The sequence below is a fragment of the Corythoichthys intestinalis genome, chromosome 16 (assembly GCF_030265065.1).
Source record: "Corythoichthys intestinalis isolate RoL2023-P3 chromosome 16, ASM3026506v1, whole genome shotgun sequence".
In the NCBI taxonomy this organism is placed as follows: Eukaryota; Metazoa; Chordata; class Actinopteri; order Syngnathiformes; family Syngnathidae; genus Corythoichthys; species Corythoichthys intestinalis.
In genome coordinates, this window is record NC_080410.1 from 26,982,748 (window position 1) to 27,044,195 (window position 61,448).

At 42.2% G+C, this 61,448-nt stretch overlaps 1 protein-coding gene across 4 annotated transcripts; it reads left to right on the forward strand.

Annotated features, from left to right (window-relative positions):
* Positions 1-8,542: 8,542 nt before the first annotated feature.
* med25 (mediator complex subunit 25) lies at positions 8,543-52,796 on the forward strand. Of its 4 annotated transcripts, none has more exons than XM_057817477.1 (20): positions 8,543-9,006; positions 12,221-12,361; positions 12,441-12,486; positions 12,704-12,828; positions 12,908-13,006; positions 18,417-18,537; positions 18,615-18,762; positions 18,836-18,960; positions 19,083-19,155; positions 31,745-32,013; positions 32,092-32,193; positions 35,189-35,274; positions 35,336-35,393; positions 35,467-35,574; positions 45,192-45,362; positions 48,005-48,115; positions 48,267-48,338; positions 50,300-50,470; positions 50,535-50,655; positions 51,184-52,796. In XM_057817477.1, exons 2-20 carry the CDS (start codon positions 12,225-12,227, stop codon positions 51,285-51,287), a joined length of 2,247 nt encoding a protein of 748 aa, XP_057673460.1. In that variant the 5' UTR covers positions 8,543-9,006; positions 12,221-12,224; the 3' UTR covers positions 51,288-52,796. The 4 variants fall into 4 exon arrangements, with proteins under 4 accessions (XP_057673460.1, XP_057673461.1, XP_057673459.1 ...); XM_057817478.1 differs by lacking the exon at positions 8,543-9,006 and adding an exon at positions 11,713-11,908 and having other exon boundaries at positions 50,538-50,655; XM_057817476.1 differs by lacking the exon at positions 8,543-9,006 and adding an exon at positions 11,713-11,908 and having other exon boundaries at positions 51,184-52,793.
* Positions 52,797-61,448: the final 8,652 nt, after the last annotated feature.

A 61,448-nucleotide genomic window follows, 5' to 3' on the forward strand; every position in this document is an offset into this window, starting at 1 on the left:
TCGTGGTGGAGGGGTTTGCGTGTCCCAATGATCCTAGGAGCTATGTTGTCTGGGGCTTTAAGCCCCTGGCAGGGTCACCCATGGCAAACAGGTCCTAGGTGAGGGGCCAGACTAAGCATGGCTCAAACTGACCCCTTATGATGAGAAAAAGAAATGAACTCCAGTTTCCCTTGCCCGGACGCGGGTTACCGGGGCCCCCCTCTGGAGCCAGGCCTGGAGGTGGGGATCGAAGGCAAGCGTCTGGTGGCCGGGCCTGTCCCCATGGGGCCCGGCCGGGCACAGCCCGAAAAGGCAACGTGGGTTCCCCTTCCCATGGGCTCACCACCTGTGGGAGGGGCCAAAGGGGTCGGGTGCGTAGAGAGTTGGGCAGCAGCCAAAGGCGGGGGCCTTGGCGGTCCAACCCCCAGCTGCAGAAGCTAATTCTTGGGACATGGAATGTCACCTCTCTGGCAGGGAAGGAGCCTGAGCTGGTGGGTGAGGCAGAGAAGTTCCGACTAGATATAGTCGGACTCTCCTCCACACACAGCTTGGGTTCTGGTACCAATCCTCTCGAGAGGGGTTGGACTCTCTTCCATTCTGGAGTTGCCCACGGTGAGAGGCGCCGAGCAGGTGTGGGCATACTTATTGCCCCCCGGCTTGGTGCCTGTACGTTGGGGTTTACCCCCGTAGACGAGAGGGTAGCCTCCCTCCGCCTTCGGGTGGGGAGACGGGTTCTGACTGTTGTTTGCGCTTATGCACCGAACAGCAGCTCAGAATACCCACCCTTTTTGGAGTCCTTGGAGGGTGTGCTGGAGAGCGCCCCCTCTGGGGACTCCCTCGTTCTACTGGGGGACTTCAACGCTCACGTGGGCAATGACAGTGAGACCTGGAGGGGCGTGATTGGGAGGAACGGCCCCCCCGATCAGAACCCGAGTGGTGTTCTGTTATTGGACTTCTGTGCTCGTCACGGTTTGTCCATAACGAACACCATGTTCAAACATAGGGGTGTCCACATGTGCACTTGGCACCAGGACACCCTAGGCCGCAGTTCAATGATCGACTTTGTAATCGTGTTATCGGACTTGCGGCCACATGTTTTGGACACTCTGGTGAAGAGAGGGGCGGAGCTGTCAACTGATCACCACCTGGTGGTGTGTTGGCTCCGATGGTGGGGGAAGTTGCTGGCCAGACCTGGCAGGCCCAAACGTATTGTGAGGGTCAGCTGGGAACGTCTGGCAGAATCCCCTGTCAGAAAGAGTTTCAACACCCACCTCCGGCAGAACTTCTCCCTTGTCCCGGGGGAGGTGGGGGACATTGAGTCCGAGTGGGCCATGTTCCGCACCTCCATTGTTGAGGCGGCCGATCGGAGCTGTGGCCGTAAGGTGGTTGGTGCCTGTCGTGGCGGCAATCCCCGAACCCGCTGGTGGACACCAGCGGTAAGGGATGCCGTCAAGCTGAAGAAGGAGGCCTATCAGGCCTTTTTGGCCTGTGGGACTCCGGAGGCAGCTGACAGGTACCGGCTGGCCAAGCGGACTGCGGCTTCGGCAGTCGCCGAGGCAAAAACTCGGACATGGGAGGAGTTCGGCGAGGCCATGGAAAACGACTTCCGGACAGCTTCGAGGAAATTCTGGTCCACCATCCGGCGTCTGAGGAGAGGAAAGCAGTGCACCATTAACACTGTGTATAGTGAAGATGGTGTACTGCTGACCTCGACTCGGGACGTCGTGAGTAGGTGGGGAGAATACTTCGAAGCCCTCCTCAATTCCACCGACACGCCTTCCTTTGAGGGAGCAGAGTCTGGGGACTCTGAGGTGGGCTCTTCGATCTCTGGGGTTGAAGTCACTGAGGCGGTTGGTAAGCTCCTCGGTGGCAAGGCCCCAGGGGTAGATGAGATCCGCCCGGAGTTCCTAAAGGCTCTGGATGTTGTGGGGCTGTCATGGCTGACACGCCTCTACAACATTGCGTGGACATCGGGGACAGTGCCTCTGGATTGGCAGACCGGGGTGGTGGTCCCCCTTTTTAAAAAGGGGGACCGGAGGGTGTGTTCCAATTATAGAGGGATCACACTCCTCAGCCTCCCCGGTAAAGTCTATTCAGGGGTGCTGGAGAGGAGGATCCGTCGGGAAGTCGAATCTCGGATTCAGGAGGAGCAGTGTGGTTTTCGTCCCGGCCGTGGAACAGTGGACCAGCTCTACACCCTCGGCAGGGTCCTCGAGGGTGCATGGGAGTTCGCCCAACCAGTCCACATGTGTTTTGTGGATTTGGAGAAGGCGTTCGACCGTGTGCCTAGGGGAGTCCTGTGGAGGGTGCTCCGGGAGTACGGGGTACCGAGCCCCCTGGTAAGGGCTGTTCGGTCCCTGTACGACCGGTGTCAGAGTCTGGTCCGCATTACACTGAGGATTGGACTCCGCCAAGGCTGCCCTTTGTCACCGATTCTGTTCATAATTTTTATGGACAGAATTTCTAGGCGCAGCCGAAGCGTTGAGGGTGTCCGGTTTGGTGGCCTCAGCATTGCATCTCTGCTTTTTGCAGATGATGTGGTGCTTTTGGCTTCATCAAGCCGTGACCTCCAACTCTCACTGGGGCGGTTCGCGGCCGAGTGTGTAGCGGTTGGGATGAAGATCAGCACCTCCAAATTCGAGACCATGGTCCTCAGCCGGAAAAGGGTGGAGTGCCCTCTCCGGGTCGGGGATGAGATCCTGCCCCAAGTGGAGGAGTTCAAGTATCTTGGGGTCTTGTTCACGAGTGAGGGTAGGAGGGAGCGGGAGATTGACAGGCGGATCGGTGCAGCGTCTGCAGTGATGCGGACTCTGCACCGGTCCGTTGTGGTGAAGAAGGAGCTGAGCCAAAAGGCGAAGCTCTCGATTTACCGGTCGATCTACCTTCCTACCCTCACCTATGGTCACGAGCTGTGGGTCGTGACCGAAAGAACAAGATCCCGGATACAAGCGGCCGAAATGAGTTTCCTCCGCAGGGTGTCCGGGCTCTCCCTTAGAGATAGGGTGAGAAGCTCGGTCATCCGGGAGGGGCTTGGTGTCGAGCCGCTACTCCTCCGCGTTGAGAGGAGCCAGTTGAGGTGGCTCGGGCATCTGGTTCGGATGCCTCCTGGACGCCTCCCTGGAGAGGTGTTCCGGGCATGTCCCACCGGCAGGAGGCCCCGGGGTCGACCCGGGACACGCTGGAGAGACTATGTCGCTCGGCTGGCCTGGGAACGCCTTGGAATCCTGCCGGAGGAGCTGGCTGAAGTGGCTGGGGAGAGGGAAGTCTGGGCTTCCCTGCTAAAGCTGCTGCCCCCGCGACCCGACCCCGGACTAAGCGGAAGATAATGGATGGATGGATGGATGGAGTCATACACAAGTGCTTTTTATGGAAAATAATTCAATTATTTTTAGTCTGATGGTAATAATGTGCCGTGGCTGTGGGTTTAGGCTCACCTACAGTGGGGAGAACAAGTATTTGATACACTACCAATGGGTTTTCCCATTCACTGTGTATCAAATACTTGTTCTCCCCACTGTAAGGGACTGCATTTATTTTGATTTTATATAAAATATTTTGTGGTTGTTTTTTTTTATTTGTTTTAATTTAACATTATACTTATGTTTCAATTTGCTAATATGATTTGAAAAATAAAATCCTGTTCAATGGGAAAAAGAAACAGAGATATTTTGGCTTAAAGTTATCATACTGTCAGAATTTCATACCGGCACATGCCTAAGCATAACCTGCATGTACACTTTTTGCTGGGGACGGGACATTAATAAGACCAAACAGATTATTGAACGGGGGTCAGGGCCACATTTCTCATGAATATGAACCTAATTAATTGATAGGCGAAATGATCAAAGCAAAATAAATCTGTATTGACTACCAACTTTTATGTGAATTTGTTCACGTGATACAGGGCTCGCGTTACCCGAATATTTTCCGTCGTTGACCGTTTTTTTAAAACGGTGACGGAAAAAACTGAAGTCCATCCGTCATTTTGACAGGTTGCAATTCACACCCCAGACCACAGGGTGGCGAGTGAGCATATTAATTAGCTATTGTCTCTCTTGATGCATGACGTCGTTGGCCTTACTCGGAAAAATGTCAAGGCAATTGAGTGTTTGCCTGGCACGGCCAGACTGTTCTCCCTGTATTTTTCAAACACTGAGAGAAAAGTCTGGGACACAGCCTCTCGAGTAGGTACAAAATCAATCGACAAATCAGATTTGTTTATTTGCGTGACGTGTTCTTCACAAGCAACGTCACTCTTGCGCGCTGAAAGTCGTCTCTAGAACAACACGGATGGCGAACGGTAGAGCCGAGAATATGTTGCAATCCGCAGTAAATTCAGTTTTAAATGAGCTAAAACACATCGACACGAGACATTGACAACAGTCTGTCTCGCGCTAGCCATGTTGAATAAACTCCGTTCTCCTCGTATGTTTACTTCCGCGCGCAAGTCCCTCGTCCTGCCCTCGTCGCTTTGCTAACGGCACGTCTGCCCGTCGCTGATTGGTGCACTCCGCTGTCTGTTTGCCTCTTGTTAAGCTTGTTCGGACAGAATATTAATTACAAATGAATGAAAACTAAATACTATTGAATATGTCATTATTATCATTTTAAAAATGTAAGTGACGGGTAAAAATAGATTATGACCGGATTTTTATGACACTGTCAGTCAAAATGACAGACAACGAAAAAGTCTAGCGCAACCTCTGACGTGATACAACGTTCAAACCTTTGTTTTCAAAAAATACTAAAGAAACATTTTGAAGTGCCTTTATTAACAAAAAAAAAATAGGGAGCTTTTCAAGAATGGGTCAACTTCTGGGGGACAGTGGCGCACCCCAAGACTGAAACTGAAGTATTGAAATATTAAACTGATTTGGGGGGAAAAAAATCACGACAAAAATCTGAGATTTCCAAGGACCAATGTACATCTGAGGCATCCTAGACTACTCCAAGACTCGAACCAAAGTACTCTCGTGAAATTGTGATGTGTGATTTCATTTCACAGATTTTTTTCAGGTCACTTCATGTTCGTGTCAGTGTCCCTCTGAAGTGGACCGATTTTTGTGACTCGCACTGTGAAGTCACCGCGCTGCATTGCTGTAATGCACATAATGCAAACAATAATCCAAAGGAGGGACGGCTAGCTTGACTTCGTTGTTCCTTGTAGAGGCTGGCCTGACCGCAGTAGTTTTGCAAGTTAGCAAGTTCATTCAAGTTCACACGAATTAATGCTATGCTAACTCTGATACAGGTCGGACTTTTAGTAGAAAAATTAGTGGTGTTTCCCCCACCTATACAACTTTTATGTCTTATTACATTACTTACAGTGGCTGCTGTTGCCCGAAAAAACAAAAGGGGTGGACGAGGCGGCATGTTGAATTTCTGTGCGTCTTTTGGTGCGTCAAGTCATCAGCTAATTAAACGTGCGTTTGAAGGGGAAAAAAATGGACCGGCACATTCAGTAAGTGAAAAGAGATAAATGTAAGTCTAAACATAATTAAAATAATTCACTTAACAATGGTAGGGTCTATTCTATCCTTATAACATATGGGAAGACAATCTAAATTACCTATATAACTGAACTCATTATATAATGCAAATAAGGTGGCTTAAAAGTTGGTGGGGACAATTTGAGCATCCTAAAAACTTGCCAGTTCCCTATTCAACCTTTGCCTCTGGACATGTTATTAAAACCTGCTCTGTGGTTACCAGCACACTTTTCTCTGGTGTTATCACAAAAAACGTTTGTCAATTTCATCTTGGGGAAAGTATAAAGGTACATTTGTAAATGTGTATTTTCCATTTTATATTTTTGTATTGGATTTTTGTATATTCACAATATTTGTACTATATTTATCACATGGCGCCTCCCATTGTCAAACTGCTAATAGGCCTTTCCAAAAGGGAGTATTTTTTCTGGCGACCTGACAGGATGACAGACGAAACACATCCTGCGCGGTATCTCTGATTACCTGTTGCGAAGGTACCATCTGGCAGTCGGCATCCCAGCCACCGCGGCTACCACCGAGATGATTCGTCTCCATCACGTCATGACCACATAACCGCACGACTACCTTTTATCATCCCCACTGCGTTGCGTCGTCTTTGGAGCAAATGCCAGAACGGAACGAAGGGAAGGTGATGCTAGCTGGCCATCCACTGTAATGGCAAAGAAAGAGTGAAAGAAGACCCAAAATATTAAAAAAGAAGACCATATATTGATATCTTACAGCCTTGTTGTAGTTTTATGACTATTGTAAGTGAGTGTTACAGTTGTGTTTCTTGTATTGCTGCACACATGGTGTGTTGCAACTGCCATCTGTAAGTTCTTTATGAAGATCGGATCCACATTGCTCTACTGTCAGGCCTTCCTTATCAAGGGCTCATAGACCATTTTTTTGTTTGTTTGTTTGTTTAAAAGTGCGTACGACAGGACAAAAAAAAGTCTTAAATAGAATTATTATGTGAATTAGAATCATATATTGAGATGATTCGACAATATAAAACAATTTGGCAAAGCGCAGATAACGAGAAATTAGTCTTTTAATCCGCTGTTTAGCCACGCCTACCATTTTAGGGCTCTAGCCTCCCCAACAGGAGGATGACGTTGGCAGGGTCATGGTTTCATCTGATTTAGAATTCAACCCATTGAGGGGGAATTATTCAGAACGAGGAAAATGCGACGAAGAGAGCCGCAAAATGTCACTGTTTCAGTCTCTCTACTCCAATATTTTTAAAGGATATTATTTTTATCGAAGTATTTTTCCCCAATTGCTAAGTAAATGGTATGGTCATGACAAATAACAGTCTTGTGCTAAATGGAATATGAAATAATAAAAATATATTTATTCATTACGACATGGCAAAATTACTCCATAATGGTCAAAACTGTCGACTTCACTGTCGCGAAGGACCGAAGGGAGTGTGCGACAAGTCATCGGCCGAGTGGCATTCTCGGTGGACCACCAGCCACAAAATGCAAGCCACCTCGGTATTCAAACGTGTGCCATGATCCCAGTATTTGACATAATACAAAATACAATGTTTCTTCACGTCCTCGTAAATCCAATGGTCCCACAGTAGTAGGGGTTTGTTTTGGCCAATATCCGCGGTGAACAGGAATCTTTTGAAACGCAAAAAAGCTCACACGCCTCTCCCTGGTGCAGCAACAACAATTTTCTGCATCTGTCTGGCTGGCATGATGCGAAAAATAAACAAATCACTCTGCAAAATCAGCTGAAACCGCAGTCAATCTGCATGCTATAAAGCAATGCTGTGTTGTGAGATGCTGACCTGGGTGACGTCACATTCGCATTCGTCCAAAACCCGAGACTGAAGCCGGAAGTCACTCATTTTCATGGCGCAGGATTAAAAAATTGAATAGGGCTGTCAAAATTATCGCGTTAACAGGCGGTGATCAATTTTTTAAAATTAGGTTAAAATATTTGACGCAATTAACGCACATGCCCCGCTCAAACAGATTAAAATGACAGCACAGTGTAATGTCCACTTGTTGCTTGTGTTTTTTGGAGTTTTGTCGCCCTTGCTGGCGCTTTGGTGCGACTGATTTGATGGGTTTTAGCACCCATGAGCATTGTGTAATTATTGACATCAACAATGGCGGGCTACTAGTTTATTTTTGATTGAAAATTTTACAAATTTTAATAAAACGAAAACATTAAGAGGGGTTTTAATATACAATGTCTATAACTTCTACTAACATTTATCTTTTAAGAGCTACAAGTCTTTCTATCCATTGATCTCTTTAACAGAATGTTAATAATGTTAATGCCATCTTGTTGATTTATTGTTATAATAAACAAATACAGTACTTATGTACCGTATGTTGAATTTATATATCCGTCTTTTGCCTTATCTTTCCATTCCAAAAATAATTTACAGAAAAATATGGCATATTTTATAGATGGTTTGAACTGCGATTAATTACGATTAATTAATTTTCAAGCTGTAATTGACTCGATTAAAAATTTTAATCGTTTGACAGCCCTAATATAAAACGATCGCTTCCACACACATCCAAGTGGTCCATTTCATTCAGGAGCATAAAACACCGTGTGAAGTATGGAATAAACATGCTTTTTGGTGTCATACGCACTTAAATGCATATTTAATTAAAAGACTTACAACAAGATGTCTCATACTGGTTTTTAGGACACATGTTCTGGATTTGTCCAAAGTTAACACAAAAACCAGTGGGGCAAATAAGTATTTAGTCAACAGCTAATTGTGCAAGTTCTCCCACTTGAAAATATTAGAGAGGCCTGTAATTGTCAACATGGGTAAACCTGAACCATGAGAGACAGAACGTGGAGAAAAAAAACCCAGAAAATCACATTGTTTGATTTTAAAAGAATTTACTTGCAAATCATGGTGGAAAATAAGTATTTGGTCAATACCAAAAGTTCATCTCAATACTCTGTTATGAACCCTTTGTTGGCAATAACGGAGGCCAAACATTTTCTGTAACTCTTCACAAGCTTTTGACACACTGTTGCTGGTATTTTGGCCCATTCTTCCATGCAGATCTCCTCTAGAGTAAGAGTGTGACAATATCTCGATACAGCGATATATCGCGATATGTTGCAACCCGATGGGTTATCGATATGCTCCCGCCAAGAATCGATACTTTTATTTAACATATTGGCCATACAATGGAGTATGGATGCTGTAAACTGCTCAATGTTTGTTGAGCAATTCCTTGGCGGTCCACTAGGGGCGCTCGGGAGTGGCGGTGAGGGTAAAGTGCGCACAAGTTGTCTAGAGAAGAAGCTCCAAGTGGGTTGAAAAAATAAAAAAGCTCCGTGAGAACGGTGGAGGAAAAAATGAGAAAAATATTGCTACAAATCACACATGGGGACACACTTTAGATTTTACACCAACAAGAAAGGAAGTAAGGTGAACAAGGACTTTGCTGTATGCAAGAATTGTCTAAGAAAAATAAGTTTCACTGGGAGCTGGTGACGTAGTGGACACTGGAGTTTGTGAGTTTCGCTTTCATCACTTGAGGTAAGAAAGTTTTGCAATGTAATTGACTTTTTAATTTACATGTATTATTTTGATGACATTTGGTGTTGAATGATATAAAATAAACCAGGACCCTAAACTGGATGAAAATGAATATCGAACAAGCCCACATGAATTTACCGATTTATTTGAGAACCAATTTCCATCTAGTTTACTACACAAACTGTTATTACTGTCATTTTGATACAATAAGCTATACAAATGGTTTGAATAGGTTCCAATATATAAAGTGATGTGCATGATAATTAATGCAGCCTACATATTAAAAATAGGTCATTATTGATGTAGCCTACATATTAAAAATAGGTAATTATTGAATTTTTAATTTCTATACATTCAATTCATATTTTTTTTAATTCAATACTTCCAACACAAAAAAAAATCAGGATTTCAACTCAAACACTATGAAGTAGCTAATATTTTTTGTTTTATTTTGTTGTTTTTAAGGTGAGGAAGACTGTGACTGATCAAGTCTGACATCTTAAATGCTGAAGCAGATAGCGGAAGTGCTCAAACCAAGCAACAAAATTCATATACGAAGAAAAGACCCACCAATTTTATCATTGCCCCACTCCAAGCTCAACTGCTGACACCTACGGCACTTTTTTTTAATTTATTTTTTTAAAGATTTAAAACTTTAAAGAAATTAAGGGTGCCATTCATCATGATCTCTCCAAGCGATATCAGTGGTCGTGGTTGGTTTCCTCTATATGTGCAGGGGCACAATTTGCAGTAGATTTATATTTTACAGCAATGTTGCACAGAAAAGGTGTCACTGTTTAATAAATGACTTAAACAGTATTTTTTCTACTTTCAAATATCTTTTTTTTTTCCCGTTTCAACAGTTGTATCGTAGAATGTCATGTATCCAATTACTGACCAATATATCGATAATCGCTGTATCGTGATATAATCGTTATCGTGAGCCTTGTATCGCGAATCGTATCGTATCGTGAGGTGCCCTGAGGTTCCCACTCCTACTCTAGAGCAGTGATGTTTTGGGGGTGTCGCTGGGCAACACGGACTTTCAACTCCCTCCACAGATTTTCTCTGGGGTTAAGATCTGGAGACTGGCGAGGCCACTCCAGGACCTTGAAATGCTTCTTACGAAGCCACTCCTTTGTTGCCCTGGCTGTGTGTTTGGGATCATTGTCATGCTGAAAGACCCAGCCACGTCTCATCTTCAATGCCCTTGCTGATGGAAGGAGATTTTCACTCAAAATCTCTCGATACATGGCCCCATTCATTCTTTCCTTTACAAAGATCAGTCGTCCTGGTCCCTTTGCAGAAAAAACAGCCCCAAAGCATAATGTTTCCACCCCCATGCTTCACAGTGGTTATGGTGTTCTTCGGATGCAATTCAGTATTTTTTCTCCTCCAAACACCAGAACCTGTGTTTCTACCAAAAAAGTTCAATTATGGTTTCATCTTCTGGATCATCCAAATGCTCTCTGGCGAACCGCAGACGGGCCTGCATGTGTACTTTCTTCAGCGGGGGGACACTTCTGGCAGTGCAGGATTTGAGTCCATGGCGGCGCATTGTGTTACTGATAGTAGCCTTTGTTACTGTGGTCCCAGCTCTCTGTAGGTCATTCACTAGGTCCCCCCGTGTGGTTCTGGGATTTTTGCTCACCGTTCTTATTATCATTTTAAAGCCACAGGGTGAGATCTTGCATGGAGTCCCAGGTCGAGGGAGATTATCAGTGGTCTTGTATGTCTTCCATTTTCTAATAATTACTCCCACAGTTGATTTCTTTACACCAAGCGTTTTACCTCTTGCAAATTCAGTCTTCCCAGCCTGGTGCAGGTCTACAATTTTGTCTTTGGTGTCCTTCGACAGCTCTTTGATCTTGGTTAAGTGGAGTTTGGAGTGGGACTGACTAAAGTTGTGGAGAGGTGTCTTTTATACCGATAATGAGTTAAAACAAGTGCCATTAATACAGGTAAAGAGTGGAGCCTCGTTAGAACTTGTCGGACCTCATTAGAAGTTAGACCTCTTTGACAGCCAGAAATCTTGCTTATTTGTAGGTGACCAAATACTTATTTTCCACTCTAATATGGAAATAAACTCTTTAAAAATCAAACAATGTGATTTTCTGTTTTTTTCTCTCCACATTCTGTCTCTCATGGTTGAGGTTTACCCATGTTGACAATTACAGGCCTCTCTAATATTTTGAAGTAGGAGAACTTGCACTATTGGTAGTTCACTAAATACTTATTTGCCCCACTGTACTTAAACACTAACAGTTAGCTTAGCATTGACTAGCAATACATCTTTGGTAGCAAGTAGGAGAAATGTAAACGTGCCTAATGTATAACCTACCTTTAATTGTTACTCAAACACTGTATACTTAACTCGGGAAAGATGTTGGGTACGGAAGCTTGGAGGCTTGAAAGAACTTGTTAAAATAGTTTAACTCCGTGTGTCATTTTATTGTAAGTTAGCTTGGTAGGCGTACATGTGGTCTCTTCGCCTCTATTGTTTCATGGGAGCATTCAAAACCTTGTTCAGGAACAGACATACTGTTTTTATCCATTGTAAATATTTGCCGACATCTACTGGACGAAGTGAGAGATTGCAGGAAGAACAAAAAGTGGTTACAAACTAAAATATCCACTAAGAGGCAACAGAGTCAAAATACCGGTCCAAAATGGCGGGCGAAGAAAACGAAAGCCCATACGTCACTTCATGTTTTCGTGCAGCGACTTCCCGTAAAAATACAACAAAACGGCTATGCTAGCCATGCTGTGACAAGTCCGATTCACGCGTTTAGATTATTCAGTTCGGCTTTGGATCCAACGAAAGCTTCGTCTCGATCCTGGTATTTGTGACCGATAATCGCCATGTTGTGACGGGACGGACGGGCATTTTGTTTGGACTCGTGTGAGTTTAAAAATCGGCGTTTGGATAATGGCTGCTGTCACAAGTCAAAGTATCTTCATTGTTGGTCTCTTTATGCAGCGATTTCGCTTTATTCTTAACACTCACTCACAATTTAAATGAAACCATTATTGACAATAGTGTCAATCTCTCAATGGTTAATCCTCAGCGCGGACGATGGTAGTTGTTTGTAAAGTTTGTTGACATGACTTCACTGTCAATTCCCATTGTTGTTCAGTCAGGCATTAAAGTTCAGCCCTTGTTTTGATTACTTCAACGGGAAATGAGCTAAATGGATACGTGTGATGTGTGTAGATCTATGGTGTCCCTCATGGAAGCGTCCACCAAGCCGGGCTGCAACCAGGTAGCTGATGTGGTGTTCGTCATTGAGGGCACTGCCAACCTGGGCCCCTACTTTGAATCCCTCAGGAAGAATTACATACTTCCAGCTATTGAGTAATGGCATCAAGAAAGACATTTACTAGATGGTCATGTTTAGACGCATTTTATTCATGCAATGAATGTGTTACTTCAGGTATTTCAATGGAGGACCACCAGCGGAAACAGACTTTGGAGGTGACGTAAGTGTTTTCACATCTATTTTTCTTGACTACTGATATATTTCAAATTGTCCTCTTAATCCCACCTTTGCTTAGAGTTACTTTAATTTTATTACTTACAAAATTAGCAGAACCACATGCTGCTTCATCAAAGATCTCTGCTGACATATTCCCACATGTTCACGATGCTGGGTGTTTATATCCTTTTTTCCCGCCCTCCTTTTACACCATCCACCAGTACGGGGGGACTCAGTACGGCCTGGTGGTGTTTAACACTGTGGACTGCGCCCCCGAGTCATACGTCCAGTGTCATGCTCCAACCAGCTCTGCTTTCGAATTTGTGTCCTGGATCGACAGCATTCAGTGAGTCCTACTCTCAAGCTTGCTCGTGTTTTATATTTAACGACGGGGATCTAAAGTGTTGGTCCACTTTCATGCACAGATTCATGGGAGGAGGTGCAGAGAGTTGCAGCCTGATCGCTGAGGGCCTCTCTGTGGCTTTGCAACTTTTTGATGACTTCAAGAAGATGCGGGAACAAATGTAAGTGGGATTGTGTACTACAGTCCAACAAAGGTGGACATACTAAATTGAAGACTCTTTTCAGACATGGCCTCTTGTCACAGTTTTAGTATTCGATCCCCAGTATTTATAAGGATCTGAGCTGACCGTGAGTAGCAAACATACGAATAGTAGGCTTCCATCATATACCCCTTTCCCACTGGCCAAAAAACCCGTGTCAACCCACTAACAATCGGCTTTTGGTGGCAGTGGGAAAGGTGCAGTGACCTGCCTCGACCCGTGTCAATCAACCCGCCAAGGGACCCGCGTTAAAATCACCTCGGCTCTGATCGTCATGCAGTGTGAAAGCAAAACCCCGGGTCAACAGTCAACACCCTAATCTAGGTGGTGACGTAGGCTCTTACGTGATGCGTCATAACAACGTGCCAGTCGCCTCCCATTTAACACGCCCCACAACCGTAGTTACGTCGATGCTCACAACAAAGCTAGTAGAAGAAGAAGAATTCACGTCGCCTACGTTGCCTCAGCACAAGCAGAGTGTTGATCCTTTGCTGCATTTCGACCATTTTGAGGGCAGTAAAAAGCATGCAAACAGAGAACACAAATGGAAAGGAGGCTTCCATTTTGCTCTGCATTGTTTACTTCCTTGAACTGAATGAATTCGGTCGCGTTTGTCGACGCGCATCTTAGCGTGGTGACGTCACGTAACCTTATGCACAGCTGAGGAGGGGTGGGGGGTTAGACGGGTGAAAAAAAAAAAAAAAGACACGGCTTTTTTTGTCAATGGGAAATGTTCCAAATGCCAATTGCTAGTGGGTTGCATGGGCTTGGAAAAAACGCACGTTGACCCACTAGTTTCAGTGGGAAAGGGGTAATGGTTAGAATAAGGAAAAAATACTCCCCTTCCCCCACCAGAGGTTCTTTAATAAGCAGAGATAAGAAGTTGTTATGAAGCGTTTACCACAAAAAAAGCATCTTGGCTAACCCCAAGCGTCTTTGCTAACCCCCCAACCCGCAAATAAATATTGTCCAAAATCCATGTGAAGCCTTGTTGCCCCAACCGTGAATATGCAAGGATCCAATGTAAATTAAACATTTTGAGTTATTTCTTAAAAAAAATAAAAACAAAAAACAATGAACCAAAAAAGTACAGTTGTACTTCAACATACGAAGTTACTTCATTCCAGGATCTTGTTTGTAAGTTGAAATGGTCGCATGTTGAGCAGGATTTTCTCCTAGGAATACATTATTACATTATTATTATTGTTCCATTAATTTGTTCCACAGCCTGAAAACCTACACGCAATCCTTAATAAATACTGCTGGTACTATTGCATGTAGCAATTACACAGAGCAAAACAAATAAATTATGAATAAAAATCATCATAATAATTTAAAAATAGTAATAATAATACCTGTAATAATGGAAAAAATCAGGTTCTGATGTGGTAGATGTATTTTTACGTGGTGTACCTGAATGCACCGTGTGGCTGACGTGTCAGAGTGAGGGAGGACTTTTTACTTTCACTTCACTTGTTAAGCTGAGGCGGACAGTAGGCGCATTGTGTTGCACAACATCTGAAATAAATGATTAAAAACCTGACGAAGCTGGCGACTTCTTTGCCGATGTTACTGTAATAATAATTGTCACCTTAACTTATAAAGACTGGCGAACGGAGGAGGACCGCCGAGATCATAGACCGTCTACGGCCATATTTTTGAGTCAGTTCACGGATGCGCACCCCACGCTCATATTTTTTATCGTTTCAATGGTAAGCTTCACCTTTTTATTTTTCACCACCTGCACTAATATTGTTGGAACCCATGTTGATTTTTCTCACAAGAAAAGCTGCCGTGAGTCCGTTATTGGTGTGCCATCTTAGGCACCCCACGATTCGATTCGATTCGATTACGATTCAGGGTGCTGCGATTTGATTACTGAACGATGATCAATGTATTGACAATGATCACAATTATCTCGATTATCGATGCATCATACATTATTAATTAATAAAGTGGCCAAAAAAATGTATGTCCATTATTTGTTTAAAATATCCTAATGATTCAACAGGTACGATGGAAACATACCCATACAACATAAAGCTGCCCTTAAACTGCCTTTTTTTTTTTTTTTTTTTTTAACAAGAAATTGCAAAAACATAAACCATTTTAAAGGCAGTACTTATTTCTCGACATGCCTGTACAACACACAGCTGACCTTGAGATGCTCTTTTTGTCAAGAAAGTGCAAAAACATTAGTTGTTTCAAAGGCAGCACTTATTTCTCTCAACAATACAATAAAATTTACACTGGTGGAACGAATTCCACATTATCTAGAAACAAAGTGTCTATCTATAAGACTTCTTTTAACCAATATACTTTGTTTCCACAGATTTCTATACTATTTCGCATGTCTGTAGTGTTTCCGCTGTACTTAATGCTGGTTTTAAACGTTCTTCATCTGGAATAACTTTTGTACACTACCAAACAACGCACAACTTGACATGGAAATACATGTTAGTGATGTCGCTAATTAGCATAGCGCTCGGCGCTAACTAGTAACATCTCAAAAACAAGAACAATAAAGGCTAAACAGTACAAGAGCAGTGTTTCCCCTAGGATTTTTTGAAGCTGTGGTGGTGGGCTGCATCGGAGTCGGACAGCCTCACCATGTCGTGCCACAGCGAATTTTTTTTTCTTCATTTTTTTCCCCCAAGAAGAACCATAACAAAGATATATTTGAAATATTTCATTAGCCAGGCTAATGTTGTACCTCTCAGCTACAGTACATGTATGTAAAATGCGTAGCTGATTACAGCTACGTTACCCGATGTACTAATGCGACTTTTTTTCTCGTGGCAATAGTACGACTTACATCTCGTAGTGACTCAGGGTTGGCAACCCAAACTGTTGAAAGAGCCATATTTGACCCCCCAAAAAACACAAAAAAAACTGATACAGTATGTCTGGAGCCACAAAAAATTAAAAGCCTTTTACAAGCCTTATAATTATCGATACTAGCTATATTAGCCTACTATAGAAATACGTAATTAGCCTTCATGATTAAATGTTTGTTTTCCCTGCAGTGGATCCTATAGAGAATGACTCACCACGTGACTACTCTGTTGTACTATGCCACCACAAGTTTAACTTCATTACAATATTAATGAATTGAAAGAATGTTTGTGTCATGTTTGTCCTCCTAGAAATCCTATTAAAACAAAAAAATATATTTCCCTCCCCCATCTTTTTCCATTTAAAAAAAAAAAAAAAAAGCTCCGAAGCATCGCTAAAGAGCCGCATGCGGCCCGAGAGCCGCGGGTTGCAGACCACCGTCGTAGTCCTCCTTTTTCCTTTTATTTGACCCTCATAAGTACTACATTACCACAACAATAACAGTCCTTCTGTCAACTGACCCATTTAGAGCACTGGGGGAATTCTAATAGCCGTGTAAAGAGTTTTACTTGATTCGGTGAGAAGGTGAATAGTTTTTTCCCCGTTGTTCGTAAACTAAATTTCCACACAAAGGCACGTCGAGGTACCATTAACTTAGCAAGGAGAGGTATGAGAGTCATTTTTCGAGTGTCCCAGAGCTCGCGAAATTTGGGTGGGGGGGGCGCATTTATCAAAGTTTCGTCAGCCGTAATTGTCTGAAGTTGGCGCGCCGGTGTTGTGCCGAAAAATAGCCACTCCACGTGAAATGTCCCCCCTGACGGGAGCGCCCACACGTCACTCGTACAAACAGCCTTTTCTTACCAATCGATGGACACAGAAACGACGTTCTTGTACCGTGAATATGTATCATTTTACTCTGCTTGAACTGATAAATCGTTTACTGTGACCAACGCTCTGAAAATAGAGCAAGGCTTTATTTTGGGCCCCGCCTCTCCGCAGTCTCTCAGCGCAAGTTAGTCAAAGTTTGCTTTCCGTCCAAGACGGCCGTCCACCGCTCACTTTCGCCGAAAAGTCCGATCCAAATTATTGTAATGCCCCGGATATGGGCAAGAAGGAGAGAAGTCTGTATTTGCTTACCCACTTTATTGTGGTAACAATAATAAAGAAAAACAATAACAAAATAACAGCGGGCTGCTACAACATGCGACCGCTATCTCTCGCTATCTCGCTCGTTCTCCCATTCTTCCTACTCGTTCCCCTTGCGTCTCTTAAGGGGGGGCCTGCATAGTTACGAACATTACTACAATACACAATGAATAGGTGTCCGCTGAACTCCTCCCACTCGGCTGCCGCTAGTTTGAAGCGGCCTTAAAAAAATTTTTTTTATTTAAATAAATAAATAAAATACATCTCATTTGCCAGGCGTGGCGGCTTTCATTTTAGTGTGGCGGTGCGCCACAATCTGTTGAATATAGGGGAATCCCTGCAAGAGGGTTCATGTACTCAACCTCTTATAGACGCACACAGGACTTAGCAACACACTAGGGACATTTTCCAGTTATTTCCTCCTGTCTCATACACACATTTATTTTCAAGTCTTTTGGAAAGGAGTAAATATCTCGCTCAGTAACTAGCTGAATCTATCGTAACGTTGTGCGTGCGTGCGTGCGTCCGTTAAAGGTGTCCGGGCGGCAGACATGTCTTGAATTTCGTTCCGCTACTAGCGGCTGTCATTAAGTTATTAGGGAAAATCATCGTTTTTGAACATTTATGAATCGTAATCGAATCATCACGTGCCGAATCGCGATGCATCTAGTAATCGATTTTTTGGCACACCCTTAGCTTCCGTCTTGAGGGAATACAAAGAAACTGCGGCGCTGTCATAAATCGTCGTATTTCGAGCATGTCGTCGGATTTAGAAACAAATGGCGAGTCAAATTTTACATCGGATGTCGAAAAGATTGTGTGTCGAAGCGATCGTATGTCAAGGTACCACTATAATAGTAATGATTTTTTTAAAAAAATCTATGTAAAAGGAATCAAAAACCATATAATTATAACTAATATAGTAAATTATGTAAAATCCTGAAAATATTGGCTATTATTGATGTTTTTCTCCATTATTACACATCAGAAAAATGAAATTGGTTTTCTCTTTTCATGCAACAAGATTATTTTCTTCTCTAGTAAATGCAAGTAACATTAAGAAGAAAAGCGTGAAATAATCCAGTCCTCTCCACAGTGACTGTTAAAGTTGTGTTGAACCAAAACAGCGGGGCATTGGTGTTAAAACAAAACAAAAAAAATAAGCACCAATACAGATGTCAGTAACATAGACAGTTCAATCCAAAATGAGTCTGGCTGCTTCCAAGCAAAATTGGAAGCTTATTATTATTGAATGCATGGCTTCTTCTTGATATTTTTTGTGGCTTCATTGCCATCAACAAGCCATCTGCCCGAATTGTGATAAATCAAAGACCAACACCATATTGTCGATTTCCTTACCTTGGTTCTGCTTTTGTCCTGCCATCCCCAGAGGTCAGACACACAAAGTGTGCGTTCTGCTGTGTAACTCTCCGCCATACTTGCTTCCCGCCGTGGAGAGTGTCAGCTACACGGGGTTCACCGCCGACAACTTGGTCAAAATCATCAGAGATGTGAGTTAGCCAAAGACTTGTGAAGTTTCTACGTTGCAAGGTTTTCTTGTGCGTGTATTTTATTTTGTTTTTTTCAGAGAGGGATCCACTTCTCGGTGGTGGCCCCGAGAAAGCTGCCGGCGTTGAGAGCTCTGTTTGAACGGGCCTCTCCAGTGGGGGGCGTTGTGGAGCCTCATCCGGACTACAGCCAAGACATGGTGCTGGTTAGGGGCATTTCACTACCTGGTAGGTTACATAGGCTAAGATTTTATTTTATTTTTGCACAGTTGATGACTAGTATATTTGCCACGTGTGGCAGTGTCATCATCCGTAGGTCCCGGACCCCTTAAGCCCGTCCTGCCGCCTCAGCCGATGACCGTCAATCAGCCTCTGGTGGCAAGCTCACGGGCCCCTCCTAACATGAACACGGCACATCCTTATCAGGTAGGCGGCCAGCGGCGGTCGTCTTAATTGCCGCCGTTTTGCATTTGGCTGCTGTTCAAGCAGCGCTGTCGGTGTTGCCGTGGGTGAATTGTTTGACACCTTTTTAATCCGCTCGCCGACAGAATCCGCCCACCATGATTGCTGCTCAGGTGGCTGCAAAGATTGTGGAGGCAGCCAAAGGCCAAAATAACCGATGTGAGTTGCCAGCTGACTATGCGCGCCTGTGCGTGCATGTATGCCAATTTTCCAACTGTTTGTTGTTGTTGTTGTTGTGCCCTTCTTGTCTCCTTGCAATCATGAGGATGTCCTTACCTAGAGTTACACACCAGAGCTGTTCATGCACAGGACTGGGAGGATGATTATAAACTCATTGGCTGCCATTGACAGGGCTATAGACCCCAATCACCAACGTCACACAATCACGTGATCGCTGTATTGTGCCGCCATATTGTCTGTCATTGTGTGTCCGTATTGTCATTGATTGTAGTTTCTAAAGGTGGATTCACTTGCAAATTATGGAAGCCCCGGTCCTTTCAGACGCTGTAAACTCATTGGATGAGTTGCATAAAAGCCGTTATTTGGAAAAGCTTCGATCCATATTTGATGCCCAAACCGATGTTTCCTCCCGTCCGGTCCCGTCCCGTGCGTCAGAGCTCGTCCTGAGACCACAAAATTTCCAATCATACTCCAGTTTATGTCACGATGAGGAGTCGGGTACCCAAAATCGGCACCGGCCCGAATATAAACCGACATTTGGTCAGCTGAGCATCACCGTTGTCACGATTGAAAAATGAAACTTGATCGACAACGGGCCGGTGTGTGCCGAAAAATAGCTGCCCCGCGTGAAATGTCCTCCCTGACGGGAGCGCTTAACGCTTTAGGCAAGGCAAGGCAAATTTATTTATATAGCACAATTCAACACAAGGCAATTCAAAGTGCTTTACATCACATGAAGATCATAAAAATCACATTTAAATCAACACAACGTAGAAACGAAGACAAAAGATCGCATTTAATCACAGAATAAAAATAAATAAATAAAATAAAAATAAAACAAAAACTACTACTAATAATAATAATTGAAATCAGCAATGGAGATAAAAACAAGAGGAATAGAAAGCAGGTAGATTGAAATATATAGACAGTTATAGATATGCAGTGCTAAACAAAAGCGTTTTTAGCCCTGCTTTAAAAGAGCTAACAGTTTGAGCATACTTCAGACGTTCGGGTAACTTGTTCCAGAGGTGAGGAGCATAATAACTAAATGTTGCCTCACCCTGCTTGGTTCTTGTTCTTGGAACATGCAGAAGACCGGTTCCAGACGACCTTAGGGGTCTAGATGTCTCATAGGACTCTAACAAGTCAAGCATGTATTTTGGTCCAAGGCCATTAAGTGTTTTGTAGACGAGCAGTAGTATTTTATAGTCTATCCTTTGACTTACTGGAAGCCAGTGTAGCAATTTCAAAACTGGTGTAATGTGGTCCAGCTTCCTTGTATTTGTGAGGACTCTGGCTGCAGCATTCTGTACCAGCTGCAACTTCCTGACTGATTTTTTATCAAGACCTGTAAATATACCGTTGCAATAGTCCAATCTGCTGAAAATGAATGCATGCATAAGTTTTTCCATGTCTTGTTGAGTCAGAAGCCCCTTAATTCTGGTTATATTTTTTAGGTGGTAATAAGCGGATTTAGTGACGGACTTTAAATGGCTATCAAATTTTAGGTCTGAGTCAATAATTACGCCAAGGTTTCTGACTTGATTTGTAGCTGTAAGTGACATTGTGCTAAGTTGGCTGCTTATCTTTGACCTTTCCTTTTTTGGCCCAAAAATGATCACCTCTGTCTTCTGCGCATTTAACTGGAGAAAATTCTGGCACATCCATTCATTGATTTGATGAATGCATTTGCTCAGGGTGACTAAGGGACTATAATCATGTGGGGACACAGAAATGTACAGTTGTGTGTCATCTGCATAGGCGTGATAGGAGACGTCATACTGTTCCATTATCTGAGCTAACGGAAGCATATAGATGTTAAATAAGAGTGGTCCAAGAATTGACCCTTGAGGGACTCCACACGTGAATTTGGTTAGTTCTGACTGATGGTTTCCGATTGACACAAAGAAATCCCTATCATGTAAATAGGATGTGAACCACTGAAGAATAGTGTCAGTAAGCCCTACCCACTGTTCCAATCTGCTGAGTAGTATGTTGTGATCAACCGTGTCAAATGCGGCGCTGAGATCCAATAGTAGCAGAACAGATTATTTGCCTGCATCGGTATTCCGACGAATATCATTTAGGACTTTGATAAGCACAGTCTCGGTGCTGTGTTGTGGTCGAAATCCAGACTGAAATGAGTTAAAAAGATTGTTTTGCATCATATAATTCTGGATCTGTTCGAACACAACCCTTTCGATAATTTTCCCCAGGAATGTCAGATTTGATATTGGCCTGTAATTACTAATGGTTGAGGCATCCAGATTAGGTTTTTTTTTAGGAGAGGTTTTATTACTGCAGTTTTTAAAGTCTGAGGAAACTCTCCTGTTTGGAGAGAAGTATTTATAATCTGAAGTATGTCTGGGGCTATGCAATGAAAAACAGTTTTGAAAAAGTTTGAAGGAAGGATGTCAAGGCAGCATGTTGTGGGCTTTAATTTCGACACAATTTCTGTTAAAGTGGCATAGTCCAAGAGGCTAAACTGTCTAAGATTGACGTGGGGGACATTTTGGGAGGCATTTAGTGTAACATTTGTTAATCTGGAGTTGCACACAGTCTGTCTAATCTTTAGTACTTTGTGTGTAAAGAATGCTGCGAAATTATTACAGGACACCTCAGATGCCAATTCCTGAGGTATTGATGCTTGTGGGTTTGTCAGTTTGTCAACAACAGAAAATAGTGTGCGGGTATTGTTAGTGTTTCTACTAATGATCTCTGAAAAATATGACTGTCTAGCATTTTTCAGTTCCTGGTTGTATTTGCGAAGACTGTCTTTGTAGATATCATAAAAAACTAGGAGTTTGTTTTTTCGCCATCTGCGTTCTGCTCGTCTACAAACTTGCTTTTGTTTTATAGCTAGTATGGCATTTCTCCAGGGTGACCTCTTCTTTTTTGACAAAGATTTTGTCTTAATCGGGGCAATAGTGTCAATTACAGTCATCACACTGGAACTGAAACTATTTACAAGTTCTTCCACTGGAGCTATTGTAGGGGTTAATGGTGAGGCATAGGCCTGTGTGAATAACGCACAAGTGTTATCACTTATGTAACGCTTCCTAATCACCTCTGTTTCCCTTTTCAGAGGATGGACAGGGGTGGTCATTTTAAACATAATGCAGTAGTGATCAGACAGAGCAACATCATTCACTGTGACCTCAGAGATGTTAAGACCTTTGGATATTATTAAATCCAGTATGTGCCCTCTGTTATGTGTTGGAACTGTGACATGCTGAGATAAACCAAATGTATCCAAAATATTTAAAAGCTCTATAGCACATCCTTCTTCAGGATTATCAACATGAATGTTAAAGTCACCCACTAGAACAACACAATCAAAGTCCATGCAGACAGAAGACAGCATTTTGGTAAACTCATCAAAAAACATTGTGTTATACTTTGGTGGTCTGTAAAGTGTTACCAAGGCAGCTCTGCAAGGGCTTTTTAGCTTAATGACAATATATTCAAAGGAATCAAACTGACCACATGAAATATTTGTGCATTGGAAACTGTCCCTGATCAGACTGGCAACCCCACCTCCTTTCTTATGGGTTCTTGGCGCACTAAAGAAATTGAAGTTTTTGGGGGTTGCCTCAATCAGAACTGTCGAGCTCTTATCTTTATCTAACCAAGTTTCTGTTAGGAACATCATGTCAAGGTTATGTTTGCTGATAAAATCATTAATTAAGAAAGATTTGCCAGCTAAAGATCTTATATTTAGCAGAGCCAATTGGAGATGCCAGACTGGATTCACTGGTGAGTTTTGGGAATGACATACTATGCTTAACAGGTTGGCAGAGTTGATTGAACGTTTTTTATTTCTCACCAATCTAGCCCTTTTTGTGTTGTTTATCACCACTGGGATTGTTGAGCATACAGACTGTACTCCATAGGGCCCCGGCTTTTGCTGGGACAGAACAGTCTTTGTAATGTTGTCACAGCCTGGACCCGGTGCATATCATATTGGTGTCGCAAACATGGCTTTCTCCATAGAAGGATAATACCGTGTAGTTCCAGAGTTGTAGTGCTTTGGCTTTGCCCCGAGAGAATTCCAGGAGAGGCTGGTTGGTTTGTTGCCATCTTCCCCTGGCACCTGTCGGGTGTGACAGGTACAGGGTGGAAGCGAAGACATGAACTTGAGGAGATCAAGAGACTGGTTAACCTTGCTATTTAGATCCATGGAGTCCAGACCAGGTTGACTCATTATTCCATCCAAACTAAGTCGTCGGCGGGGTGGCTTCCGGGACTGTGGGGATTTAGGCCTTGATGAGGCCTTAGCCTGACTGAGTCGGCGGAGTGGTGGCGTCTTGGAGTGTGAGGATTTGGTGCTGGATGGGGCCTTATCCTGGAGTCGGCGGCGTAGTGGCGTCTTGGAGTGTGAGGATTTGGGGCTGGATGGGGCCTTATCCTGGAGTCGGCGGCGTGTTGGCGTCTTGGAGTGTGAGGATTTGGGGCTGGATGGGACTTTAGCTTGGAGTCGGCGGCGTGTTGGCGTCTTGGAGTGTGAGGATTTGAGGCTGGATGGGGCCTCGTCAGCAGAGGATTGCACGGTCAGATGGTTCTCCTCCTGTTGAGCTGATGGAGCCGCTTCTTGGGTCTCATCTGAGGGAGGTCGATCACCTGCTACCAGGGTCTCCTCCCGTCGAGGCAGTGGAGCCTCAGCAGAGGGTTGGTCACAGCCTGGCAGGGCTGGCTTAGTCACTTCTCCTTCAGCGATTGTAGGCTCCATTTTTGGAGGAGACGATCCTGCGTGCTCACCAGCCTCAATGTTTATCAGATGTTTTGGGACAGCTTGCCTCCTTTCCTCGAGATAAGCAGACTGTCTGTGCCTCAAGAGATAAAACATGCTGCTGCTTAGTAACCGCACTCCTGACTTATTTAGGTGAAGGCCATCGTTTTTAAAGAGATGCCTGCGCCCTGAAAATATGTTGAAATTGTCAATGAAATACATCGATTGTCCAGCGCATGTAGCTTTGAGCCATTTGTTGAGCATCATCACTCTGCTGAAACTTTCATCCCCCAGCCTGGGCACGGGTATGGGTCCACTGAAAAACACCTCAGTATTTAAAGTACTGACTTTGTTTATTGACCTGAAAACATCAAAACATTTTCATGGACGCCTTACAGTAATGGATTTGCGACTGTAAGATCAGTTTTAAATAATTAAATTACACAAAATATTAGTACTGTGTTTTAGTAACAAATCGTGGACTGAGCCACTTAACCATCTTTGAACACAAATATATTAGTCTACAGGTTTTCACGACCATATCCCAATGACAATCACAGAGGTATGACATTTATTAGTTCAAGCAGAGTAAAATAATACATATTCAGGGTACAAGAAAGGGTTCGTTTACCATGCGGTGATTCCTTAGACAAGCAGAAAAACACGCAGTAATAGGAGGAATGTACGTAGCGATAATATGTAAACACGATGAACTGACGGACAATATGGCGGCACCAGTCAGGGGGGCGGAGTTGTGACGCCACGTGATTGGGGTCTATATGTACAGTCCATTTTGATTCGGAGAGCCAGGCGGTGAATAATCGCTGCAAGCCCTCTCAGTCAAAATCCATTGGACATCTTGCCTTGTCAATGGCTCTGAAATGTTTGCATTCACAGCCAGTCCACCTAATTATCTGAATGGCGTACCACATGCAGGCTATTTTTAGACCGTGACGTCGCATCGTAAAGCGGAAGTAAAGCCGAAGTGGGATATTATAGACCCGCCCTCGCATAGACCCAACGTAAAAAGTGCTACTTTTCTCCGGTAATCTTTCAAAAACAAACATGCCGACTACGCATTGCTTTTTTGGAACTTGTAGAAACGACTCTAGACATTACGACACATAAAGGATGTTTTCTTCATACGTTTCCGGAAACCAAAAACTCGAGAGGAAAAAATGTGAAGACCGAATCAACTTGTGCGGACTTTAACACCAGCTCGGCGATTCCATTCACGTTTCATATGCAGTAAACATTATGTTGGGTTGGCATTGTCTTTCAGAGGACAAAGAGGTAAGCCATTTTTATATTTTTAACTTTTTTTTTTTAGCGTAACGTTGTGCCTTACTGCTTCTGTCTGACAATGAATGACCTGAAAAGAATTACAATGGTATCTGACTGCCACTGTTACCGTTTCTGTTATATATATATAAAAAAACAACTATAGTAAGGGGGAAGTGTAAATAAATTATAGGATTAAGATGTGTTATCAATGAAAAAATTAAAAGTGTTCGTTGGCTGTCACTGAGTAGCATTTGCGATCGCTACACAAAGCTAACTAAATTACCCCCAAGAACGGTAAGAGACGTAGGACAACCAGAGGATATATAGACCCTACTCACCAACGTCACAAAATGACGTGTCGTTGTATCTGGCCGCCATATTGTCCGTCATTGTTTAGCCCTATTCTCAATGGTTTCAATTATTCATGCAATTTATAGAGCAATTCATGGAAGCCCCGGTGTTATCTGACACTGTAAACTCATTGGATGCGTTGCATAAAAGGCGTTATGTGGAAAAGCTTCAGTTTATCCATTCACCAGATCCATATTTGATGCCTAAATAGATGTTTTTCGACCCGCTGTCTTCGCTGTCTCTGCCTGACATCTGCTACCCTAATATCTACAACTATCTTGTCCACACAAAATCAGCCTATTCTCACGAAAGTTTGAAAAACTTTAAGAGCAGCACTCTAAGCAACATTACCCCGTGTGACCCTTTACTTCCAATTTTCTAAAATGACGACAATCAATAGAAAAAAAAAGTTGGCGGAGACGCATCAAGGATAGGTGCATATTGGACTATTTCTTCAATAAAATACACAACTGTGTCTGCCTCATTTGCAAAGAGACAGTCACGGAAGATACGCAACAAGAAATTAAAACAACTTGAAGCTAATTTAATTTCACAGCAGCAGTATTTCGCAAGAGCCCGAGGGTCGAAAGAGAACGCCACGAAGGCAAGATTGTTGAAATTATGAATTAAAAAAAAAATAAATAAAGCAAATGTGACACACAGAAGGGCTTGCTAAAATTTCTTTAAATGTATTGTTCTACATAAATCAGCCCAGGTAGCCCCCCTACATTTCTACCACACCAAATCTGGCCCCCTTTGCAAAAAGTTTGGACACCCCTGTTTAACCGATGATCCGTAGACGAGGCCAGCTTCTTTCACTTGTTACCAGCTAAATATTATTCAAAAAATAAAGATGGTGGAAGAAATAAGCATCTTGAATTTGAAACGGTATGTTGTCGGCGATTAGCCTAGCAATGATCTTAATTGTGGTTGTCAGCCCAAAACCCTCTAAATATATATTAAATGCATCTTACCAGATATAAAATGACTACTACATAATCTGGGGTAATCGTTTGGAGCCCAGTTTTCTCGTCGAATTGCAGCAGTCCATCTCGCTCTCCTCTCCGGGTCTCTTGGAATACAGTAGAACTTCAAGTCTCTCCGTCTATCTTCTCTGTTATTCTCTGTTAAATCCTTGCCGGCATGGAGGGTCTTAAGGATAGGGGATACCCAGGACTTGAACTGCATCTATTCATCTTTGTTGCTTCATTTCTAATTGTGTACCATATTGCCTCTGTAAAGCCCTTTGAGACTTCTGTTGTGATTGAGGGCTATACAAATAAAATTGAATTGAATTGAATTGTTATTGCAACCGACCGCCACACACGTCTTCACCATTTTGATTATTAATGTTAACGAGCAGAAAAACACGCCATAATAGGAGGAATTTACGTAGCGGTAATGCGTCAACACGACGAGTTGACGGACAATATGGTGCGGGGGCGTGGTTGTGACGTCATGTGAGTAGGGTCTATCGCCGTCAGCGGCAGGCAATGTTAAAATTGCAGTGGTGGAGAAGACATAATTTGTGACTGGGGTTTTAAGAGAAGCCAGTTGAAAGTGACAATGGGTTGAGTACACAGAGCCCTGAGGGATTGGATTGACGTGAGGGAGTGCGAGACTCCGTAGACGCATGACGCAATCAACTGGCTAGACAAGGAAGTAACTTTGCTCAAGAACTTCAACTAATTTTTCCCTCAAATTTTTCACGATCGTGATTCACCTTTTTTCTCCGACTCCGCCACACATCAAGGAAACGCCATGACAACATCTAGCCAACGCAGTGATCTCCCGGCGAAGCGTAAAAAGGCAGATTCTATTGATTCGGCTACATCAACTGGCGACTTGTTGTTAGCAAGCCCCCCCGAATACACAAAGTCAATTAGCGAGGGAATTGGATCAATCGATAAGAAAATATCGATTGCAATAGAAATCCTTCAAGCCGAGATTAAAGATTTAAAAGAAAGCCTCGTGTTTACACAGCAGGAGGTAGAAAATCTCAAATCGCAAAACGATATCCTTAAAGGCGCCTTCGAGTCGACGGCAGGATTATTAGAAACCATCAAAAAAGAGAACAAGATAATGAAAGAATCTATTTTGGACCTTCAATCAAGGAGCATGAGGGACAATTTAATTTTCTCTGGCATCGAAGAAAACATAGTAGACAAACCAGAAGCCCTCGTTAAATCATTTATGGCAACATCTCTCAAGCTGCGCAAGGAAATGGTGGATTCGAAAAAGTTTACGAGGGTACACCGTTTTGGGAAGCCAAGAGGAAGAGGTCCGTGTCCAATAATATAATAATAATAATCTAGTAATGCTGAATGTAGCTGCCTTGATTTAAGTAAGACATATGTATAGATTAGGGATGCACTTCCAGTATGCATATAATGCTGAATTAAATTGTTTTGGTTTGAGTAAGGCACATATGTAGATTAGGGCTGCATGATAATTATTTTGTCTGTACCTTCGAAACACTTCCAGTTCGTATATAATGCTGAATTAAGTTGTTTTTTGTTTGAGCAAGGCACATGTGTAGATTAGGATTGCATGATAATCACTTTGTCTGTACTTCCTAAACACTTCCAATATGTACATAAGTCAATTTGATTTCAACAATGCACACGCACAGATCAGGGTTGCTGTTTTCAAACACACACTAAGTACACGCTTTAAAATTGTAATGTGTAGTTTTGATGCTACCCATGTATATAATCCTTCTAACAACGTCTTAATGTCATGTGAATTATGCCAAGCGGTTTACAAAAAATTGCATTCAGTTCTGTTAGAATTTGATTTATTACGTACTCGTATGGCTTCTAATGAATGTGAATGGTTGATGACATTCAGGACCGAATATTATAACACACATCCTGAGATCATTACTTTCCTTAAGATACTTATAAATATCCGCATATGACATATATAAATTTTGTTTCATTTAATGTGAATGGCTTCCGATCGCAGGCAAAGAGAACTAAAATTATGGAATACATCACCAAATTAAAGGCAGACCTCTTCTTTATGCAAGAATCACATGTAGCCAAATCCGAAGAGAAATATCTTAAACACTCAAATTTTAACTTGATGTATTCAGCCAGCTATAACGGCAGACAAAGAGGAGTATCAATATTAATAAATAAAAGAATCTCATTCACATTAAATAATGCAATTGCAGACCCGGAAGGTAGATTCATAATAGTACAAGCTACCATAAGTAATATGATAAGTTATTCGTTCTATTTATTGAACCATTAGCAATTGCAATAAGACAAAACGCTAATATCAAAGGGATCTGTTCGCAAACATCAGAACACAAAATTAACTTATACACATATACTATTATATCTAGAAAAACCAGAATCCTTCCTACATGAGATTTTTGAACTAATAAAGACATTTTCACTAACCCTAACCCTTATCAGCAAACTCATGGAATCCTGCAGATTAAAATCTAAATCACAATATTCCAATAGGGAATATATAGTATCTTGGAATCAACATTTCACCAAAACTTACAGAATTAACTAAACTAAATCATACACCCCTCTTAGCAAAAATATGTGAAGATTTGACACACTGGAATAATCTACCCATCTCACTTTTGGGCCGGATAGCAACAGTCAAAATGAAAGTATTACCACAAATAAACTATTTGTTCTCAATGATCCCCTTTAAACCCACTCAAAAATGGTTTCAAGACCTAGACTCAGCCGTCACAAAATTCTACTTTAAGAACAAGAAAAACAGAATTAGCCTTGCCAAATTGCAAAGAAATAAATCAGAGGGGGGTCTAGAGGCCCCTAATTTCCAACACTATTATATAGCAAATCAAATACAATATCTTATTAGGTGGTTATATCTTAACACTGAACAACAGTCATGGCTAGAATTAGAGCAAACAGACTGCAACCAAATACAATTGGCAAACCTCCCCTTTATTAGTTCTAGTATTAACCACTATGGCTGCTTCAAAAACCCAATGATAACATGTACCTTGAAAGCCTGGTGGAGAGGTATGGAAATTACGCAATCACAACAAGCCCCGTGTAAATTTTCACCAATCTGGCACAACCCAGACTTTGGAGTTAATAAAATTCCTATTTATTTCAGCACATCGGATGATACGGGAATAAACCAGTTACAGCATTTGTTTAAAGAGAACACATTCATGTCATATGACAAAATACTACAAGATTTCCAGATCAAAGGGGTCAATTTCCTTCAATACAATAAAATCAGGGCAGCCATCAGAAGCAAATACCCATCAGTAACGGGTAAGTTAGACCCACCACCTTTCGTAAATAAAATAATAAATATACATCCTCAACAACAACAAAAAAACTTTCAAAAGTATATAAAGCCCTCTCATGTAACAACTCTACTTGCCTACCAATCGAAAAATGGAATAACGAAGTTTCGATAACATTAGATAATAACTATTGGTCCATCATCTGTAAAAATACATTTACATTCATACATACATTTACCGGGCTGGCTGGGTGGGGGTCGTGGCCCTGGGTTGGCACCTGCGCGGCTTCTCTGCCCGTCTGCGTGGCTGTTGCGCGCCCGGCGGGGCTTGCGTGCTGCTGGATGTAGTAGGGCGTGCTCGGGCTGGGGGTTCTGATGCCAGGATTGGCGATGGGGCGGCGTAGGGTTGGTCGCCAACGGGCTTACATTCATAAGAGATTCACACGATTACTGGGTTCTAGATCACAGAACTGACTTGTGTACACTCTACCCCTTTCAATCACTTAGCTTATAGACACCCCCACCCCCGTCCCCCTCTTTCACTGGCCAATAGGCCCCCACATGGTGTAAACCGGAAATACATCTCACTGACTATGGCACCAGCATATTAGTAATTAGTCTAGATCAGGGGTCAGCAACCCTGGTCCTCGAGTGCCACTATCCAGCTTGTTTTCCATGTCTCCCTCCTTTGACACACCTGAATCAAATGATCAGCTCATCAGCAAGCTCTGCAGGAGCCTGATAACGATATGATTAGTTGATTCAGGTGTGTTAAAGGAGGGAGACATGGAAAACAAGCTGGATAGTGGCACTCGAGGACCGGGGTTGCTGACCCCTGGTCTAGATGTTCAATGTATTTCTTGTTGTTGTTTGTGTATGTGTTTCTTTTCTTTCTTCTGTTGTGTTTCTTTTCTTCTGTCCCCCCATAATCCCTTCCTGTTCGCCGCTTTGTCATAATAAAAAGGTATTTTGAATGATCACAATGGGAGTATGTCAGACTCTCAATGTGAAACATTAAAACTGTTCAGACTATCCGGGAACTTAGACTTCCATTCTCTGTGTCAAACAGCTGAACAGGACAGGTATGTAAAAAAAAAATTTTTTTTAATTTAAAAAAGAAGAAGAAAGTGACAATGTCAAAGAGTGTGACAAAATCTTTGAAGGAAAAAAAATAATAATAATAATTTTTTTGTTATTGTTGCAGAATAGAAATGACAATTTAAGAACTGTCCAAAATGCTTCTGTTTCTGTCCACTAGAGCCCTTTTCACACACACATCCAGGGAAATTCCCGTGTAATGTGACAGGGGATTTACTTACGTCATTGCTTTCACGCATGTAGAGATGTCCCGAGAATGACGCGGGTTGGACACTTTCATGCACTTGTCCCGTGTTGCCCACTGGCGCTCTGTGCGGGGAGGGCTGCTGGCGCGATTTTATAACCCGGACCTTACATAATTTTTGGTCGGCATCTGCTGTCACAATGTTGGCCAAATGGTGTTTTGTTCCGGAGGGAGTGTTCCAGACGTCGTAACTGCAGCCAGTTCAAGCTCATCAAGACTGTATTTAAGCCCAGGCGATCCCAGAGAAGGGCGACCCGTCAAATGTCCACGTAATCTCCGTGTCAGTCGACCTGAGAAATTGTTTTCACCTACAACTGCTGCACGGTTAAATCCAGCGATATTCCCGGTGCTTCAGAGTGTGTGAAAAGGGCTTATGTTGTACTTACGTGGCTGGTATATAAAGCACGTGTAATATATCAGTAAATCGGGTGAGCATATCATAAACAAGTGCTAAAGAAAATCAGCTTTTGAAGTACTATTTTGGGTGTGTGCGTAGGATAGACTGGCGAGTGTAGTACATACAATATGCTAAGGCAAAGCTCAAATACACATTACATCTACCAAATCAAATTCGGATATTGATTGGTGACTTGTCATCCCCTCTCCTCCAGACTCTGGTTTGGTGAACACAGGACCGGCATTCGCCGGCCAGTCGGGCATGCCGTCGCTGTCGGGAGTGAAGATCAACCAGCCCAGCATCTCCACCGTCACAACAGCCACTGGACCCATGATGCCACAGCAGCAAGGCGCTCCCAACCCACAACAGCCAACGGGGTTGCCGCCGCCGGGCCAGCCGCCACCCAATCAGCAGCCTCAGCCCGCTCCCCAGCAGCAGCCGCCGCCCAACCAGCCTGTGCCACCCACCGCGCAGCCCAATATGGTACCGCCTTTCCGCAGTTGTGCGAAGTTTGCGTACACAGTGATTAGACTGTATATGTGACGGTGAAATGTTTTCAAGCCGGGAGTACAGCCATCGCAAGTGAACCCTAATCCCCTGGGACAGCAACAGGGCATGGCCAATAAGATTGTGGCGTGGAGCGGCGTGCTGGAGTGGCAGGAGGTAGTTCCTCTCTTGTTTTACACTTACATTTTACACTTCAGCTAATTCATCAACTCTAATTGTGAAGTGAAATAAAGTGCCGGACAAAGATACAACTGGAATCATGAAAAACAAAGCAATATTTCCCTCAGGAAATAGTCCATATCCAATTATTCAATATTTCCCTCAGGAAATAGTCCATATCCAATTATTTCTACCAGGCACCTGAAAATATGAACAAAAAAAGTATATACCGTAATTTCCCGAATATAACGCGCACTTTTTTCCCCCCAAAATCAACTTGTAAAATCATGGTGCGCATTATACACGGGTACAGGGATGGAGACAGAAATATATACTGTAATTTCCCGAATATAACGCGCACTTTTTTCCCCCAAAATCAACTTGTAAAATCATGTTGCGCATTATAAACGGGTACATGGATGGAGACAGAATTATATATATATTAAATATATATATATATATAAAATGATTTTTTGTTATTGACACGGTCATGTTGTGTTGAAGAAACTTATGCGGCCATCTGTTGCCGACCATTACGGTACGTGACGTCACCATTTTGTTTCGGTAATACTTCACTCTGATCAGCCGAATGATTTCATCTGTGTTAAATTCTGCTTTTTTCACTCTTCATAAAGCACAGAATTTAGTTTCTTGAACTCATTTGAGTCAAGGTTTATTGCAGCTCCGCAACTCGGACCATAACAAACTTAACAACACAGACTTCCTGTGTCCATCAACTATATCTGTCCCTCGGGAAACTCAAACCCAAATAACAATAGTTCCTATTGTTACTGTCGTGTCAACAGCGATGATCTCTCTGGGATTTTCGACTTACGTTCTCACTTTCATTTTACCGTATCAATCCATGGAGGAAACATTTATTCATCATGATGAAACGAGCAAGTTATACAGCAGCCTTTAAACCTTTAAAAGAAAAGTCACATCTGTTTTTTTTTTCTCCTGGATTCTGGTAAGTTCAAGAAGTTATCAGATCATATTATTACCGTACATATGGTCAGTTTACGGTAATGTTTTGCACTACCAATGTGCTATGCTTTTGCTGTGTTTCACCAGTCAGTAAAATGACATTTCTGTATCTGTACACGAACTCTGTTTTCTTGTATTGTTCTATTTAGTGGTGCTAAAATTAGGGTGTGCGTTATACACGGGTACAATAATTTTCCCTAGATTTTACAAGTAAATTTGAGGTGCGCGTTATACATGGGTGCGCCTTATATTCGGGAAATTACAGTATATATTATGTATACATATATATATATATATATATATAAAAAGACCGATTTTTTTTTTTTATTGACACGGCCATGTTGTGTTGAAGAAAACGTATGCCGCGATCCGTTGTCGACCATTACAGGACATGACGTCACCATTTTGTTTCGGTAATACTTCACTCTGATTGGTCGAATGATTTCATCTGTGTTAAATTCTGCTTTTTTTCACTCTTCATAAAGCACAGAATTTAGTTTCTTGAACTCATTTGAGTCAACGTTTATTGCAACTCTGCAACTCGGACCATAACAAACGTAACAACACTGACTTCCTGTGTCCGTCAACTATATCAGTCCCTCGGGAAACTCAAACCCAAATAACAATAGTTCCTTTTGCCACAGTAGCGATGCACTCGTTCTGATTTCCGACTTCGGTCCTCACTTTTATTTTTACCGTATCAATCCATGGAAGAGACATTTAGTCATCATGATGAAACGATCAAATTATACAGCAGCCTTTAAAAGAAAAGTCACATCTGTTTTGTTTTCTCCTGGATTTTGGTAAGTTGGAGAAGTTGTCAGATCATATTATTACCGTGCATATTGTCAGTTTACGGTAATGTCTTGAACTACCAATGTGCTATGCTTGTGCTGTGTTTCACCAGTTAGTAAAATGACATTTCTGTATCTGTACACGAACTCTGTTTTCTTGTATTCTTCTATTTATTGGTGCTAAAATTAGGGTGCGCGTTATACACGGGTACAATATTTTCCCTAGATTTTACAAGTAAATTTGGGGTGCGCGTTATACACGGGTGCGCCTTATATTCGGGAAATTACGGTATTTCTTTTTTAGAATAACTGAAGACATAAAATTGATAAAAGAACATCCATATAATTCTGAGACTGGTGTGTGTGTCAATAGGTCATCAATAATTGCTTCATTTTAACGAACTGCACATCGGTTTATCGTCCCCTGGGATTTGTTGCCCTCAAGGTCAGATCAATTGTGGGCAGCGGGTGAAGCTGAGACAGCAGACGTTGGTCAGCGGGTCCCCGATGACCGCAGCGACTTTTTCTTTTTTTCGGGAAAGGAACCAAACACATGGCGAACTAGAACTGACTTAAACATCCTTTAACCTTGGCGTTTTCTTATGTGATGCAATTTTCAAAAAGTCCATTTGTTGTCATTGGCGCTCATAATAGAGATCACGGCAGAATGCACACGGAAGATGGACTGTAGGGAGGGTCTTTTTTTTTTTTTTCGGATGAGATTATTTACACGTCGTTGCTCCTGTGTCAAGGTGTTAGGAAAGCATGTCTAGGTGATAAAACTCTCAAATGGACAGGCAATGAGGGATCTGTCTTTAGATTCAAACAGATCAGGGTGATAAAGGGCGATGAGCATGTCTACATGAGGGATCTGTTTTCATTTGAAAGTGAAAAACAAAAGCATATATTGAAGAAAAGCAGCAGAGCCAGAGTTCTGAGAAACTTCACTTTAAAAATGGCATAAACATCCAACACAAGTCAGAGAAAACGTAGTAATAGAACTATTAATTTTTATTCTAATCTTCTTCCACATAAAATTACTGCCACTTGTATTACTGATAGAATATAGTGCTATGCATTGACTGATCCACTAAACAAGCCTACTTCACACATGTACCTAAAATAGAAGAGTTTTTGTGAAATCTTTCACCTCGTGACTTCACAGATCAGTGTGGGTGTTGAAACACTTTTTTTTTTTCTCCCTACCGCAGAAACCCAAGGCCTCCTCGTTGGATTCCGCTACCAATCTGACACGCTCCCTGCCATGTCAAGTACAGGTCAACCAGGGGGAGAACCTGTGAGTGGAGCGCTCCCTGCCTTGTGCGGCCCGTTTGTCGCTAATGCGTTTGTCTTCGCAGGAACACGGATCAGTGGCCGCAAAAGCTCATCATGCAGCTCATCCCACAGCAGCTTTTGGTGGGAACACCTTTTTGAATTGTAACGGCAGCTCATTGGTTGTCTTCTTGAATGTGTCTCTCTCTTTCCGTAGACCACGTTAGGGCCGCTGTTCAGGAACTCAAGAATGGTTCAGTTTCTCTTCACCAACAAGGACATGGAGTCGCTTAAAGGCCTGTACCGCATTATGGCCAACGGTTTTGTAAGTATCAGTGATATTTTTCCGTCACCGTCTATGACAGCCACTGGGTGGATGCACCCGCACATTCATTAATTTGATTTTAATTCAATTTTTCCCAAACAGAGGGATATTTTTCATTTTTGGGATCATTCATTGACCAAATAGGGTTCCCCAGTGTATAAAAAGTCCTAAATGTACTTATCTTGATGAAATATCTTAACCCTTTAGAGGGCACTCGTTTTACTGGCTGCATTCCAAACAAAGAGTGACAGTACTTCTGTATATGTAGTAGGAGTGGGAACCTCAGGGCACCTTACGATACGATACGAGGCTCACGATAACGACTATCTCACAATATCGCCATACAGCGATTATCGAGTGATATATTGGTCAGGAAATTGACATATGATGTTCTACGTTACAACTGAAAACAAGATTTCAAAATAGAAAAAAAATACTGTTTATTGAGTCATTTATTAAATAGTGACACCTTTTCTGTACAACAATGCTGTAAAATATAAATCTACTGCAATTTTTTTTTTACCTGCACATATAGAGGGATCAAACCACTATCTTTTGGAGAGATTGTGATGAATGGCACCCTTAATTTCTTTTAAATTTAAAATCTTTTATAATCTTTTACAGTGTTGTAGGTGTCAGTTAGCTGTTGAGCTTGGTGGGGGGCAATGATAAAATTGGTGAGTCGGTTTTCTTTGACTCAGCATTCGAGAGGTCGGACTCAGTCAGTCACATTCTTCCTCACTTTAAAAACAACAAAATTAAAAAAAAAAAAAAAAAAAAAAAAGTTAATAGCTTTTGAGTTGAAATCCTGATGTGAATTTAAAAAAAAAATTGAATGTATAGAATTTAAAAGTGCAATAATTACTAATTTTTAATATGTAGGCGGCATCAATTAACATGCACATCACCTTACAGTGGGGTAAATAGGTATTTAGTCAACCACTAATTGTGCAAGTTCTCCCACTTGAAAATATTAGAGAGGCCTGTAATTGTAAACATGGATAAACCTCAACCATGAGAGATAATGTGGGGGGGGCAGAAAATCACATTGTTTGATTTTTAAAGAATTTATTTGCAAATCATGGTGGAAAATAAGTATTTGGTCAATACCAAAAGTTCATCTCAATACTTTGTTATGTACCCTTGGTTGGCAATAACGGAGGCCAAACGTTTTCTGTAACTCTTCACAAGCTTTTCACACACTGTTGCTGGTATTTTGGCCCATTCCTCCATGCAGATCTCCTCTAGAGCAGTGATGTTTTGGGGCTGTCGTTGGGCAACACGGACTTTCAACTCCCTCCACAGATTTTCTATGGGGTTGAGATTTGGAGACTGGCTAGGCCACTCCAGGACCTTGAAATGCTTCTTACGAAGCCACTCCTTTGTTGCCCTGGCTGTGTGTTTGGGATCATTGTCATGCTGAAAGACCCAGCTACGTGTCATCTTCAATGCCCTTGCTGATGGAAGGAGATTTTCACTCAAAATCTCTCGATATGTGGCCCCATTCATTCTTTCCTTTGCACCAGGGGTGTCCAAACTTTTTGCAAAGGGGGCCAGATTTGGTGCGGTAAAAATGTGGGGTGCCGATCTTGGCTGATGTCCTTTACGTACAACAATATATTTAGCAATTTTTAGCAAGCCATTCTGTGTGTCACATTTGCGTTATTATTTTCTTTAATTAATAATTTCAACAATCTCGCAACTAGCCTTTGTGGCATTTTCCTTCGACTCTCGGGCTCTTGTGAAATACTGCTGCTGTGAAATTAAACTAGCATCAAGTTGCTTCAATTTCTCGCTGCGTATCTTCGCTGTAATCTTGTCGTACATGTCAGCATGTCTTGTTTGGTAATATCGCCTCACATTGAACTCTTTAAAACAGCGACTGTCTCTGCAAATTGAGGCAGACACAGTTGTTGCGTATTTTAGTGAAGAAATAGTCCAATTTCCACCTATACTTGAAGCGTCGGACGTCACAGTCAACTTTCTTCTTTTTTTGTTGATTGTCGCTATTTTAGAAAATTGGAAGGGTTACACGGGGTAATGTTGCTTAGAGTGCTGCTGCCTTTTAGTGGGTAAATTTAGTGTGTAAGCTACTTCATATGCTGGTAGCAGTACTACTGACCAATTTATTAAGTCTGTGTGCGGGGCAGACGTTATTGATTTCATGACAGAGGCTGGGGGCCGGATGAAATTGGACCACGCGCCGCATTTGGCCCCCGGGCCGGACTTTGGACATGTCTGCTTTACACAGATCAGTCGTCCTGGTCCCTGTGCAGAAAAACAGCCCCATAGCATGATGTTTCCACCCCCATGCTTCACAGTGGGTATGGTGTTCTTCCCAGGCAATTCAGTATTCTTTCTCCTCCAAACACGAGAACCTGTGTTTCTACCAAAAAGTTCTATTTTGGTTTCATCTGACCATAAGACATTCTCCCTGTGCTCTTCTGGATCATCCAAATGCTCTCTAGCGAACCGCAGACGGGCCTGAGCGTGTACTTTCTTCAGCAGGGGAACACATCTGGCAGTGCAGGATTTGAGTCCCTGGCGGCGCATTGTGTTACTGATAGTAGCCTTTGTTACTGTGGTCCCAGCTCTCTGTAGGTCATTCACTAGATCCCCCCGTGTAGTTCTGGGATTTTTGCTCACCGTTCTTGTTATCATTTTGACGCCATGGGGTGAGATCTTGCATGGAGCCCCAGATCGAGGGAGATTATCAGTGGTCTTGTATGTCTTCCATTTTCTAATAATTGCTCCCACAGTTGATTTCTTTACACCAAGCGTTTTACCTATTGCAGATTCAGTTTTCCCAGCCTGGTGCAGGTCTACAATTTTGTCTCTGGTGTCCTTCGACAGCTCTTTGGTCTTGGCCATAGTGGAGTTTGGTGTGTGACTGACTGAGGTTGTGGACAGGTGTCTTTTATACCGATATTGAGTTAAAACAGGTGCCATTAATACAGGTAACGAGTGGAACCTAGTTAGACCTCATTAGAAGAAGTTAGACCTCTTTGACAGCCAGAAATCTTGCTTGTTTGTTGGTGACCAAATACTTATTTTCCACTCTAATTTGATTTTCTGTATGTTTTTTCCACATTCTGTCTCTCATGGTTGAGGTTTACCCATGTTGACAATTACACGCCTCTCTAATCTTTTCAAGTAGGAGAACTTGCACAATTGGTGGGTGACTAAATACTTATTTGCGCCACAGTATATTTCTTGGAAGCTATTCAAACCATTTTTATAGCTTATTGTATCAAAATGGCAGTCATAATTAGGGATGTCCCGATCCAGGTTTTTGCACTTCCGATCCGATACCGATATTGTTTTCCACTTCCGATCCGATACTGATACTGGCCGATACCGATACCGGCCTTTCTGCGCATGTATTAAAGTTTAAAGTTATTTAGCCTCCTTACTTAGTTGTCAGACTCATGTTGAAAAGGGTTTTAGTACTCTTGATAACAACTAGCCAGCTGAATTAGGTGAGTTTGAATAACACACAATGGTTGGTAACAAGAAACTGACCTGTTTATTCAGTGACAAACACAAAAGATTATAAATAACAAACAGAAATGGCATAGTCAGTCAGTAAAACATGCAAATAATATTGTAAACTGTTAGTGGAAAATCCCACAAATCCCCCAAGCTATGAGATGCTTTTAATGTTTCGTGCATTAGTTACAAAAATTGTATAAAAAGCCTCACAGGTTTAAATAAACGACTATTTCAGTTTCAAGTTAACATTTTAAAACAGTAAATAAACTACTCAAGTCCCCATTCTGTATCAGCAGCTTTAAACTACATTCAATTAATTTAATTTTGCGAATCAACTGTTAAAGTTGTTAAAATTGCTCCCGTTATTCCATAATTTCCCTTCTGTCTACTTTTGACATGTGAAAGTTTTAAAACTGTTTTGAAGATAGATTCAAGTCAAGATTTTGCCGATTTAGGAGTATTTTAGATAAAAAGTTAATTAGGTTCGCTTGGAAGGTTCACTACAACAGCCTACAAGGGAAGTCTCCTGCTTTAAGATGGCGGCTGTTTACTAACGCACATAGTTTTCAATGCATGCGTTGCTCACGCTGTGGAGTCTGTCATTGTGCATCTAGTTCTACATACATATGATATCTATTAGACAAGCATGTTTACTCTTGGGACGCAATGCGGTCCGTTTCTCATTGCGTCCCGAAGACCTCGCTGTGTATTAGTTTCGCTTTACTTGACATATTTCAATAATCGGAATTTGGATATTTGTGAATCGTTCTCGAATCTTCCACGGCGGAATCGCTCAAGGATGGAATGACATCTGGGCATGTTGTACCGTGGTTCTAATGCTGCGTTCCAGAAAAGTGGGATGTCGGACTTTTCCGACCTCCGATTAGGGAAATATCATTGGAACACCACTCGAACTGGGAGGTCCAAGTCGCGAAGTTGGAGAAAAAAATAACTACCCCGACTTCCAAGTTGTTTCAATCTGACGTCACTGGTCAAAATGGCGCTCAAGAAAACGAATGATAATACAATAATGAAGTAAATCAAGTTTATTTGAGATGCCATGTATTTTTTTCCTCATACAGTGAATTATCTTTGTTGTGCTATGTTTTTATATTGACGATCAGCAAAGGATGTAGCTAAAAAAAAGGCAGTTTACAGTGTGGGCTATAACGCAGCCGTCGTTTTTCCTCTACTATTTGATCGCTTATAGGAAGGAAGGTTCGCTGGAGGTCAAAATGTCTTTGGATGGCCAAAATAAAAAACACCTCGTCGCGATCAGCCATCTTTGTTGTTTAAATTTGCTTGGAACGCTTTGAGGTCGGAACTGGTACCATCCGAGTGGGATAAATCCGACTTCCCACTTCTCTGCGATGCAGCATAAGTGTTGTATGGTGCGTCTTTACTCACGAGAGATAATGGATCGTCATCCAGAATTAATTCTTGATTCGTCTTCTTGTAATGACCCTTGTTATTCCCTGCGCTTTGGGACTGTCGAGTGCCAGTTTGTCACGAATAGCAAAAGTTTCTGCCAGTGTTAGTTGCGAAGGACCTTTCTTTTTGTCTTCGGTTTTCCTAACATACTCCTCATGGTATTTCGCTAAATGCTTGATTAGGTTGGTTGTATTAAAACTTCTTACAGCTTTACCACCACGCTTGACTTTATTGTGGCTTATGTTGCACTCTGCCTCTTCGTCTTTGTCGTCCTTTAAGGTGAAATGATCCCACACAGCTGACATTTTTACCGATAAAGTCTCTCGGTAAATTGGGAGACGGTAATGTAGTGTGTTGAAGGTGTGCGGTAAAATGCGGACCGGATTTTAGGGAAACCGAAGCAAAAACTGGAATGGATTATGTAAATCGGTGCGCTGGAAAACCCGGACCGGACTTTCGAAAAAAAAACTGGATCGGAAGTCTGGATCGGAATTTTTCCGCGTCGGCCGATCCGATACCGATGCGCATTTTTTGCCCATATCGGCGTCCGATCCAAATATCGGATCGGGACATCTCTAGTCATAATAGTTTGTTTAGTAAATTAGATGGAAAGTGGTTCTCAATCTCAAATACCGTAAATCAGTAAACTAATATAGGCTCGATTGATATTCATTTCGCTCCAATTTTAGGTCCTGGTTTATTTGACATACAACACCTAATGTCATCAAAATAATACCGTGCTGGCCAAAAGTATTTGCACCCCTGCAATTCTGTCAGATAATGCTCAATTTCTCCTAGGAAATGATTGCAATTACAAATGCTTTGGTAGTAATATCTTCATTTACTTTGCTTGCAATGAAAAAACACAAAAGAGAATGGAATTTTTTTTTAAGTCATTATCATTTTACACAAAACTCCAAAAATAGGCCAGACAAAAGTATTGACACCCTTTGAAAAATCATGTGATGCTTCTCTAATTTGTGTAATTAACAGCACCTGTTACTTACCTGTGGCACATGGTGGCAATAACTAAATCACACTTGCAGCCAGTTTAAATGGATTAAAGTTGACTTAACCTCTTTCCTATGTCCTTGTGTGTGCCACATTGAGCATGGAGAAAAGAAAAAAGACCAAAGAACTGTCTGAGGACTTCAGAAGGAAAATTGTGAGGAAGCATGAGGAATCTCAAGGTTACAAGTTCATCTCCAAAGACCTGAATGTTCCTGTGTCTCCCGTGTGCAGTGTCATCAATAAGTGTAAAGCCCATGGCACTGTGGCTAACCTCCCTATGGATCTAAAAGAAAAAAATGACGAGAGATTTGGACGAAAAATTGTGCGGATGGTGGATAAAGAACCTCGTCTAACATCCAAAGTTCAAGCTGTCCTGCAGTTCAAGGGTACAACAGTGTCAACCCGTACTATCTGATGGCGTCTAAATGAAAAGGGACTCTCTGGTAGGATACCAAGGAAGACCCTACTTCTGACCCAGAGACATTAAAAAAAGCCAGGCTGGAGTTTGCCAAAACTTACCTGAGAAAGCCAAAAACGTTTTGGAAAAATGTTCTCTGGTCAGATGAGACAAAAGTAGAGCTTTCCGGGAAAACGCATCAGCTTAGAGTTTACAAGAAAAAAACGGTCCCCACAGTCAAACATGGTGGAGGTTCCCTGATGTTTTGGGGTTGCTTTGCTACCTCTGGCACTGGCCTGCTTGACCGTATGCATGGCATTATGAACTCTGAAGACTAGCTACAAATTTTGCAGCATAATGTAGGGCCCAGTGTGAGAAAGCTGGGTCGCCCTCAGAGGTTATGGGTCTACCAGCAGGACAATGACCCAAAACACACTTCAAAAAGCACTAGCAAATTGTTTGCGGGAAAGCACTGGAGACTTCTAGCAGCAATGAGTCCAAACCTGAATCCCATAGAACACCTGTGGAGAAATCTAAAAATGGCAGTTTGGAGAAGGCACACTTAAAATCTCAGAGACCTGGAGCAGTTGGCCAAAGAAGAATGGTCTAAAATTCCAGCAGAGCATTGTAAGAAGTTGATTGATGGATACCGGATGAGGTCGTTCGCAGTTATTTTGTCTAAAGGTTGTGCTACCAAGTATTAGGCTGAGGGTGCCAATACTTTTGTCCGGCCTATTTTTGGAGTTTTGTGTAAAGTGATATTGATTTTTTTTCATTCTCTTCTGAGTTTTTTCATTGCAAGCAAAATAAATGAAGATATTACTATTTGTACTTGCAATCGTTTTCTCGGAGAAATTAAGCATTAGCTGACAAAATTGCAGGGGTGCCAATACTTTAGGCCAGCACTGTAAATAGGTAAAAATGTATAGCTTAATCATTTTATGATACTGTTAAATAATTTAAATAGCTGAAACTTTTCCCCCCCATCAAATTTACAAAAAATACTTATTGGCCAGCACTGTACATGTAAATTAAAGAATCATTTAACATTGCTTTCTTACCTCAGGTGATACAAGCGAAACAGTGATGGCAGGTTGTTGCTAAATAAATCCGGTGACCACTTCGTCACCAGCTGCAAGTGGCTGTGAATATTCATTGTTTTTACAGTGAACCTTATTTATGTTAAACAGTTGTTGCATACAGGAGAGTCTTTGTTCACCTTACGTCCTTCCTTGTTGTTATAAAATCCAAAGTGTTTCCACTAGGGCTGTCAAATGATTAAAAATTTTAATCAAGTTAATTACAGCTTAAAAATTAATTAATCGTAATTAATCGCAATTCAAACCATCTATAAAATATGCTATATTTTTCTGTAAATTATTGTTGGAATGGAAAGATAAGACACAAGACTGATATATACATTCAACATACGGTACATAAGTACTGTATTTGTTTATTATAACTATAAATCAATAAGATGGCATTAACATTATTAACATTCTGTTAAAGCGATCCATGGATAGAAAGACTTGTAGTTGTTACAAGATAAATGTTAGTACAAGTTATAGAATTTTTATATTATTAATTTATTATAGTAAAACCCCTCTTAATGTTTTTGTTTTAATAAAATTTGTAACATTTTCAATCAAAAAATAAACCAGTAGCTCGGCATTGTTGATGTCAATAATTACACAACACTCATGTGGTGCTGAAACCCATAAAATCAGTTGCACCCAAGCGCCAGCAGAGGGTTAAAAAACACCAAAAAACACAAGTACCAAGTGGACATTACACTGTGCTGTCATTTTAATCTGAGCGGGGCATGTGCATTAAATGCGTCAAATATTTTAACGTGATTAATTTTAAAAAATTAATTACCGCCCGTTAATGCGATAATTTTGGCAGCCCTAGTTTCCACATGTGTAGTTTGTAAGAATATTTTTCTCACTTTTTTCGTCCACCATTTTCGCTCAACTTTTTTTTCATCCAACTTGTACCATCCTCTCTTCTTCTCTAAACGACTTGTGCCCACTGCCAAGGAATTGCTCAACAAACATTGAATGAGCAGTTTACAGCATCCATAAACCATGTATGGCCAATATGTAAAAAAAAATTTTTTTTTTAAATCGATACTTGGCGGGAGCATATTGATAACCCATCGGGTTGCAAAATATCGCAATATTTCGCCGTATCGAGATACTGTCACACTCTTAATATGTAGTATAGTAGTAAGCACACTCGTGCAGTGGTATGAAAAAGTGTCTGAACCTTTTGGAATTTCTCACATTTCTGCATAAAATCACCATCAAATGTGATCTGATCTTTGTCAAAATCACACAAATGAAAAAAAAAAAGTGTTTTAACTAAAACCACCCACACATTTATAGGTTTTCATATTTTAATGAGGATAGTATGCAAACAATAACAGAAGGGGGAAAAATAAGTAAGTGAACCATCACATTTAATATTTTGTTATTTTTCAGACAGGTTTTTTGACCGAGCCATGATGCACATCAGACAATGCTTCTCATCAAGACATTTCTTACCAAGTGTGTGTTTTATGGTGGGCAGGGCAGCTTTAAACCACTCATCAGTGATTGGGCACACACCTGACTTAAAATGTTTGGTAAAAATTGGTTTCAATTGCTCTTTAAGTCCTTGGGCAGAGGGTTCACTTAACCCCCCCACCCCCCCTTCTGTCATTGTTTGCATGTTATCCTCATTCAAATATGAAAACCTATAAATGTTTGGGTGGTTTTTAGTTAAAGCAGACACTGTATTTTCATCTGTGTGATTTTGACGAAGATCAGATCACATTTGATGGTGATTTTATGCAGAAATGTGAGGAATTCCAAAAGGTTCAGATACTTTTTCATACCACTTTATATCTAATTTCTCAAAGCCCCAAAAATGGCCTAGGGATAGGGCTCCATTCTGGGAAAAGTCCCTGGGCAATTGTATTTGATTCTATTGTTATAGCTCAATATCAATACTAAGGTTGGTATAGATATTTAGATCAACACACCACCATTGTCAACTCTTTCTTTTTTTCCACAGTGCATTCTTCTAGATATGGGTTTTGCGGTCGTATCGTACGACAATGATTTGTTATGTCACAATATGGATATTTGGTCTCGTGCCTTGTTAAAAATAAGTTTTGCACATGAAGCATATATAAAGGACATGGAGCCGCATTTTGTTTCCTCATTAAAATAATTCAAGAAGATTTTTCTTGCAGCGTATTTGTCCAAGCGGCTTGACCTTTTTTCGCCCCTTCCGCCCCCAGGCCGGTTGCGTGCACTTCCCGCACACCACATCGCCGTGTGAGGTGCGCGTGCTCATGCTGCTCTACTCGTCCAAGAAGCGAATCTTCATGGGCCTCATCCCTAATGACCAGAGCGGCTTCGTCAACGGGATCCGGCAAGTCATCACCAACCACAAGCAGAGTCACCGTGCGGTGAGTGCTAACGGAGGCGGCGGTCTAGTGGAGCAGAAAGATAGCGATGATGAGGAGGAGTTGACGGAGACGAGCGCCAGGGGAGTTGGCTGCTGTTTAAGCCGCATCGCTATTGACGTTTGCTTCAGCACGGGCGCTCCACCGCATCCCTGTAAGAGGCTAATGGCACTCATTTGAGCGCAACGACATGAGCGCTCACCGGTGACATCGCTGTCTCAAGTCTCAATTCTGCTGTTACGAAGCATTAATTGCACAAGTTTTGGTCTATGTACGTTTATGTACAAAAAAAGGCCAGCTGACGAACTTTATTCCTATTTTGCTAGCTTTGCCTATGCCAAAAATGCATCTTTCTTGAATAGTCTGCTAACACGATCCTTTTAGAGAGCCTTGTTGTCAGACTGAGCTTGCATGCAACCACAATAAAAAACTAGAAAAGCACTCATAGAGAGCATACTTCCACCTAAGCAGCCAAATTCAAAGCATCGCCATATTTGGTAGAGTGCGTGCGCCATTTATTTACCTAATAAGTTCACTAATCCATAATCAGGTTATTGCCAAATTCCTTTTCTGACCTCTGTGACATTAAACCGTTGACCTCTAACCTCCCGCCAAAAAGTCTAAAGATTTAGTTATGATTTTTGTGGGTGAATTTTTTTTTTTTTATTGGGGTAGGGGGGGTCCAAGCGATGTTTTTTGGGGCTCCCTGCAACAAAGGAAAACAACCCAAAATTGGGCTCTTCAAATCAAAATGGTATACCTCTCCCGTCTTTGCTTAAACGTTTATACAGTACAGCACGTATGAGGCCCTTTCCTGCAGTCAAGCAATGTTGAAAATGATGAGATTAGACAAAGCTAAAGTTGGACGGCCATGAATAATAGAGAGCGGGTAGCGCAGATGTCACATATATTACATGAGACGTGCCGTACACGCAGTGTGCCAATCCGCAGGGACACAACTAGAGCCCCTTTCGCCCCCACGTCTCCCTGATGGAAGTAAAAGCACTTCCTTTGCTGCCTCTTTTTGGATACACTTTTCTTAAAGGACGCAAGACATTCATGAATGAAGCTTGCATTTTGTCCTCGTTGGCTACCATAGACAGTGATATAAGTCAAATTCATTTGGGGGGGCCTGGCAGAACAGCCAATAGATTTAGCAGCCATTTTAAAGCTACTCTGTCAAAGACTAACACGTGCTTTGTATTTTCGCCAGTCGCCTCTCAATTTTGACCAGTTTTACTAATTTAATTTTCAAAAATAATGTTTTTCCGGGTATTCCAAATTATAATTGTGCCATGTTCTCTCAGATTCCCCACTTTTAACGCATGTAAATGTAACCGTATCTAGGGAAAACTAAATCTACGAAGCCACAGTGTAGCAAAGAATAACTTGCAATGCTTTATTCTCCTGATTGTGTTTGTCGTGGTTGTTGGTGACGGTTGTAGTTTAGTCATCCTGCTAATTTTACATCGGGACAAAGTGCGTGTGCGTCTTGAGCATTTAGAGGCAGCAGAAGCCATGAAACAATAATGATGATGATTTTTTTTCCTCTCCTCTTTCCCGCTGCCTCTTGTGTATCATCGCATATTCAGTGTTGCATCGCTAATAAAGGAAGCCACATCAGCAGCAATCTTGAGGCGTAATTAAAATTTCAATTTGCAGCGAGTCGCCAGGACGGGCTCAGCGGGACCATGCCCTCCTCTCTTAGCAAGCCGTGCTTTTCCCTGGAAAGTGCACCCGAAGTCGCTGGGCTGCCGCTTTTCTGATAGCTGGAGCGTGCTCAATGAGTTGAAATGACACTTTTAGGACCAATACTGTCTGACTTGGTGGAATAACCTGCCGAAATTCACTACATCCTATAGATTCTCCCTTCTGAATTGCTTTTTCTAGTTGCATAATATTACCTTTTACTGTTGTAAAGTAAAATGCTTACTTATAAGTGAACATTTACTGGTTTTGTTTTTTTATTTTTTGGGGGTGGGGCTCGTTTTGCTCTTTCAATAGATTCTCTACACCAGCAGTCGGCAGTGTGCGCTCCTGCCGCAAGTGTTTTTTGTTGTTGTTGTTTTTAATTTTCAAATGTACATATAAAACTTGGATTTACAAATTCCGTAGCTTTCGGACTATAAGACTCTACTTTTTCCCGGCCACGCCACTATAATGCAGTGCATTCTATATAATTATGAATACAGTTTTCTTGTAAATTTGGGTGGGTGCGTCCTTTTGTCCAAAAATTCAAATTCGTTTATTTTCACAATGGTCGATTTCTTCCAATTTTTTAAATAAGTAAATATATTTTTTTTTAAATCAATAAATATACCGTTTTGACTTGATTTATATTCATTTTTGTTAATTAATTTGCATTAAACGTGCAGTTAATTCCTTTGCATAATTTTTATACATTTTAGTCAAACAAAATCAATGTGAATAAAACATTTTTACTCATGAATAAAGTTCTGAAATTTAATTAAATTCGTGTCTTATCATTTTGATGTATTTATTTATTTATAAGTGCATTCTGTTGGATGGTTAAACGCATTAAAGATTCCCATGTTTAGCTTTGATTTAAATACAAGTGAGAATAAGATCATTGCACTGAAGACTGCATTCCTGATAACTTTCTTGCTAAATGTTTGTTGAGGCAGATGGGCGGCGGTGGTGGTCCTATGCAGCCCGGTCAAGTTCCCCCCAATCAAAACTTCCTCAACCGGCCCCCCGGCCCCATCCCTGTCTCCCACGGCAACGTACAGCAACAGGTTGGCCGCAACCTAAGCGCACGCACACACATACTTGCACACTGCCTGGTACTGCATGTACTCCTGCTCGCTTCTTTTAATGTACTCTCTGGTTTTTCTTCACAACACCGGCAAAACCTTTCCTCCTCCTCCTCCTTTTCCTCCTGTTCAGTCGGTGGTGGTGGGCATGCCCCCTGTTAGTCAGGTCGGTATGATGGAGGAGCAACAAAGGCAGAACAACATGGTGAGAGATGTTATATGTACACCACATTTCGTGTGCTTGTTAACAACATTGCTGCCATTGACGGCGCTAGATGCCCAATTCATTTTGAGTTGGAGGTGGCAAATAAATTAGCGTTCTTTCGTCCCCTACCAGTCAAACTGAATTGGACGTCTAGCACCGTCAATGGCAGCCAGTGAGTTAACGTCGTCATAAAAAAAAAAAAAAACAATGTCATAGCAAGTGTTGTCTAAACATAAAAGTATCTTATTTATGTGGCTGAGACTTTTGAGTTCCAATCCATTCTGCTTTGCATGTGAACACACTTAACATGCATGTAGTAGTAGTGAATATATTAAGAGTATACAGTGGGGCAGATAAGTACTTAGTCGACCACCAATTGTGCAAGTTCTCCTACTTAAAAAGATTAGAGAGGCCTGTAATCATCAACATGGGTAAACCTCAACTATGAGAGACAGAATGTGGAAAAAAAATAGAAAATCACAGTTTGATTTTTAAAGAATTTATTTCCAAATTAGAGTGGAAAATAAGTATTTGGTCACCTACAAACAAGCAAGATTTCTGGCTGTTAAAGGGGTCTAACTCCTTCTAACGAGGTCTAACGAGGCTCCACTCGTTACCTGTATTAATGGCACCTGTTTTAACTCATTATTGGTATAAAAGACACCTGTCCACAAAGAGCTGTTGAAGGACACCAGAGACAAAATTGTAGACCTGCACCAGGCTGGGAAGACTGAATCTGCAATAGGTAAAACGCTTGGTGTAAAGAAATCAACTGTGGGAACAATTATTAGAAAATGGAAGACATACAAGACCACTGATAATCGCTCTCGATCTGGGGCTCCATTCAAGATATCACCCCAGGGCATCAAAATGATAACAAGAACGATGAGCAAAAATCCCAGAACCACACGGTGGGACCTAGTGAATGACTTACAGAGAGCTGGGACCATAGTAACAAAGGCTACTATCAGTAAATTAATGCGCCACCAGGGACTCAAATCCTGCACTGCCAGCCATGTCCCTCTGCTGGAGAAAGTACACGTCCAGGCCCGTCTGCGGTTTGCTAGAGAGCATTTGGATGAACCAGAAGAGGACTGGGAGAATGTGTTATGGTCAGATGAAACCAAAATAGAACTTTTTGGTAGAAACACAGTTTCTTGTGTTTGGAGGAGAAAGAATACTGAATTGCATCCGAAGAACACCATACCCACTGTGAAGCATGGAGGTGGAAACATCATGCTTTGGGGAAGTTTTTCTGCAAAGGGACCAGGACGACTGATCTGTGTAAAAGAAAGAATGAATGGGGCCATGTATCGAGAGATTTTGAGTGAAAATCTCCTTCCATCAGCAAGGGCATTGAAGATGAGACGTGGCTGGGTCTTTCAGCATGACAATGATCCCAAACACACAGCCAGGGCAACAAAGGAGTGGCTTCGTAAGAAGCATTTCAAGGTCCTGGAGTTGTCTAGCCAGTCTCCAGATCTCAACCCAATAGAATATCTGTGGAGGGAGTTGAAAGTCCTTGTTGCCCAACGACAGCCCCAAAACATCACTGCTCTAGAGGAGATCTGCATGGAGGAATGGGCCAAAATACCAGCAACAGTGTGTGAAAAACTTGTGAAGAGTTACAGAAAGTATTTGGCCTCCGTTATTACCAACAAAGGGTACATAACAAAGTATTGAGATGAACTTTTGGTATTGACCAAATACTTATTTCCCACCATGATTTGGAAATAAATTCTTTAAAAATCAAACTATGTGATTTTCTGTTTTTTTCCCCCATCCTTTCTATCAGGGTTAAGGTTTCCCATGTTTACAATTACAGGCCTCTCTAATATTTTCAAGTGGGAGAACTTGCACAATTAGTGGTTGACTAAATACTTATTTGTCCCAATGTACATGTATTCATAGTGGGAATATTATGCCTGGGTGAGTGTAATACGTGTGAACTTTGAACTCAGATGAATATGCGAGCCGCCGGGCCCAACGGCCAGCAGCCGCCCGTCAGCGGGGCACCACCTAATCAAGTGACGCAGGGCGGCCAGGCTCCACCCCAGGGAGCTATCCTGCGTCTATCCAACCCGGGGGCCAACCCGCAACTGCGCAGTCTCCTTCTCAGCCAGCAGCAGCCGGTAAGTACGCCTCCGTCGTAGCCTGAACTTGCAGGAAGCGTCAACTTTGTGGTGCCCCCCACAGCAGGGAGGCGTGGCCCACATGCCCGGGATGATGTCTCACCAGGGACTCGGACAGCAGATGGTCCACTCGGCACCGGGAGGGGGCGCTCAAATGCAGGCGCAGTGGAGACAGCCTATGCCAGGTCAACCTCATTTGTTCATGTTTTACACCTGCATTCACTGTTCAACACATTTGTTAGTTTACCGGAATTCATCTGAGCACCAACTGCTCAATTCCGCACTATAATGCGCTCCAGTCTATAGGACGCACCACCCATCACATGTACTCTTCAAAATGAATGCTGCATTCTCTTCATGTACAGGTCAAACAGTTTCACTATAAGTGGTGTGTTCAAAGACAGACTGAAATCACAAAAGCACTTCTTTTAAAAAAAAAAAAAATCCCCATAGTTCCTAAATAACTCGACTGGCAGCTTTGTCGTAACAAACTGTAGGCGCCTAAGCAAAATAAAGGAAAGAAACATTTCCCTTTTACCAAGGGAGTATAGCGCTCGTTGGCACATAGAAATCCATAAATATCCACGTGGTTATTTAAACCACAGGGTTCAAATGGAGCAAAATATAATATATTTCGAGTCATTTTTTAAAATATATATTACATTGCTCTTGTATTTGATACTAGCAGTCAAAATTTTTGTGTACGTGTGCAGGTCAGATGCTGATGTCTGGAGCTCAGCGGGGGGCCGTACCCCAACCCGGAATGCCCCAAGTGTCCAGCGTCATGGAGGATGAAATCCTTATGGACCTCATTTGAGGGAACTTTTGTAACAAATTGGATCCCGGAATCATGTTGATGTTTTTTGGACTCTTTTGTATTTTAAATTTTGGACATAACTAAGCAGCAAATGACCCGTGGACCAAGTGTGCGTGAAGCTAATGCACACGCGGGAAGTAGACGCTTCGAGTAATCATGGCTGGGTGTTGAACAATAATTTCCTGAAATAAACGCAGTACACTGTGTGCTTTTTTTCTGTTTGCAGCCAAACGGTGTCAGCGTGTTCATTTTAAGCGCTCCAATATGTCGCCCCCTCCCACCCGCCACCTCGCCCGCCGCTTGTGGCCAAGTAGTCCTACCAGATGGCGTCGCTCGGCTGCCAACCGGGCCCAGCAGGAAGTGACGTTGCCGTCCGTCACCCAGGAGATGGTTACTAGGAGACTGCAACAGTGGGTTCTTGTTTTATCGGCCGAAACCACCCCCCCTCTTCTTGTTAGACACTAGGCCCCCTCACGAGACTCCCCGGCTTAGACCCCTAATTTCCCCCTTTTGCCATGAAGCCCATCCACTAGCATCCCCTGAACTCATTACCCTTTGCATCCTTCACTTAGGACCCCTTATTATGCCACCTTAATAAACATATTGACGGCGATGGACGTCCCCTCTATTTGGGCTTGCAGTGATCATGTGCTCACCCGCACTTGCACTCACTTGTCCCCATAGCAAGGGTCCCTCATTAGGCCTGCTATCTGGGTCCCCCAAACTTAGCCGCCCCTCCTTCACTGGACCCTCTCAGTAGTCAACCAAACTACAATACCCCACCATGATGTCCCTTTACTAGGCCTACTCCCTAGCCGTCGATGGAGGCCCCCTCAATAGGCCCACTAACTAGACCCCTTACTAAGCCCTGACCCCCTCTTTAGCCCTGTTCACTAAGCCCTCTCTGCTGGCTCCACTCACTAGGTGTCTTTAAAAAGCCTCTCATGAGGGATCCCCTCACTAAACCATTTCACTGGACCCCTTAATTAGTCCTTTGCTCTAAGCACCTGTCGCTAAACACAATTCACTTGGCCCATGTCACTAAATACTTTTAACTAGGACCTTTCCAAGAGACCCCCATCATTAGGCACCTCACACACTATACTGCACCCTCTGTACCCCTCAGTCATTAGCCCTGCTGTATGAACTACGCACATTTCACTAGCACACCCTCATTAGACTCCCTTACTAAGTACCCGTCACTAAGTAATCCTCACTAGGGTGCCCTCATTAGGCCCCCCAATACTAAGTACCCCTCAGAAGGCCTCCTCAACGGGCAGTCGCTCAGGCTTTAATCACCAGCAGGGCCTTGGGAGCCCGTCTCGGCGTCGCTCTCGCCTACCTCTCCCCGCCTCCGTCTTTCTGCCCCCGTCGCTGTTAGCAGCTCTGTCTGCGCTCCTACGCTTTACTGTATAAGACATTGTCTGAGGCCCCTTTTACACTGTGTTTACTGTTATGGCAGGTTTCAAGCCTGGTGTTTTTTTTGGTTTGGTTTTTTTGTATAACATCAAAGTCCGACATTAAATTTCCTATTCACCATGCTTTAGCATTGAATGCAAAAGGATTGTACTCCATAGTCTCTTCTTGGATCAAATTGGTTGTTTTGACATACGAGTATTTGTCTCTCATCCTGTCACATTTGCATTGCATCTTCACGTGTTTCTCCCACACTTGGTTTCACAATGACCGTGGTTCAGCTCAACAGGTTCAGGTGACGTGTGTGAAATATGAGCGCAATTGCAAGGCGGCCGAGTATGAGGGTTTTCAAAAGACAAATGGCCAAATGAAGACAAACTGCGCTCCCTCTTTATTGTTCTTTTTCCAAGAAACCATTTTTAGTCACTGACAGAGTGACAAAGGCCAATACAAGTTTGGTGGGATTCTGACTTGAGTACCATTCTAACTATAGCCCCTCTCACACTACCTGTACGTGTGTGTGTCTTAGTTTTAAGGACAGTGACACAGAATAAGGGCCATTTGCCCCCTATTGAGGTAGTAACACTGGTGGGCAGCAGCTGTGTGGAGATAGCACCAAATACAAAAAAGAGGTATGGCACTTAAGACACTTTCCCATGCAAATATTTTATACACGACTAGGATTTTTGTGTAAAACTGTACACTCTTTTCACACTACTAGTCGAAGGATTTTTTTTTTAATCGCTAGTCAGATTTACAGTGGGGAGAACAAGTATTTGATACACTGCCGATTTTGGTTGTTTTCCCACTTGCAAAGCATGTAGAGGTCTGTAATTTGTATCATAAGTTCTCTTCAACTGTGAGGGACGGAATCTAATACAAAAAAACAGAAAATCAAGTTGTATGATTTTTAAATAATTTGCATTTAATTGCATGAAATAAGTATTTGATACATCACAAAAATCGAACTTAATATTTGGTACAGAAACCTTTGGTTGCTATTACAGATACCAAACGTTTCCTGTAGTCCTTGACAAGGTTTGCACACACTGCAGCAGGGATTGTGGCCCACTCCTCCATACAGATCTTGTCCAGAGCCTTCAGGTTTAGGGGCTGCTGCCGGGCAACACGGACTTTCAGCTCCCTCCATAGATTTTCTATCGGGTTCAGATCTGGTGACTGGCTAGGCCACTCCAGGACCTTAAGATGCTTCTTACAGAGCCACTCTTTAGTTGCCTTGGCTGTGTGCTTTGGGTCGTTGTCATGCTGGAAGATCCAGCCACGATCCATCTTCAGGGCTCTCACTGAAGGAAGGAGGTTGTCAGCCAAGATCTGGCGATACATAGCCCCATCCATCGTCCCCTCAATACGGTGCAGTCGTCCTGTACCCTTGGCAGAGAAGCAGCCCCAAAAAATGTTTCCTTCTCCATGTTTCACAGTTGGAATGGTGTTCTTGGGGTTGTACTCATCCTTCTTTTTCCTCCAAACACGACGAGCAGAGTTTAGACCAAAAAGTTCAATTTTGGTCTCATCCGACCACATGACCTTCTCCCATTGCTCCTGTGGATCATCCAGATGGTCAGTGGCAAACTTCAGACGTGTCTGGACATGCACTGGCTTCAGCAGCGAGACCTTGCGTGCGCTGTAGGATTTTAATCCATGACGGCGCAATGTGTTTCCGATGGTTTTCTTCGAGACTGTGGTTCCAGCTCTCTTCAGGTCAATGACCAGGTCCTGCCGTGTAGTTCTGGGCTGATCCCTCACTTTCCTCATGATCAGTGAGGCCCCACGAGGTGAGATCTTGCATGGAGCTCCAGAACGAGGCAGATTGACCGTCAACTTGAACTTCTCCCATTTTCTAATAATCGCTCCAACAGTTGTTACCTTCTCACCAAGCTGCTTGCTTATTTTCCTGTAGCCCATTCCAGCCTTGTGCAGGTCTATTATTTTATCCCTGATGTCCTTACACAGCTCTTTGGTCTTGGCCATTGTGGTGAGGTTGGAGTTTGTTTGTTTGATAACAAGTTCAAACAGATGCAGTTACTTCCGGTAATGAGTGGAGAACAGGAGGGGTTCTTAAAAAAAGAACTGAGAGCCAAAATATTTACTAGTTGGTAATGTATCAAATACTTATTTAATGCAGTTAAATACAAATTTATTATTTAAAAATTATACAATGTGATTTTCTGGATTTTTGTATTAGATTCCGTCTCTCACAGTTGAAGAGAACTTATGATACAAATTACAGACCTCTACATGGCTTGCAAGTGGGAAAACCAGCAAAATCGGCAGTGCATCAAATACTTGTTCTCCCCACTGTAGTTCACTTGATTTAAGGCGACCCATTAAGTTCTATCTTTTGAGTTAGTGTCAGAGGCATTTATGGAAAACGGGGTAGTGGGAAGTCATACAGGTGTAGATTAAACACCCAAAACTCCATGGTATCACTGTCCGAGAAGTGGATAACTCTTGCCAATTCAGTCAGATGTGGAAACCCTACCTTTGATGGGCAGCTTGAAAGGAAATAGTCAACTTGGCCAAGTGAAAGGGAATATCTTGGGACAAAGATGTAAAGTCATAACGCCGATACTTCACATGGTGTAAACAGGTCTTTATCTGATTCTAAACTGGATTTTGTGGATTTGTGAAATCACCCCCAATCACAGCAATACCTCACCTGTCTCCTTTCTCACTTTCTTTTACATGACATGCAAGGATGGTTAGCCTCTGTTATGCCACCCCAGGCATTTCCATCCTAACGCTGGTGGCCATCTTTATCCCATCCCATGCGCTGTGCAAGCTTGTGCATTAAAGGCTCTGCAGCACAAACAGGAAGAGGAGGGGATGTAGTTGAAGGAGGGGTGCTTATTTAAATAATGAGGCATGGAGGGAGGGGTGTCGAATCGGGGTGGGAGGTAGAGTGACAAGTGAGGAGGGTGACATCCGGAATGACCATAATACAACCAGTGAGGTAGGGAGGGGGGAGTGTGTGTGAAAGGCAGAGGGTTGGGTGGGGGAATTGAGAGGAGAGGGGAGGGATCTCCACTGCACTGTTGTGTGACTTGAAATTTAATCGCAACCACACTGAGGGAGCCACTAAACGAGCTGCTGCTGTGTGCGAGGCATCGGACCCTCACTGTAGACAGTGTGCTAGGCAATGAGGGTCCCTCATAATCAGCAATTACGTGGTGCTCATTAAGTGCACCGGGGGCGAATGCGGCGGCACTCACGTGTTCCAACAGGTGGTTCGCACTGTTGCAGCGCGTTGAACACCGAGTCACGATTGGGCTGCTTGGCATCTGTGTTGCATTGAAGTCCACCAGATGGCAAGGAGTTCTCACAAAAGCTCAAAACTTTTAAATAATTTTTGTTAATATAACATTTTTAAATTGTAAATGCGCCGTTTCTGAGAACTGCTTAAGTGTGTCCTAGTGGAAAGAACCCAGATAGCAGACCGACGTTGAAAAGATGTTGGATCAACATTCCACTGTCGATCTTATATCGTTGAATCAATGTCGCATTTGCACCCTCAATTAATGTTGTGTCAACGTTGAAATTCTTACAAAACCTAAACTTTATTTAGATTATTAATAATATTGGAACAACGCTGAATCAATGTTATGTTTTCGCCAAAATGCCTGCTCATCCATAATTCAATAACTTTTCAACCATTTCCCAGTCGATCATAAACTATTTGTCAACATTAGTTCATCAACTATAAAACAATGTTAACCCAACCATCGCCTGACATACTGTAAAACAAAGTTGTTTCAACGTCACTTAACGTCGAAAATTTCGATGTCAACCATACTTTTTGATGGAAAATCAGCGTTTGTTCAATGTCGGTCTGCTATCTGGGAATCTTAAATTGAAGAAATACAGAATTAAAATTTTCTGATATGTTTTTATGGCCCAATATTTAAATAAAAGCCAGTATTCTTTAGTGCTTGGAGTCATCTTATTGATGCTAATTCTATTATAGCCAGTAAAATGCGAGTATCCCAGATTTTATTGCCCTTTCTCATGATGTCACAAATACCCATGATCACATGTACTTGTGTTCGAGTCTCATTCAAGAGTGTGTAAATGAGTGGGTATAGCAGACGTCACTAAATGGCTGCACCTGTAAGCAGTTTCAATTTTTGGAAAACATTTTAGATATGTAACATCTAAATTTGCGGTTTACACACATTATTTTTAACATCAAAACTTTGAGCAACCGTCTTTCACATGATTGTCTTGAAAGTGTCAAATTGACTCGTTTTTGGGGGTGGGACTAATTGAAATTGACTAATCTTGATAACATGTCTTAAAAATTGCATTGAATTGCATCCAGTTGGTCTTAGACCCAGTGTGCCCAAGTCCGGTTCTCAAGAGTCCCTATCCAGCTTGTTTTCCATGTCTTCCTCCTTCAACACATTAAATGATCAGCTCACCAGCAAGCTTTGCTGGAGCCTAATAACCAGTGTTGGGAATAACGCCGTTATAAATAACGCCGTTACATAACGGCGTTATTTTTTCAGTAACGGGGTAATCTTACTAATTATTTTTTCCCGCCGTTACAACGCCTTTACCGTTACTGAGGGTCAAAAGCGGTGAGTTAGTTACTTGGAATAAATTGAAGAAACTACCAGCCGTAGCGAGTCTACTCTGCTCTTTTTTTTTTGGTCATCCAAGACTTGGGGTGCGTTCAGGTTCATAGCAATGAAAATAGTAAACACACATAGCCTATCTTTGCAAGAACGATGGACTTACCGTTTGATACGGTCATAATGCCCAGGTCCTGCACCCATCCGCAGCAAAACTGTTCATAGCTTTGTGGCGATTTGCAATTTCAGAATCGCTGATGAGTTTAGTAACATACACCAAACAATAAATACAGCAGAATGTCCATTTCGCATAATTGTGGAAGCCCATCGACATCTTTACTCCATTTGTCTTCGGTTTGCTCATAAAGGTCAACATTGTTCACATCCTTAAGTTTGATAACATATCGGTTCTTCGCCTTAGTAATGAGTTTGTCTCTCTATCGAACTGGCAAGTTAAAGTTTAATGTCCCGCGAGCCTGATCTGCTTCCAATATGGCTGCGTTGTTGTCAAATCTCACGTGATCCCCCATTCTGTGACGTAAACGCTCGAGCCTAATAGCGCACGTACTTCAGAGCCGGTGTTTTCACACACAAACCGGAACAGCGCGTGCGGCAAACACGCACGCAAAACAGATGCAGAGGGATATGATGGCAGAGCATTCAGAGGAAAATTTGTCCTTTACGAGGTGGAGATATAAACACTATTTCAAGTTGGTCGAAATTAAAGGAAAGAACGTGCATGTAAAGTGTCATTTATGTCCCGGGGCAAAGCTTTTGTCGACATCTGTGGTAAGCAATTCAAATCTGTTTATTTTTGTTGCACTTCAAGTGTAGGATAAATCTGTTGCTGGTGAGGTGCAATAAATATTACAAGGTTCTACAACACAACTACCTGTCTGTTCTCTATTCAACTGACGCGAATACTGCTCAGAAAATTTCAAATTCTTTGACGTACAACAACTTTTTAAAGTAACGGAAATTGTTACTTTCCCTGGTAACTAGTTACTTTTACTATAGAATAATTCAGTTACTAACTCAGTTACTTTTAGGAAGAAGTAGTGAGTAACTATAATTACTTTGTTGAAGTAAAGTGCCCAACACTGCTGATAACCATCCTGATTTTTTAATTCTGGTGTGTTGGAGGAGAGAGACATGAGCCCCTTACATACGCCTAAACACCGTTTAAATCCTAGGATTAAAGTCCTTGTATGTGAAACCAATTTCCCAGGTCAACTGACACGGAGATTACACGACATTACACGGGTCGCGTCTTAGTATAATGTCTGGGACTTTCCTGGGACAAGGCGTATGTGAAAGCAAGCGTTAAATTCTCTGGTCACAACATGATGGCTGATGACGTCAATATCATGGTGGGCCGATCGTCACTTCCTCTTTCTTCACAGTAAGACAAAAAGCGTTAAACAAACATCGCAATTATCAACATAGCAAGCTGGAAATGGCTAAATGAAACTGAAAACAAAATTAAATTAAATTGTTACTGGATCGTAGAGCCGAGGAAGAAAGTCCATCGTCTACCTTTGGAAATGTGTGCTTGATTTTGTAGCCGATGTAAGGGTCCGCAAAAGGGGCTATGGAAAACAAGCTGGATAGAGGGCTCCCAAGGACCGGACTTGGGTACACCTGTTTTAGGATGTCGCTTGCAGGATTGCAGAAAATACTAATTTGGGCATGAAAATTTACTATGAAATACATGTTAAATTCTAAGTGCTCTTCAAAGGTATTGGCTTTTAGTTGATGGATATAGACCAATGGTCTTCGCCTGTAATATCGGTTGCTGTATGTCCTTCAAGACACACAGATGTAAAGCAGTTGTACTTCTATGTTGCATGAATTCCACCAAATTCTGGCTTCACCCAGTAGTAGTGCAAAACAACTGTTTGTTGACAAAAGCTTCATAGTCGTTGGATTTGCAGTCAAAACACCCAAATGTGGACTGCATGCAACACCAAGGGCGTAGGTTTGGTCTCAACATTGGTAGGGACCATATAACAGCATAACCTGCATATACACTTTTTGCTGGGGATGGGGATATTAATAAGACCCAACTGATTGGGTGAACTAGGGTCAGGGCTACATTTCTCACAAATATAACCCTAATTAATTGATACGATGAATCAAAGGTTCTCATTACAATGATCACGATCGACTAGTCGATCGCAACGCTGGTGTGGGTAGCTCGCGGCATCCCAATTTCTTTATGTACACAGTTAATTGTGATTATATTGTGATGTATGAGCAACATATGAGGTTATGCAGCACCCCTCTCTCTAAACAGCTTTTAGCTCACGTTTTTCTAGTTTTATAGTTTCTCGCAGAGTTTACTACATTTCTCAGTTTAATTCACGTTAACAGTAGAAAACACAAACAGAAGGACACTTCTCTCTATGCACCTTCCTACTTGGGTCTTGCAGGTTAGCAATTTCACAGTTTAATGTAATGCTAACTAATGCAGGTCGACCTTTCAATAGCAAAAGAAGTGGTGTTTTTCTCACCTCCACAACATTGGCGTATTATTAATTTACTAACAGTGGCTGCTGCTGGCCGAAAAAAACTTCTAACATCCCTTTCTTCGAAATGGCCGGAGGCTGCAGCATGTTGTCGACATGTATTTCTGTTGGGCTGTGTGGGTGTGTGTGTGTGTCAGGGTGGGTCAAGTCATCAGCCAATCAAATGTGCGTTTGAGTGGGAAAACGGACTGCCACATTCAGCAAGTGAAATGGGGTAAATGTAAGTTTGAACATAATGAAAATAATTCATTTAATAATGGTAGGGTCAGTTCTATCCTTATAACATATGAGTAGACAATCTAAATCAGGGGTCCTCAACCTTTTTTGCACCACGGACCGGTGTGATTTGGTTCTTATTTTCACAGCACCCTTATAAAATCTTTCTCTCAAAGCTTTTGTGGCGGTGAAAAAGCCCTCTTTTATATTCATTTGGACTCTGAATGTTATCCAACGGTGCTAAAAAACTATTTACATCATAAACATACATGTGCAACACAGAAATGGCGTAAATTAATGCTTAACGACACAGCGAAGTCGTTAAGTGAGAGAGCTGCGTGCAGTTGTTGTGTGCAGCTAATATTGCAAACGTAAGTAAATATTCCTTTCTTTAAAGAAAGTTTTTTGTGTTTACTTTGGAATTGCTGCATTTGTGTCTATTTTTAACATCACGCGCATGGAAAATTTGTCAGAACACCGGCAATGTGCGGCAGAAAAATACAGTAAATATAAAATAACATTTGTTTTTAGCCCCGTTGTGTTAAGTGTAGGGAAAATAATAACTCACCCACTGAATCAGTGGGAGGCCTGAACTTGTTTGGTTGAGATGTGAAGGTCACATCAAAGTGTGATGGGAGAGTGAGAGAAGCCCGCTTCACAAAGATACGATGTTGGAAATTGTTTTACAGTTTTCAATGCTCTCCTAGCGATGTCAGGATATTCAAGAATGACTTTAATCCAGAACCTCGGTAGAGTTGTTGTCTCAAATGTACGTTTAAGGTCGCCATCATTTGTGATCTCTACACGTTGATCCTCCTGTTGCACAGACATGCTCAAATCACTTGGTTTATTCACAAACCGGTCACGAATCCACTCCTCCGCAGTTTGTGGGTCTTTAGTGATTGGGAAGTAGCGTAGATTTTGTTTTCTTCGAGGTTGTAGGCTCATCTTCTGGCTCGTCAGGTGCCCTTTTCCCTGTAAAAAAAATCTGTCCAAAGACGTCTATTTTTCAATCATTCTAATGTGGGGGCTAATTATTTCCGGGAACAAATGTGATGTGCCGGCCCTACGTCAGACATTATTATCGAGGACAAGCGCACATAGATATACAAAACAAGATGTACTGCTAGCAGTCCAATCAATGGATTTCTATGACGACATTCCATCCTGTAGTTTGCCTGGTATAGCAGACTGACCACTGTTCCAGCGATTGAGCCTGGCGACCGTCCGGCAGATCAAATTCCGAGGGCAGAGCAAGCCACAGCAAACAGACAGCGGAGTGGACCAATCAGCGACGGGCAGACGTGACGTTGTTAAAGCGATAAGTAATTAGCTTGAGCGGAGAATGGATGTGTTTATTCAACATGGCTAGCGGCAGCCATGTTGACTGTTGTCAATGACTTGTGTCGTTG

Coding starts and splice junctions, on each gene's coding strand:
- med25 (XM_057817477.1), top strand. CDS start 12,225: ATGGTGTCCCTCATGGAAGCGTCCACCAAGCCGGGCTGCAACCAGGTA. Junction 12,487..12,703: donor AAACAGACTTTGGAGGTGAC/GTAAGTGTTTTC, acceptor ACCATCCACCAG/TACGGGGGGACTCAGTACGG. Junction 50,471..50,534: donor TTCTCAGCCAGCAGCAGCCG/GTAAGTACGCCT, acceptor TGCCCCCCACAG/CAGGGAGGCGTGGCCCACAT.